We start from the raw sequence: 69,712 nt of genomic DNA on the forward strand, positions 1-69,712 counted from the left end.
GTTGTGTCTCTGGGCAAGACACTTAACGCTACTTGCCTCGGGGAGAATGTCCCTGTACTTCCTGTAAGTCGCTCGGGATAAGAGTGTCTGCTAGATATGTCATGTGGTGTGCTCTGCGCTATAGACGCTGTAAAGGTAACTATGACCTATCTAGGTCCTCAAACCTGTAGGTTTATATCTTGTTGAGAAATGTGGAAATCATGTGGACTGGCAGGGAAGCAATCAGCTCATTTTGTTCTTTTGAACTCAAAAACATTGAAACACTTTGCTATGGCCCCTTGAACATGTTTGTTCTTGTTCTTACACTGTGTGTTCATTTGACCTACCTGAATACCAAATATGTTGTGTTGTGTTATGTTGCATGTCTAAGTCATGTGTGCGCTTGCATGTCTTGACTTCAAGGTAGGAGTTGAATATCTCCACAAACAGGAAATGAAAACACCAGTGGGGGTGCGGGATTCTGAAAACCTGCTGGGATAAAAGGCAAAAGAATGCAAGAGCAAATCTCAACAAGCCAGGAGGAGGGAGGGAGGGAGGGAGGGAGGGAGGGAGGGAGGGAGGGAGGGAGGGAGGGAGGGAGGGAGGGAGGGAGGGAGGGAGGAGAGGGAGGCAGGCAGGCAGGGTGGGAGGGAGAGAGGGAGGGAGGCAGGCAGGCAGGGTGGGAGGGAGGGAGGGAGGGTGGGGGGGGGGGAGGGAGGGAGGGTGGGAGGCAGGGTGGGAGGGAGGGAGGGAGGGAGGGTGGGTGGAAGGGAGGGAGGCAGGGTGGGAGGGAGGGTGCACAGATGGAACCCAGACTGACTGTGTACTGTAACACATTATGTACCAACTGCCAAAACATGACATGTTTTGAAAGAATATGTGTTTGGGATTGAGGGCGTTAAGGGGGATTTTGCAGATACATGTCCAGTTGGACTTAAAGACAGGTAAAATAAAGCTTATCATAGGACATGGATGTTACCGCCGTTGTTTCGTAAGAATCTCTGTCAAGCTCTCTCTCAGTTTAAACACAATGGGAGTCTCAAATACAATGTGAGATTAAGCTTGTCTTCAAAATAATCTAAACATCAGTGAACACAATAGATCAATAGTTTTTACTGGATGCATGTGGGCAATCAAAAGAGACACAGACCCGGAGTTCTTTTCCATATCTTTTATTTACTCAGCGATGTTTAGCACAAAGTGGCTGTCTGACGTCAACCAGACAGGCAGGCAGACAGGCCCTATGGTGAGCAGCACGACAGGCTTGTTACATGTGGACAGTTTCTCTGGCCACACCGAGAAGACAGACAGGTACAGCATACAGTACACACGACCGTGCATGTTAGGCTTCAGTTACATTGTCCTATTAGCATCATGTCACATTATCATACACTTTAATGCGAGTCTTAACAAACACAAAGCAGACACGGCAGGCCAGTATACAGCGACAGGAAGGCACTGAGTGGTTCTGTAGCGATCTTGGAAAACACAGACACAGTTGGAATCATTCAGTGCAGGTGTTGACATTTCGGACTTGTTGTCTTTGGTGTGAGGATGCATTTTGGAGTAGTATTCGGATTTAACTGGAGCCAATTTGGCTCAGGATAAGAGGGTCCTGTTGCAAACCTCTTCGGTGGCCCGTGCCCCCAGATGAAAGCTTTTAAAACCCAACACAGATTAGCCAACGGGGATCATTTGATTATCTAGAGGATTTATCTCAAGGTACACAAGCAAAGCAGGTTAAAACAGTCGCCTCTTGTAGGTGAATGAAAGGTAGAATTGAGCGAGGTCCTTGTGTCGAGGGACGAGGAGGTCGGGGACACAGAAAGATGGATGGATGACAGTCAACACGACAGCTATGGGTCTGTGCACTACACCCCCCCCCCCTCACCCTATAACCCCTAGCCCCCCCCACATCCCAAACGACACAAGCGCCCACATAATGAAAAAACCTCATCAGTAACTCTTAACTCCCCCCCACCATTCCTCTCCTTTCTTGCATTTAGGTGAATAGTGGCTCAGAACTCCCCACAAACCCACATGTGGGTGGGTTTGCGACGGAGCCCGAATGCTCCTAAGCCCCCCCCCCCTCTCTCCCAAAGTCCTGCTTAAGCCGAGACCTCCTTGACCTTATCCATAACAGCCTGGAGCTGCTCACGGATCTTTTCGGTGAAGGGGGCGAGCAGGTCGCTGATCTGGTCCACCTTGCCCTCCAGGGTGGAGCGCAGGTCCTGGGCGGTGGTCTCCAGCTGTCCCTTCAGACCTTCGGCCTGGGTCTCCAGCTGCTCCTGGAGGGTCTTGGCCTGCTTCGAGAGCAGGGTGTGGAAGCTGACCAGGCGCTCGGCGGCGGTGTCGTGGGCCAGGCTGGCGTGTTCTTTCACCTGGTCCATGTTCTGGGTGGCGCGGGACTGGAGCTCACCCAGATAGGTGGTCATGGTGCTGGGTAGGGAGAGGAAGGAAAGGGAGAGGGAGAAGATGGTTAGGATCACGCTATCACATTGACATGCAGGTGAAAACAGAACTGGGGCAGACGTGACGTGCCGCACTTCGGAACACGTCGTTTTGAGTACGTTTCGGTTGTGACGCCTGTGTCCCTCAACTCACTTGCGGATCTCCTCGGTGTCCTTGCTCAGGCGTTTCTTCAGCTTGCGTGTGTAGGTGCTGATGCGGTTGCGGACCTCCTCTGTGTTCTGGTCGACCATGCTCTTCAGCTCGGCCACGTACTGGGTGCTGCGCTCCCTGGCGTCCTGCATGTCTCCCTGCAGCTTGTTGGCCAGCAGCTGCATGTCCTGGGTCAGCTGGGTGGCTGTGTCCTGGGCGTAGGGGCCCAGCTTGGTCTGGATGTCCTCCTGGTAGACAGTCAGCTCGGCCATGGTGTCGGTAATCAGGGAGCTGCGAGGGGGTACAAGGGGGGCGGAGGTCAGTGAAGGGAAGACAGTACGAGGGGGGTGGGGGGGAGTGTGTAGAGTGTGGGGTGGTGGTAAAATGGCGGTCGTGGGGGAGTGAGTAAGCATGGGGGGGAAAGTTATGGGAGAGGTAAGTATTTTATGGGAGGATGGGTTAAGGTAAAGTATGGGGGTCATTTGTAATTAGAATAAAAGGGGGGTTTGGAAAAGAGTAAGGAGGCCATGGGTTAGGGTTAGAGAGGGTTAATCTCTAGAGCAGAGGGTTAAGGTTGGAGAGGGTTTGTCTCTAGGGCTAGAGGTAGAGAGGGCGGGGTTAGTCTTGAGGGCGGGGTTAGTCTCGAGGGCGGGGTTAGTCTTGAGGGGCGGAGGGAAAAAAGTCAGAAGAAGAAACATACTCAAGTTCCCTGCTGATCTGGGACTTCTTCATGCTGTCCACCACTCCGTCGGTCTTGGTGTTTAGCTCAGCCACAAAGTTCCAGAAGCGCTCCACATTCTCCTCCCAGCGGTCCTGGACGGCTTCTGCCTGGCGTACGACGCGCCCCTGGCAGCCTGAGGGCGACACGGGGGGACACGGGGGGGACCCGGTGAAGACAGGCAGGCACACAGAGAAACCACACACATAAGGAGATGTTTGTATGTTGAGATTGTTATTCAATGGATGCATCAAGTGCCAGTGGTCTAAGTGCAATGACTACATTCAAAGGCATAAACATTATAGGAAGGAGTTTGATAAAAGCTATGTGTACGTTGGTGAAAATACTATTCTTTTAAGAGGTTGTAAAGAAGTGGGGGAATGTTGCTTACCAGAGATGACTGCCAGAGCAAGGATCAGTGCAACAGTCTTCATGGTTGATGGTTGATAATTGACAGATACACCTAGAAAATCTGAGATTTAGCACACCTTCTCAATTCATCTTTAGGTGTATCAATGTAATAGACTACAGACATACTGTATCTTTGACAATTTCACAAAAATAATAATAATAAATATATGTTACATGCTAAAATAGCAAAGTATTTTCTTTCATTCCAATCAAACCATCTCTGTCTATAACAAACTACGGAACAGTGGCCAATGCATGCAACTAAAGCTAGCATTAAAGTAAACCATATGGGCTACATTACTACTTATAATGTAAAAACATCCTCGTTTCTCTACCACCTCTCATCGGTACTCACCTGAGAAGTCCGGTTTCCTCCGTGCTTTGACGCTGGTTGCCAAGGCTATTTATACAGTCCCGAACAAAGCGCGCACGGCGCTTGGGGTGTGAGTGTGCGCGTCCACGTGATGCTAACTGTCAGGCGATTTGGAGGACGGCTCATGGTTCCCTTCCACGCTATGTGCCAAGTATGCGTTCGAAGTTCTCACCTTCTTGCGTAGTAATGTACAGGTGTTTATGTAATGTTTATGTCAACGAGAATGCAATGGCCACGGCTTGCTTGAAGTGTTACAAGGCAGATTTATGTTCTTTGTTTTTTATGTTTTTTCGAGAAAGTATTCTTTTTGTGAGTCTTAGAAATGACTTTTCTGAAATGAGATCAGAAAGTTGCTACGACCGATTTAACATACGTTTTCCCCAAAACGATTTTGATGGGTGCTTTAAACAAAATTCCAGTATGTTGTGAACAGTATATCATAGTACACATTGTGTGTTATTGTTGGTATTAATTTTACTGCAGCACAGCACAGCAAACGTTCTACAATGACTAGGCTACCACTTGTATGTGAATGTAAACCTACTATTGAAAGAGGGAGCGAACATAAAGCATTTGAGTGAATGTGGATAGTCTGACGGGATAGACCAATACAGAGGGTATTGTGATTCTAAGGTTGACTCATTCAAATTCAAACTCTTGACTGTTATGCATTTGAAACCCTTTCTCATCTCAGCCCATCCACTTTAATGTCCCTGTCTGCTTGCCCCCTTGTCATACCAGTTTTTAATGACCTGTTATCCAATTAATCGATTTGATCTGAAATTATATTTTCCCATCCCAAAATATGACACATAAAACACATCAACAACAATCCTACAGGAGTCGTTAAAAACCATAACGCCTGTTGCCAGCTTCCTGAAACAGGATTTCTGATATTGCTCAGCACAAACATGATGTGGGAGCATGATAGTTGTGTTTCCAGGGGCATGTTGAGACTTGGGAAGACCTCTCTCTGCACACAGAAAAGGATTAGGACTGGGTGACAACATGGCGTGTGGAGGGGAGGACAAATAAAGTCCACGGACGGTGTTCATAGACAAATAAACAAATCCCTTTGACCTATGTGGAAATGTCTTCTCCTCTGTGAATAGGGGAACTGACACAAACACACAAGAAAAACACATCTTTCCATTTGAATCACCTTTACTGGCCTATTCCATGTACCAGAAATAGAACTTTTAACAAACACTTGAATTGTTTTGTGTGTTTGTGAGACCACTGGGAGATATGGGCTTTTCTCCCTTCTGCTGTATGTATTTGAATCAGCCAACTGGTCCTCACCATTGCTTGAGGCAATATAGTTACCTGAGGCTCATATTAAGAGCCAAAGGTCTCAACCGGTGTTGTTTTGCAGATGATAAGCAGCTCCGCTTAGCTGCGTATCTGTCATATACTGCACATTCCGTTACCTGTGTTTATCTAAGGGACAGGGGCAACCTGAATACAATGGAAGTTTGTCAAAGATGTATCACCATTGACGTTGCTGTTTGTAGTAGTGAGCAGAGTTTGGTTAACCACCTCGATGGGTTTTAATGGGGATTCTCTGCTGAAATCTTACCTGTCAATCTGACCAAAGTTTGCGCAGCGTTTTTAAGATGACGCTAATAACATGCTATTTCAGTGGCGCTGATTCACTTCAAAAGTTCAGTAAGAGCCAACAGAGAAAAGCAACAGGAGTTGAAAGGCAGCAAAAACGTCTGCTGTTTTTCTCCAGCAGAATGAGTCATGACAATGAGATTCTGTATCTGTACCTCTTGTTCGAGTCGTGCTCTTATCAACAACGACAACAACAAGTGAGTAGTTCCAGCAGTACTTGTGACCTTTACCCTTTGGGCAAAGAGCAGCAAGGGTCTCTTTGATATCTAATATTCCTTCCCAACCAGAACTCCTCTGGCCCATCCTCTGAAGTTGGGAGTAATTGTCCAGGGAGACATAGCTGTTGTCTGATTAGGTCAACCAGGTAATCTGTCTCTTCTCTGATTGGTCGGATAGGATATCTGACTAATGGAGGACCCGTCAGTGAACTTCCTGATTGAAAATTGCAGGTGCAGTACATGCTCCTTTCTTCCTTTCTTTCTCTTCTATTTTAATTCAAATGTCATATTTTATTTTGGATGATGTTCCAGACAAGGCACTGCGATTTGTGTGTTTCATCCCCATTGTGTCCATCACTTTAAGATTTAGAATGTCTCGTGTGCGGTAGGTCACCCTGTAGATATAGAATACCTTTAAAAAGGGAATTACACAGTCGAATCGCACAATGGAAATATACAGTGGCACCACGTGACACCATGGGTTCATGTCCCATAGTCCCACAATGACCATGGGTTCATGTCCCACGGTCCCACAATGACCATGGGTTCATGTCCCACAGTCCCATGTAGCTTGAGCCTACATGGCAAGCACAGTCCAGTTCAGTTCTTTGTGCTTCAACTCTGGTAACTTCATCCATCACGCCTTTTGAAATCCAGTCACGCAACCTTTTTGTCTCAAACTGTTCCGTTCACTTTTCAGTTTGGCAAGAAGCTGAGTAGCTTCTTGTCTTTCACTGAGCATTTGGGTTCAACTACAATTCATATTATTATCAGAGGCTTTCCGGAGTTTTCGTCAGGGTTAATTCACTGTACTTCAGTTTCTTATGGGAGATTCAAGGGTCACTGGGATAAGGGGTACACAGTAGGGTGACTATGAAGACTGCTGTGTAGAATACTAGCTTTTTTTGGAGACTTTGTAAGCTTTCGTTGCTTGAATAGCTATATGTAAAGTTTGAGTTACAGTGAAAATAAGAAGTGAAAGATGACTGAACCGTAAACAGAATCATGACACTAGAACAGCAGACAGAGACAGACAGACTCACGTATGCACACACACATGCACACACATGCACACACGTATACACACACACACACACACACACACACACTGATGCACACACATGCACACACACATACACATTTAGGCAGACATTTAGACAGACAGAAACACTTTCCCAAAAACTCAGTTCCTCCTTGTGGCTGATGTGGTAACACCAAGGTAATGTCCACCAATGTTGGTGAGAGGGCACCAGCAGACAGTGAACGTTCATTACCTCTGTTAAGTCACCTCAGTTCAGACTGTGGTTTGTGGTCAAATCTTTGTGCTGGGGGAAATTATTCCTTCTCCTTTCAAATGAAGGGTGATGTCATCCACTGCAGTTGTCTTGTTCAGCTGGGATGAGTGTTGAAATAGTGAGTGTATGTGTTATACTGTATGTGTGTTTACCCTTTTACAGCCTCAGTCATCTGCTTCTGAGTCAGGGATTATATCGCTGATTCGACAAGTCTGGACTTGACCTACCACAACCATGTTCCCCCTCCATCTTCTCATCCAGATAAAAACACTTTGTTGTCTTTTGATGTTATTCCAGTTCTGCTTCCGTACAACTGTTCTAAATGGAACGCTTCCAGGGTACGTGTCTTACATAGGAGATGCTTTTATTCAAACCAACATTCAATCGGTGTTTAGTAAGAGCCTGTCGCAGGTTATGGTCAAGGATCGGTCTCATATGCTGACCTCGTTCTTTAGCGGCAGCTTGACAGACTTCTCACATGCTCTCCTAGCTGGTCCCCAATAAAAACACAACGATTGGGGATCGAGAGGTCAGAAGGTCCTGGTCTATGTGTGGTCCCTTCCCTGGTCGGGTGCAGAGATCGTATTTGAAAACCGTGTCGTGTTTGGAGGGTTGGGGAAGTAGAGAGGGGGTTAAGTGTGTTCCACGCCAGGACCCATGGGGGGGGGGGACAGGAATGTTGTTTGTCTCGAGGCAAGACTACGTGGGTGAGACCTGGCAGCATGTGAAAGGAGGAGGTAGAAAAGAGAGATGGAGGGAGATGTTGTTCAGGCACACGGTCAGACATGCCCTGGCAAATTATAACATGTCCAGTCCCCAGTGCTTGCAGGGGAGGATGTCAGGGAGTGACAGGGTGTGTTACTCTGGGTAAAGACAAAACAGGACTGGTTGGTGTGTTGCATGAAACAAAGATTTGATATATATGCTAAACCAACTTCTCCCGATCTCTTAGATCCTCTCACAAATTTAAGGAGTTTGATAAATAAATAATAATAAGTTTCTTCTCATTCACATTTGAGGGAATTATGAAATGCCACTAGATGGCATACATTTTCCTCTGCTAAATGACAAGGCTTTTTTCTGGTGATGTGTGTGTGTGGTAGACTAATATTTTTTGACAATTTTTTGTCAAAATGTGACTTTAAAGACACATAGCATTTTGAACTGTAGCCTATTAGGATAGATTGGGTTAAGTTCATGCTGTCACACAATTGTCACACAAACGTCTTATTCAAGTTGGCTTGTTTGGACATTAAACACATGTTATCCCCCTAGTATTAAAACTATCTGGAGAATGAGACGATACTAACTCAATGTGTAACTTCTTGCCCTAAAATAAATACTTCCTAAGAATTTATAAAATTATTATAATTGATATACACAATGGTATTTTTTATTGAGTATTATCCCAACATTTAGTAATACATCATGTAAAGAATTGTCATACATTTTCAATTGAAAAAGAAGAAATGTTTAGCTTCTAAGTGGTTCAGTTTGTAAACTCAGCATCTTATTTTCTCACATACAGTGTGAATTGTGCTGGGACAACATCATTTGTCAGTGCCATTAGGATGAAACTGGAGTTTAAGATTATAGGTTTAGTTGGTGTTGGAGAAACTCTGGTAGAGGGAGGTGAGCTGGGCCTGCAGGTCCTGGGCATAGGGGTCCAGCTTCTCCCTCAGATCCTCAGCATAGGGAGCCAGGCTCTGCTGCACCAGCTCTGCTCTGTGGGTCAGCTGGCTCTGGAGGTTCTCAGCCAGGGGGGCCACACTTCTCTGGAATTCCTGCAGACGTTGGTCGACTCTCTGCCTCAGCTCCTCAGTGTAGGGGCCCAGCTGGGACTGCAGCTCCTTCACACTCTGGTCCAGGCTGGTCTTCAGCTCCTCGCTCTTCTGGAGCAGGGTGGCTCTCAGGGCGTCCGAGTCCAGGGACTCGGCGTAAGGGGCCAGCTCCTGTTTCAGCTGCTCTACTGTCTGCTGGACCTGGCTGTTCATCTCCTTGATGAAGGGCTCCAGTGTCTCATGGGCCCTCGTGAGGTCACGGCTCAAACGCTGACTGATCTCCTCCACCTCCTGGGTAATCTGTGTTATCAGGTTCTTGGCCATAGGAGATACCCGTTTATGCAGGGAAACGCCGTATTGGTTGGCCAAGAGAACTGTGTTCGTCATGCGGGAACTTTAGGAAAGAGGGAGGGATAGGAGATAGGAAAGAGGAGAGGGAGAATGGTAAGGAAAGATTAGGACAGGTTGGAGACAGTGAATCATTGTGCTAGAGCTGTGTTAGAACCAACAGGGTTTCATATTGAACTTTCCATACTTTCATGACCTTATTCATCACAAGTCACATGACTTACTTAATATCCTCCCCAAAAGAACTCTTCCTGATTGTCTGGATTACATCATCTGCTGTACTGGTTGCCTTGGTGACATAGTCCCAGAAGGCATCGGTCAGCTGTTCCAGCTGAGGCTTCGGCTCATCAGCGTAGAATAAGTTGGCATGGCAATCTGTAACAACAACATTTTCTTTTTTATGGGTCTTCTAAAACTTTTGAAAATGCTTTTTGATCAATTTTTCTGCTTTCATAAATCTGTTGTCAGTTGAATAATTTGGTTTGACACCTGACCTCTATTTTTTTTTTTTTCGTCGAGCACACTTACTCACCTGTGAAAACAGCCAGTGCAAGTACCACAAGGACCCTCATAATTATCTGTTACACTGCGAAGTAAGCAACAATAAAATTGAAGTATGTTTTCATTTGATATGCAGTATTTGGACAGTGTGTATGGAAATAGACAGACAAACTTACCTGTGTGAGTGTGCTGGGGAGTCTGTCTGTGGGTCAGGCCTCTGTAGTGAGTGTGCCGTTGAAAATGGTGTGGCATTTGAATATTTATACCTGATCATACAGTGATACTAAAGTCCAGGGGCCAATGCCTCGCTGTCAATCTGGCAGTTTGATTAGCCAAACACACACACACACACACCACACACACTTTCATCCACATATACAATAGAGTACAGTATATTCACCCACAGGCTGTGTTGGTATTGGGAATGTGACTCTAGACTTTAGTCTTTACAGTGTGGCCCTTGTGAAATGGGACCCTTCTTGGTGCTACATTACAACATCTTACAAAATCTTTACATCAGGTCACACTGATTCATTGGGTTCATACCAGGACATCATACACGTACTCGATAGTAATTTTTCTGAGTCGTCCCTGAAAAAGGTTTCTGTACAACGCTGAAATAAAAAGAATATAGACTGTGCTTAGGTTGAGGTGAGAAACGTTTTTTTTGCCTGGTGAAAATGGTCCACATTAATTTCCAATCACAACAGATTTTTACAAGAAAAGGACCTTTGTCCACACAGACAGCACCCTCCTCCCTACCTGCCCTTGATATCAGACCATGATTAGATACGACATGTCCAAATGTACTGGTTTGATGTCCTGCCAGTTTCTAGTGCAACTGTGACCAAAACTGTCAATATCAAAGAGTTTCTCATTTCTCTTGGTGTCAGTATTAAACCATCTCTACTGCATGTTGAAATTCCCTGCAACCCCTCAACCAAGGTATAAAAAGAAAACACGTTTTTGAACAATAGTACAGCTTTTCCTTCTCCCATTATCTATGTAAGCAGTGTAGAAGAAACCAAACTTCTTTCTTTGGAGAAGTTGTGGTGCTTAGGGTTTCGTTTAACTCGTGTAAAGTCTGGTAGAATGTGTGAGGGATTTGATAAGTGATATAAGTGTTGGAGACTGGTCACAGGGCTGACTCAGCTGATTCCCCATGATTGATTTTCCTTGAACTTCACTGAACTCACTATGATTAGAAGCAGGTGAATACACGCACAACCCTTACACACACACACACACACACAAAGACCTCTCACACACACACTCCCCACACACACCCCTCACACACACATCTCGCTTTTCCTCAAATACATTATTCTGACCCCTCACCATACACCCTGTTACACGACGTAGCAGGGGCGTCCTGTTCAAGCCTGGCCCGTGAGCGTGTGAACACTGACCCTGCATGTGAGTCTATGAAGAAATGCCAAAACGGCACAAGACATCCCCTTTAAAATAAGTCTTGCGCTTAGACAGACAATGATACAGACATGTCTAAAATATCAATCAAAGTTGCAGATATAAGTTTAATATCCAAATCAAACCCCCATTTGCAACAATGAACAGGTGGAGGTGCTTCAGTCCAGTCAGACGTGGAGTTTTCCCTTGCTTGGATTGACTCTCATTACAAAGTCCTGCTAGGGTGTTAGTGTCTCAGAGGTCACTTTGGGTAATCTGCAGACCATCAGCACTGAAGTACGTGGATCATTGCCCTCTTCTAAATTACCTCTCAAGGGAAGGGCTCTTATTAAATAGAAACAAATTGTTTCTATCAAAGTGAAGCGCACGAGAGCCACAGTTGAGGACTACGTGTTTCAATTACCAATAATTTATAACAGAAATCCGACTACATGACTGGAGTTGGAATTGGAAACAAATTCAACACTTTCAAATAAGTTTAATCAAGGATAGGCACTCTCCAGTGTTTGTGTGTATGTCCTTGCCTGTGTGTGTTCATTGTTAGTCTTATGACAAAAGCCAGGAGGGGCTGAAGAAGCAGGAAATTGTATTGACAACATGGCAGTCACTGCTGGACTTTAGTCACACAGCTACAACTCTTCTCCAGACTGCAGTATAAATACAGCGCTGTCCCAGTTTCACACATTCACTCACAACACTTGAATCAACTTCAATACACAGCAAAGCAGTTACTGGTGAGAACAACAATATGCTTGATTTCAAACTGTTGTGAGGATATCAGGTGATTGATGTTTTAAATACTGAATGAGATCTTAAATAGAATTGTCTGTTTCTTTTGTTTTTCAGATAAAACCCTAATCATGAAAGTGTTTGTGGTGCTTGCGATCGCTGTAGTGTCTGGTAAGTAGCATACAATAGATAATCGATTGAACGATTCTAGGTGTGCGGTATTTTCAGTGTTTCAGTTAAATTCAATACATCTGTTTTAACGTAGACTCTAAAGTGCAAAGTGGCACTTAGAGACAATCAACGCTGACTCTGAAACTCATTCTGACTATGGTCACACCCTACAGGTTGCCATGCCAACATTTTCTACGCTGATGAGCCGAAGCCCCAGTTGGAGCAGATGACCGATGCATTCTGGGACTACGTAGCCAAAGCAACCCAAACCGCCGAAGACACCATCCAGATGATCAGGAAGTCTCAGCTCGGACAGGATGTCAAGTGAGTCACGCTACTTGACACGTGCTTGTCATCACGGCGAGGGAATTCGATAAAGAATCCACAATGAATCATCTAACGAATTCCTCTGATTCTTTTCTAGTGCCCGCATCACAGAGAGCGCGGGGATCGCTAGCCAGTACGCCGTCACTCTTCAGGAGCAGCTCCCACCTCTGGCCCAAGACCTGATGACCAAGATCACCCAGGAGGCAGAGGTGCTGAGAGAACGTCTGAGCCAAGACCTGACCAGCGTCCGTGGGAAACTGGAACCCTTCGCTGATGACCTGAAGATCCAGGTCCAGCAGAGAGTGGAGCTGCTGAAACAGGAGCTGGCCCCTTACGCCGAGTCCCTGGACTCGGACGCCCTGAGAGCCACCCTGCTCCAGAAGAGCGAGGAGCTGAAGACCAGCCTGGACCAGAGTGTGAAGGAGCTGCAGTCCCAGCTGGGCCCCTACACTGAGGAGCTGCAGCAGAAAGTGGACCTGCATCTGCAGGAGTTCCAGAAAAGTGTGGCCCCCCTGGCTGAGAACCTCCAGAGCCAGCTGACCCACAGAGCAGAGCTGGTGCAGCAGAGCCTGGCTCCCTATGCTGAGGATCTGAGGGAGAAGCTGGACCCCTATGCCCAGGACCTGCAGGCCCAGCTCACCTCCCTCTACCAGAGTTTCTCCAAAACCAACTAAACCTGACACGCCATCACCACTCTCCCCATTACTCTCTGAGTTTTGAAGGCCTACTTTGCAGTTCTTCCATCTAACTGTCTATAATAGTGGTCCGCCCTGCAAATTTTCATTTTCTGTACTGTAAAGCAACCTAATAGAAATGGGCATAGGCCTTGAATGTTATATTTATTGAGTTTTACAGAAAACCAAACCTTTAAGCCTATCAAACATGTAAATATGTTTTACTTTATGCTGTGAAGTTTGAAATATCCATGTTTTGTCATTTCATTAATTTATAAGAAGAAATAAAGTGAACATACAAAAGCATTGTACATCATTGCATTCTATGGATCAAGTAGCTATACCATCAAATTTCTTTGGTCAACATCAGAGATGAAGTAGACTCCATATTCGACAGAAAGTCATATGGAGTCAGTCAGTCATGTGGAGTCATTCTCCTTCATTGCCGCTTTTTAAAACCTTAACAAATACTTGATTTAAAATGCAAACATGTCCATCTTGCTGGCTTGAATAATAAAGATTTTGACAACCTAGTCTAGGAAAGGTTTTTAGTGAAATCGTTAGGCAAGAAACAGCTTCTAAAGTATCTCCCATTTCAGCCTGCAATGTTGTTTTTTTTATTTTTATGAATTTCTATAGTTTGAGTAGCTTCGAAGCCTCTCCCAAGTCCTGACATGCCCTCTCTCTTTTTTACTCTCCACCTTTGTTACAGTTCCATCACACACCGCATTATAACAGGTTTAGCTAGGGACACATCATAGCTGTTCCCATGTTGGAGCTTGCAGACTCTCCCTGCCACTCTAACTCTAGATTACCTGTCAGAGAGAGAGCACAAGACCCATCACCTTAGATCTAAGTTACTGTAAACACCCAAAATGCACAATTAAAACAAATTAATTTGTTTTAAAAAAAGTACACAAAAACGTAAAAGGAAAACAGTGAGCTTTTTAAAGTTATTCTTAAAGATCAATTTAGTAATTACATATTTTTGGGGATAAGAATTTGTTATTCTTAGAAAAATGTTGTTCAATGAGAAAAGAACGAACAATTCTTAGTATTACTCAAATAACTCCCCTACTCAAGCTATGAGGAAACAGCCCCACTTTCTTTATGACTCTTTATAAAGTTATTGTTTATTGGTTTCAGTATGAGAAGGCTAGATACACACCTGACATGTCACAACTCCATATTTGCCAGCATCCAGCGTGGAGGGGCATAGTCCACTGACAACACAACACACACACACACACACACACACACACACACACACACAAAGGCCTCCAGGGTGACCCTGACACTCACAGGCAGACTGTAAAAGCAAAAACAAGCAACAAGTTACTTTCAAAGGCAGCAACAAAGCATGTAGTGGTGTTGACACTGTGTGCAGGAGAAACCTGAAAAACAGAAAAATACTAATCCAAAAAATACTCCCCATGTAATGTCAGAAGCACAGGGTTGTTCTTCTGAAACCTGCTGGATTATTGATTGTGGAAAATCTTAGTTTAATTTGGCTTATTTTCCTTCAAGCCAAACTGGGCCTTGATAAGTACAGGAAGTGAGAGATGAAGAGTGTTAGAGAGAGAGGGAGATGGAAAGAAAGAGGGAGAGAGAGAATGAGATATATAAGGATAGAGAGGAGAGAGAGGGAGAGAGAAGGAGAGAGAGGTATGGAAGGAGAGAAGGATAGAAGGAGAGGGAGGGAGAGAGAGAGAGAGAGAGAGAGAGAGAGAGAGAGAGAGAGAGAGAGAGAGAGAGAGAGAGAGAGAAAAAGAGAGAGAGAGAGAGCGAGAGAGAGAGAGAGAGAGAGAGAGAGAGAGAGAGAGAGAGAGAGAGAGAGAGAGAGAGAGAGAGAAAGGGGATAGGAGAGAGGATGCTACAGAGACAGTGTCTGCATGCCTGCTGTGTTGAGGGGTCTATCTGTAGATAAGAGGGAGATAAAGAAGAATTAGCTTTTTATTCAGTTGCCAAAGCTCTTAGACTGTAAAGATTTTCATTTCCATTACTCAGTCTCTAGTTGGACTGTAGCTACTTGTGCCCTCTAGTGACTGTCACTGTGATTGCTGTGGTTACAGGTGGTGTGAGTACAGCACGGTGGCAGAGCATTTGGCTGCAGATAAAGAAATTGAAGTTTCAAATCCCCCATGAACTATACATTGCAATGAATAGTTTATAATGATTTAACTTACCCATAACTTACCCATGTCCAAAAGGATGCAGGAAGAATGGACATTGTGGTCATCAAGGGGCTCCAGCACCTACTAAATCATCTACAATAAGCACTGGTGGTTCACCTGCCCCACATGAAATATGTTCCTATTACACAATGTCCCTTTTTTTCATATGTAACTCTATGGCCCTTGTAGCAAACCAGGGGAGTCAGACCAGCCAATCCGGCCCTGAAGGCGTGTCCATCGACTTCGATTGGGGGAGGTGATAGAGGGAGTCTACCTGCCTGTCGAGGTGCTGCAGCCACTGGGCACATGGCACTGGTCACACCTGGAGCCCATCAGACAATCAGGCGAGGGCTTAAAGGGAGCCAGCCCAAGGCCGCATGGGAGGGAGAGAACCAGAGAGACAACCCTGGAGGAGTGTTGCAACTAACCTTTCCCTCTGCTTTGACCCCCCCAGAACCACACTCCTTGAAGGACCACAGACCCCGGACGGGAAGACCCCTAATTTAAAGTTTGTCCCACTACCCTTACCCTGACCCTCTTTAGTAAAGACCAATTTATGTTAACCCCCCGTGTCTGAGTCTTATTTTATTGTGTATCGGGACCCTCAAGTCCCCTGGGTTGCTACATTTTGGTGGAAAATGCGGGCATTTCTGTTCCATCGCAAACCAGGGGAGTCAGACTAGCCAATCCGGCCCCGAAGGCAGGTCCATCCACTTTGATTGGGGGAGGTGATGGAGGGAGTCTACCTGCCTGTCGAGGTGCTGCAGCCACTGGGCACATGGCACTGGTCACACCTGGAGCCCATCAGACAATCAGGCGAAGGCTTAAAGGGAGCCAGCCCAAGGCCGCAGGGGAGGGAGAGAACCAGAGAGACAACCTTGGAGGAATGTTGCAACTAACCTTTCCCTCTGCTTTGACCCCCCCCCCCCAGAACCACACTCCTTGAAGGACCACAGACCCCGGACGGGAAGACCCATACATATACAGGAAATACCCAAGTATTTAGAGCAGGTCCAACACATATGTTTTGTGGGTAGTCAAGCTTGTGACATTAGAACTTTCCACATGGCTTCCAATGTAAGTGGGAATAATTTTATTACCCAAATGTTTGACTTAGTTATGGCTTATGTGAGAGGGTATGTGTACATGCATAATGTTTACACACAAAGTGCAAACTGCTGTCTTAAATGACACCACTTTAAATGGACACTTCAGGCTATTAAACAGGACAGGCTGGATCTTGGTGTTTAGACTGGCGTACCTCCCATCTCCACATCACAGTTTTCTGTGATGTCTCTATAGATCGTAGTCCGCTGTTAGCGCTGACAAGTGGCAGGATTAAACAGATTGGGAGGAAAATTGAAAATAAACCAGTAACAGGGCCAGAAGGATAACTTCTCATTGCTTATCTTCCAGATGCTCCAGAACTATCCTCTGTCAGAATCAATACAGACAATGTCTGTGTTCCTGTTACTCCTGGTTGCTCTGAAACAGATATGTGCTATGGTAAGACATGGTCTCACTCTATTCATAATTTACTTTAGTAGTTCATTGGTTTCATCAGCATGCAGGTGGATTATCCTTATATTTATGCATTTGTACTGAATTAGTTTTTTCCATTTGAGTTCATCAGTGTTCATGGTGTCGGTGTGTTTTGCATGTTTCACAGCCAACAGCTTTAATAGGAGGTACAGTAGCCAATAAAAATCTATTGAATCAAAAGGTTTTAGACTAACACAGGTTGTAACATAATCAAAACATCATGGTTTGTCTGGCTAACAATGCGTCAGTGGGCTACTTGCGGTTTTTCTGATTCTTCTGATTCTTAACATGATTTTGGAGATCAAATACGATTACTAATGCCCAAGGCCCAGTTAAAACTTGGTTTTAAAATGCGTTTGGGTGATCCGAACACAAGTGGGCAGCCGAGATATTCCCCTTCACACCTGCTGTGTGTAGTTTAGTTTACGAAAGACACAATACTAAGCTAGCTAAGAAAACAAAGGTTTCAAGAATTTGTATGGGCCACTACAATTGTTAAGATTGACAGGGCAAAGTAATTTGCGACATGCAAATGAGCGTTTAAACAATTTTTTTAAGACCACCTCGCAGGTGTTTTTTGGGCCCAAGACGAAGCATTTTAAAACCAAGTAGGCTAAACGGGGTCTTGCATTACTGTACCAACGACACGGTAACTCCGCACTCTCACACTCACCCTATTAGACGATAAAATGAATCCAAGTGGATAATACTCTTTCTCTGTAGAAGTTGACGGTCAGGAGAATGAAAGATACCTGGATATTTATGATATCAACAAAGGTAAGAGAGAGAACTAACTGTGTAGGAAAAAAAACACTGCCTTCCAAACTCCCTGCTTGTGACATACAGTGAATGGCATTTCCAACACTTAGGTCTTGATCTGCATGAGGGTGACATACTGCTGAAGTCTGTAAGTAGGCCTATATGTTTTTATGTCATGTAGCTTTATAAATCCTGGTAAACTATGAGCCTATGATCGTGCTGCCAGACAGAGCAATCGACAAAACACTGATTTAGCACTTCAGTTGTTGTCCCAAAGAGCTCTAAGGAATTAGTTTGTGTTCCATATGACGTGTGTTTCTTCACAGGAACATTTAAGGAACGTCATTCTGGGGGACCAGTACCGATGGGACATCCCAGTCCCCTATGTTTTGGACCCCAGTCTCGGTAAGGCATCTGAAATGGTTCTCTGTGTAGGTTAATCACGGACATTGTTTTCCTAACGTGACCCCCCATGGTTTGTGATTTATCTTTCCCAGCTTAAAGATGTGTTATTGTGTTAATATCTGGATAAGAGCGTCTGCTAAATGACTAAATGTATTGTATGGATAGATGTCAATGCCAAAGGAGTGATCTTACGAGCCATGGAGCAGATTCGCCTGAGAACATGCGTGGACTTCAAGCCTCGCGACACTGAGCCCAACTACATCGCCGTGGTCAAGAACGAGGGGTAGGATGCCGGTACCTGTCAAATATAGTTTGATATATTCTGTTTCCCTCCCTTCCTGATGACTTTGTTTGATTTTCCTAAGATGTTATTCCTACGTTGGTAATCAACGATGGGGCAGCCAAAACTTGTCGATTGGTCAGTGGTGCGACCAGCATGCCATTGTGGAGCATGAGTTCCTCCACGCTCTGGGATTATGGCACGAGCAGTCCAGATACGACAGAGATGACTATGTGTCTATCATCTGGGACCACATTGAAAAAGGTGTCTATTCTTTCCAGTTCTAGAATTCAGTGTTTCACTTCCAGCGCGGAAGAAACGGTTATTTTTCTTACAATAACTAAAAAAACATTTAAACATCTCACTATTCAGAAAAGCAGCACAATTTTGTCGAACAAAATTCAAGTCAAACCACCACCCTGGGAACTCTATATGACTACAACTCAGTGATGCACTATGGAAAAGATGCCTTTACCAACGGCAACGGATCCACCATCATCACTCTTCAGCCCGAGTTCCAGGATGTGATTGGCCAACGCCTGGAAATGAGCCCCAACGACTTCCTGAAGATAAACCTGCTTTATAATTGCAGTAGGCTAAGTTACATATTTAGATTTAATCAGTCAAATTACTGCTGTACACGGTAATGTTAGCGTCAGTAGGTCATAAAAATACGAATACACTACATGAGCATTGCAGAAGTGTATCCAATAGAGTCTTAAACAATGGAGAATTGTGGTGCGCTTGGAGTGCCTTGGCAGTTTACCTTGGTCACCATTCACCATGGATCCCCTGGTGTGTTGGCTGATTGTGAGCAGTGCTCTTTTTTTCATCATGAAGCATCTGCAGTTACCTTCATGGAGTCCTGCAGTTTTGAAAACAGTATGTGTAGCATGACCCTTTGTGCCAGGGGCAATGCCAGCTGGGAGAGGGTTAGCAGTGCCCAGGGTGGGCCTGCTTCAGATCACACCCATCAGGGGGCGCTAGAGGGTAGGTCAGCGAGGAAAAACATTATAAAAATACTTGCACCATTTGTATCGTTCTGTGGTCCCTCATATTAAAGTATTGTCCTTTGCAGGCATGACAGCCATGCCTGGACACAATTCTTCTCTCTACAACGGTAAGTATTATTTTATAATATGTGTATTTTTATTATACTCTCACAAATACTGCTCCAAATGTTATGGATAACAGCATAACCTATTGGATGGGTCAGTTATTTACAAAATAATTTGATGCGACAAAATGATCCGACCATATTGATTTTACTTTGTTTTACAGGGACAAATCCTGTTCTTGAAAACAAGACCTCAACGCATCAAAATGGTGAGTCAATTTGTTTAATAAAGATGTATTACACATTAATACTGAGTTATGAAGCTGACTTATTTTTTGCAGATAGCGTCGGCTATTTCATGCACTACAGCACGGCTTTGGTCAGAGAGGGAGAGGGAGCCAAGATGCAGAGCAGGACTATGATGCCTGTCAGGTCATTCCAGTGTCTACAGTTCTACTACTTTCACAGTGGGGGTACCCAAGACCTGCTCAACATCTGGATCAGGGAATACAGAGATGGTCCAAATGAAGCCATCCAGCTCATGGGCCAGATCACAGGTGAGGAGAATGTTGAATGTCTTTGAAGTCCTGCTAAGTTAAATGGTTTTGCGATTCGGTTTCTTTAGTCATTCCTCTCTGTCTCTCTTGTTCCCAACCGACTTCTCTTTCGATCTTTCCCTCTCTCCAAACCTTGCTACTCTCCCAGGTCCACCATCTAACCACTGGCAGCTGCACCACGTGCCTCTGAACGCCACCAAAAGCTTCCAAGTGGAGTTTGAGGTGCGTAAAGGAGCAGGAAGTTCTACCGGAGGCTTTGCCATCGACGACATCAACCTTTCAGAGACCGAGTGTCCCCATCACGTGTGGCAAATCCCAAACTTCCATCACGTCCTGACAACCAGTGAGGAGGGCACCATTCTGCTTAGTCCAAGGTTCTACTCTGCGGAGGGCTACGGGATCCAGTTGCTCATAAAACTCAACTCCGACTACTTTGGGCTCTACTTCCACCTGGTGTCCGGTCTCTAAGACGACCAGCTCCAGTGGCCTTGTGTTTGGAGGCAGGTGACTGTCCAGGTCCTGGACCAGAACCCTCAGATCCAACAGCGCATGTCCAAGCAGATTAGCATCACCACCGACCCCGAACGCACTTTTACTACCAGTATGTACAAAAGATGTGTCTGACTTCACAGTTGGTTGAACACACACAAGACACTAGAAAATCAATCAAGTATTAATGTTGTTCTGAGTGCTTGAAACAATACCAAAGTTGTACGTTGTTCTTTTGAAATAAGTATTTTTGCCCGTATTGTATATTAACACAAATGTTTGCCTTTCTCTTCTCCAACATAACATCAAGGCAAAGGCGATACATTGTTTTACTGGGACAAACCCCAAAAGTTTGGATTTCAGCTTCTTGACTCCAGCACTGACTCCTTTTACTACGCCGGCCCTACCCTTGGCTATCGTAACGTCCTGTCTTACAATGCACTCTGGTCAGGAAGCTACATGAAGGGAGGCGATGTCTTCTTTCTACTAAGTTTTGATGGTAGGCATCTTCATCTGAGCATGCTTCAAAATTTTGAGCGGGATTTGTCATAAACCATCCTGTCAGTTTATGTCCCCTGTGTGTTTCCATGGTGAAGGAGTGGTGACTAATTCATTGTCTTTTGTGCTGTCTGGACACGTTAAATTGTCACATATTACATGTCACTCTGCTATCCCTATGAATCAATAACCTTTAACGGCAGGTATTCTGTGTAATCCAGCAGGTAAGTTGGTTTATAACACGGTCATGTACACCGTTTCTTTACTGTTTAGATTCAAACCACGGTACTCATCTTGAAAATACACCTTTGGACTGGGACTGAGTTAGCTGCACTGTGAAAACTATAAATAACATGTGACTGGCACATTTTGTATACCAGACATATCAAGTCTTCATATGAACCAGTCAGATCTTCCCAATCCTGTATCATCAACAACAACATCAGCTACTGAGGCAGTAACATCATCTATAACCAGGTATGTTTGCTCTCTTGTTTGACGCTGTTAGACTCTAGAAATGTGTGAGTCGACTACAAAACTATTTCTAAATGACAATAGTCACTCTAAGTAGACTATGTACAGTGAAATCTTTAGGTTTGAAGACAAGACACACATTTGTAGGTTGACACATTGAGATGGCTCACCAACTATTTCACTTGTTTGACAGTGGCATCACTGGGACTCAGGCAGTAACATCATCTGCAGCCAGGTATGTCTCCTGTCTGGTTTTAATGTGCAAGTTGATAACATTATTCTTATAGTAAAACCAGAAACCAATTTTGTCAAACAGATGATCAAAATATGTATTGGACTAGGTCATGTTAAACACCAATAAATAACACAGCATGAATCTGGACAGTGGTTATGTAACGGTATTTTTGCAGTTTTCGTAAGCTAGTTCTCACTCTCTCACCACACACACAAAATCATATGTATAATTAAGCGTTTCACAGTTTTTGGATTTTAATAATTGGTTAATTTGTAACTTACTATAAACTATCCCATAACCTTACCAGTACTTGTTTATAGTTTATTCACAGATGTCGTACTTCTCCTTCTGGTTTTCCTTATGGCCTTGCCACTACCCTGCTGACCCATGTCCTGAGACTACAGAGAAACTCGGAGTCAGGTGGCTGAGCGGTTAGGGAATCGGGTTAGTAATCAGAAGGTTGCCGGATCGGATCTGTGCAAAATGACGTTGTGTCGTTGGGCAAGGCACTTCACCCTACTTGCCTTTAAAATATTTGTGACATGAATTTATGCAATCACAAGACAAGTTGCTAGACAATATATGTTGCATTCTCATGATAATGATCCATTTTTTAAATGCCACCACGGAATGATCATAATGTTTGCGAAGGAATCCTCTCCACACGTGAAAACGATAGATGGTTGATTTATCAATTTTGTGTCAGTCAAGTTAGAACTATTCGAATGTTATTCAAATGTTTCATCTTCTTTTCAACTCTCTCTTATCTGTCAATAACTATATGTATTCAGTATATGATATTCCTGTCTCTGAGATTCATGGACTACTGTCTGATAATAAATGAGGAATAAGTATTGCGTTTGTTCTCATGTTTTGCTCTCCAACAACACAAGGTGTGTCCACTCTGCATGTCACTGTCACAATCATGTTCCTCCAGATCTTGACTAATAAACTGCATCCAAATCCCCCGATAGAAATATCAAAGGTGTGTGTACAAAGATACTTGTAAGTGGCACTCCGTCTTTGTTCATTATGCCATTAATGGAGCAGGTTTCTAGCAATAAGTATGACGCGACTCAAAATTAGATATAAAAAAACTTATCTTCGGTTAACCTTTACTGACAAAATCTATATACAAACAAACATGAATTCCTTTGGTCAAGGAGTAAATCGGTATATTAATAATCTTCGTGGCGTCGTTGTCGGTCAGAAAATGGTGTTGCTCCGTAACCTGACCATCTCAATTGAACAAGTATAAATTGGTCACATGACCACCCTTCTCCACTGCAATACATTCCACTTCAATCAATGCACTCTACAGTCACGAAATTAAACAATATTTCTCCATACATAAACCATGTCTTTACAGATTTAAATAAACAATATTCTAACTATTAATTTATACAACAAACTCTTCAAATTGGCTCTTACATCCTAGTTAACTTTAGGACAAATTGTTTTCTGATTACCCGGGGGTAGCGATTCATGTACAGAATTAGCTTTCTATTCGGTTGCCAAAGCTCTTAGACTGTAAATATTTTCATTTCCATTACTCAGTCTCTAGTTGGGCTGTAGCTACTTGTCCCCTCTAGTGACTGTCACTGTGATTGCTGTGGTTACAGGTGGTGTGAGTACAGCACGGTGGCCGAGCGTTTGGCTGCAGATCAAGAAATTGAGGGTTCAAATGCCCCATGAACGACACATTGCAAGGAATAGTTTATAATGATTTAACTTACCCATAACTTACCCATGTTCAAAAGGATGCAGGAAGAATGGACAGTGTGGTCATCAAGGGGCTCCAGCACCTACTAAATAATCTACAATAAGCACTGGTGGTTCACCTGCCCCATATGAAATATGTTCCTATTACACATTGTCCCTTTTTTTCATATGTAACTCTATGGCCCTCCACTTCAGCCTGTTGCTGTAAAAGACGTCGATCAGTGTAGGTATTTGCGGCACTTCAAAAATGTTGTCTCAGTATGTAAATTAACCGTCTGATACAACAGACAGGATACAGAAAAAATCCCCAATTTAAATATATGTTTCAACACTACAAAGAGAATGAGAAACACTAAAAAGAGAATGTTGTCTGGTGGTTAATTAAGTTGTAAAAACACATTTAACCTATGTAACTTTGCCATTCATCCTTAGTCTGCCTACAGTAGACCTATGTTTATTTGAAAGCTTTTGTAATCTAAAAGATTGTGTATTTAATTATAATAGCCTAAGTCAGCCTAGTGGTCTTCCATAAGACATGACATCGGATCTGACTCAGTGATAATGCTCCAACAATTTGTTTTGGTGATCAGCCATCAGTGATATCAAATTGTGATGTTGCTGCTGTTCATGACGAATAATAATGATGGTAGTGTCAGAATTCAGTGTGTCTTACTAGTACTTAAGGTGAGACATATTATCAGTCTAAATAAACATTAAAGCATTTACACTTTTTATGTCCTGCGGTCTATCATGTGCTTAATCTCATCTTCAATGACCAGTCGGAAGCTAAATTTACCGTGACCTTCAACAAGTTTGTGGGGTCTACTATAAAGATCTGAAAGGTTTTGTGTGGAACTATAGTAGGCATACACAGGTTCACTATTCACCAACTAACACAGGCTTATAGAAAATTTGCCAATTACAAGCTTTTCTTTATATTTTACATAAGAAAGTCTTGGGCGTTTATAGTTGACTAATCTCAGGGCTGTTGAACCGTGGCGTGTACTGGTTTGCGTTGGAACTCTGTGTCCACAAGTGTAGCCTACCTTTCTCAGGTTGATCATCATCTTAAAACTGACCGAATTAGTCTGAACTTTGTCAATCTGTAATGACACAGTTTTGTATTTAGAGCAGGTCCAACACATATGTTTTGTGGGTAGTCAAGCTTCTGACATTAGAACCTGTCCTCTTTCCACATGGCTTCCAATGTAAGTGGGAATAATTTTATTACAATTTCTTTATCCAAATGTTTGACTTAGTTATGGCTTATGCGACAGGGTATGTGTACATGCATAATGTTTACACACAAAGTGCAAACTGCTGTCTTAAATGACACCACTTTAAATGGACACTTCAGGCTATTTAACAGGACAGGCTGGATCTTGGTGTTTAGACCGGCATACCTCCCATCTCCACATCACAGTTTTGTTACGGTTGTCAGTGACACAATCTATGAGTTAACCACAAAATGCACAGTCTCTATGGATCATAGTCCGCTGTTAGCGCTGACAAGTGGCAGGATTAAACAGATTGGGAGGAAAATTGAATATAAACCAGTAACAGAGCCAGAAGGATAACTTCTCATTGCTCATCTTTCAGATGCTCCAGAACTATCCTCTGTCAGAATCAATACAGACAATGTCTGTGTTCCTGTTACTCCTGGTTGCTCTGAAACAGATATGTGCTATGGTAAGACATGGTCTCACTCTATTCATAATTTACTTTAGTAGTTCATTGGTTCCATCAGCGTGCAGGTGGATTATAGTTATGCATTTGTACTGAATGTGATGTCCCTTTTGAGTTCATCAGTGTTCATGGTGTCGGTGTGTTTTGCATGTTTCACAGCCAACAGCTTCAATAGGAGGTACAGTAGCCAATAACAATGTATTGAATCAAAAAGTTTTAGACTAACACAGGTTGTAACATAATCAAAACATCATGGTTTGTCGGGCTAACAATGCGTCAGTGGGCTACTTGCGGTTTTTCTGATTCTTTACATTATTTTAGAGATCAAAGACAATGACTAATGCCCAAGGCCCCGTTAAAACTTGGTTTTAAAATGCGGTTGGGTGATCCGAACACAAGTGGGCAGCCGAGATATTCCCCTTCACACCTGCTGTGTGTAGTTTAGTTTACGAAAGACACATCACTGGCAAGCTAAGAAAACAAAGGTTTCAAGAATTTGTATGGGCTAGGTTACTACAATTGTTGAGATTGACAGGGCAAAGTAATTTGCTACATGCAAATGACCGTTTACACCATTTTTTTTAAGACCTCGCAGGTGTTTTTTACTCTACAGGTTTTTGGGGCCCAAGACGAAGCATTTTAAAACCAAGTAGGCTAAACGGGGTCTTAGCTATATTACTGTACCAACGACACGGTAACTCTGAACTCTCACACTCACCCTATTAGACGAGAAATTAATCCAAGTGGATAATACTTTTTTTTCACACTCTTTCTCTGTAGACGTTGACGGAAAGGAGAATGAAATATACCTGGACATTTATGATATCAACAAAGGTAAATGTCAGAGAACTAACTGTGCGTAGGAAAAAACAATGCCTTCCAAACTCCCGGCTTGTGACACAGTGAATGGCATTTCCAACACTTAGGTCTTGATCTGCATGAGGGTGACATACTGCTGAAGTCTGTAAGTAGGCCTATATGTTTTTGTCATGTAGCTTTATAAATCCTGGTAAACTATGAGCCTATGATCGTGCTGCCAGACAGAGCAATCGACAAAACACTGATTTGGCACTTCAGTTGTTGTCCCAAAGAGCTCTAAGGAATTAGTTTGTGTTCCATATGACGTGTGTTTCTTCGCAGGAACATTTAAGGAACGTCATTCTGGGGGACCAGTACCGATGGGACATCCCAGTCCCCTATGTTTTGGACCCTAGTCTCGGTAAGGCATCTGAAATGGTTCTCTGTGTAGGTTAATCACGGACATTGTTTTCCTAACGTGACGCCCCATGTTTTGTGATTCATCTTTCCCAGCTTAAAGATGTGTTATTGAGTTATTATCTGAATAAGAGCGTCTGTTAAATGACTAAATGTATTGTATGGATAGACGTCAATGCAAAAGGAGTGATCCTACGAGCCATGGAGCAGATTCGCCTGAGAACATGCGTGGACTTCAAACCTCGCGACACTGAGCCCAACTACATCTCCGTGGTCAAGAACGAGGGGTAGGATGCCGGCAGGGCCGTAACTACCATTGAGGACACCGAGGTCGTGTCCTCGGTATTTTTTTTCGTATTTCTGTTTTTTTTTTTTGCTTAAATCGTGGTATATAAACTCAAAATAAAGTACACGTGAAACTGACTGCAGGACGATGATCTTGGTATCCCACAAACCGTAACGTGATTTTATACTTGAAGAGCCGAGTAGCTCAAGAGTTTGGACATATGTGCTGCGCGTCATCAACAAAACGTACTGTCGTTATGGTAACCACCAAACACAAGTCGGACGCTGATGTTACCGCCATAGACATACCGCTACTGTTAGTGAATAGCCTATGTTAGTTACAGTCACTGGAAGAGGAGCGCAGCAAACTAAACATGTAGGTTAAGAGAAGTTTAAGTGGCAGATGGCTGTGAGAAGAAAGATTCATTTTCATGTGGAAATATTGTATTGCAGCAGCGTACTACTCAGATAAGGAAACATCAAATCAAAGTTTGGTTAACTCCGTCAGTACCGGTTGTCAATCAATTTCCACCGGTTGAATCAACATTCATTTTGCGATTGATATGATATGTCATTGATGTGATTGATTGAAAATGAAATTCAGTGGCAATTGGGAAATATCAAACTGACTCGCTATCGCTCGGTCGATACGTTCCAGCCTCAGTTTGATATTTCCCGGCATGACCGAACGGTCGAGGTTAGTAAGTAGTTTATTATATGGCAATTTTAGATTCTTTTCATTTTGTAAACGAAAATAAATGGTACCTTTAGGCTAATTGTAGCTAGCTCTTAAGTCTTCTCACGGTGTGTTTCATGTGTTGCCAAGCAACTCATTACTTTTGATAGAAAGCGGACAACATGGTTCTGCTAAAATGGCTTTAATTTCATCACAAAATAACGACACAAGTGATTCAAAGAGTCTGGTCTTCATCCTCACTTTCGATGACAAAGCTTTTCAGCATCATCTGGATAGTAAAACTCAGCAGCTGACTCGTCGATATCGCTCATTTTGAAGCTGACGTCAGAGGGCAATACGGATCCGTATTGACCGGCGAGGAGGGCAACACGCTGGGGTGACTACCCGTTATCCAATCAAAACGCTCGTACCGTCGTTGCCATATAATAATAATTTAAAAAAAATTGTGGTAACTTGCCCTTACTTCATGAGTCCCATAAAGGTCCTTCAAAAAGCCTCAGAATGCCCCATGTTTACCTCAAAATTTCAAAAGCTCCACACCGCCCCATATTCAAATGTCATAATGATGATGTTTTTGCTCCTTAAGACTCAATAAGAGAAAATGGCCATATTTAAATAATGTAATTTAAAAAAATTCCGGGGGAGCATGCCCCCGAACCCGCCTAGAAGTTCTGACTCATGACCTCAGTATTTTTTGGGGCCTGCGTACGGCCCTGGATGCCGGTACCTGTCAAATAAGTTTGATATATTCTGTTTCCCTCCCTTCCTGATGACTTTGTTTGGTTTTCCTAAGATGTTATTCCTACGTTGGTAATCAACAATGGGGCAGCCAAACCTTGTCGATTGGTCAGTGGTGCGACCAGCATGCCATTGTGGAGCATGAGTTCCTCCACGCTCTGGGATTATGGCACGAGCAGTCCAGATACGACAGAGATGACTATGTGTCTATCATCTGGGACCACATTGAAAAAGGTGTCTATTCTTTCCAGTTCTAGAATTTAGTGTTTCACTTCCAGCGCGGAAGAAATGGTTATATTTCTTACAATAACTAAAAAACATTTAAACATCTCACTATTCAGAAATGCAGCACAATTTTGTCAAACAACTTGCAAGTCAAACCACCACCCTGGGAACTCTATATGACTACAACTCAGTGATGCACTATGGAAAAGATGCCTTTACCAACGGCAACGGATCCACCATCATCACTCTTCAGCCCGAGTTCCAGGATGTGATTGGCCAACGCCTGGAAATGAGCCCCAACGACGTCCTGAAGATAAACCTGCTTTATAATTGCAGTACGCTAAGTTACATATTTAGATTTAATCAGTCAAATTACTGCTGAACATGGTAATGTTAGCGTCATTAGGTCATAAAAATACGAATACACTATATGAGCATTGCAGAAGTGTATCCAATAGAGTTTTAAACAATGGAGAATTGTGGTGCGCTTGGAGTGCCTTGGCAGTTTACCTTGGTCACCATTCACCATGGATCCCCTGGTGTGTTGGCTGATTGTGAGCAGTGCTCTTTTTTTCATCATGAAGCATCTGCAGTTACCTTCATGGAGTCCTGCAGTTTTGAAAACAGTATGTGTAGCATGACCCTTTGTGCCAGGGGCAATGCCAGCTGGGAGAGGGTTAGCAGTGCCCAGGGTGGGCCTGCTTCAGATCACACCCATCAGGGGGCGCTAGAGGGTAGGTCAGCGAGAACAAATAAATGAAAATACTTACACCATTTTTATACTTCTGTGGGGCCTCATATTAAAGTACTGTCCTTTGCAGCCAGAGCAGACATGCCTGGATACAATTCTTCTCTCTACAATAGTAAGAATTATTTTATAATAGATATATATTTTTTTAATTATACTCTATCTCACAAATATTGCTCCAAATGTTATGGATAACAGCATACCCTATTGGATGGGTCAGTTATTTACAAAATAATTTGATCCGACAAAATGATTCGACCCTTTCTCTGCCAAACTATTGATTTTACTTTATATGTTTTACAGAGACAAACCCTGTTCTTGAAAACAAGACCTCAACGCATCAAAATGGTGAGTCAAATTGGTTTATTAAGATGTATTACACATTAATACTGAGTTATGAAGCTGACTTCTTTTTGCAGATAGCGTCGGCTATTTCATGCACTACAGCACGGCTTTGGTCAGAGAGGGAGAGGGAGCCAAGATGCAGAGCAGGACTATGATGCCTGTCAGGTCATTCCAGTGTCTACAGTTCTACTACTTTCACAGCGGGGGTACCCAAGACCTGCTCAACATCTGGATCAGGGAATACAGAGATGGTCCAAATGAAGCCATCCAGCTCATGGGCCAGATCACAGGTGAGGAGAATGTTGAATGTCTTTGAAGTCCTGCTAAGTTAAATGGTTTTGCGATTCGGTTTCTTTAGTCATTCCTCTCTGTCTCTCTTGTTCCCAACCGACTTCTCTTTCGATCTTTCCCTCTCTCCAAACCTTGCTACTCTCCCAGGTCCACCATCAAACCACTGGCAGCTGCACCACGTGCCTCTGAACGCCACCAAAAGCTTCCAAGTGGAGTTGGAAGTGCTTAAAGGAGCAGGAAGTTCTACCGGAGGCTTTGCCATCGACGACATCAACCTTTCAGAGACCGAGTGTCCCCATCACGTGTGGCAAATCCCAAACTTCGATCGCGTCCTGACAACGAGTGAGGAGGGCACCATTCTGCTTAGTCCAAGGTTCTACTCTGCGGAGGGCTACGGGATCCAGTTGCTCATAAAACTCAACTCCGACTACTTTGGGCTCTACTTCCACCTGGTGTCCGGTCTCTATGACGACCAGCTCCAGTGGCCTTGTGTTTGGAGGCAGGTGACTGTCCAGGTCCTGGACCAGAACCCTCAGATCCAACAGCGCATGTCCAAGCAGATTAGCATCGCCACCGACCCCGAACGCACTTTTACTACCAGTATGTACAAAAGATGTGTCTGACTTCACAGTTGGTTGAACACACACAAGACACTAGAAAATCAATCAAGTATTAATGTTGTTCTGAGTGCTTGAAACAATACCAAAGTTGTACGTTGTTCTTTTGAAATAAGTATTTTTGCCCGTATTGTATATTAACACAAATGTTTGCCTTTCTCTTCTCCAACATAACATCAAGGCAAAGGCGATACATTGTTTTACTGGGACAAACCCCAAAAGTTTGGATTTCAGCTTCTTGACTCCAGCACTGACTCCTTTTACTACGCCGGCCCTACCCTTGGCTATCGTAACGTCCTGTCTTACAATGCACTCTGGTCAGGAAGCTACATGAAGGGAGGCGATGTCTTCTTTCTACTAAGTTTTGATGGTAGGCATCTTCATCTGAGCATGCTTCAAAATTTTGAGCGGGATTTGTCATAAACCATCCTGTCAGTTTATGTCCCCTGTGTGTTTCCATGGTGAAGGAGTGGTGACTAATTCATTGTCTTTTGTGCTGTCTGGACACGTTAAATTGTCACATATTACATGTCACTCTGCTATCCCTATGAATCAATAACCTTTAACGGCAGGTATTCTGTGTAATCCAGCAGGTAAGTTGGTTTATAACACGGTCATGTACACCGTTTCTTTACTGTTTAGATTCAAACCACGGTACTCATCTTGAAAATACACCTTTGGACTGGGACTGAGTTAGCTGCACTGTGAAAACTATAAATAACATGTGACTGGCACATTTTGTATACCAGACATATCAAGTCTTCATATGAACCAGTCAGATCTTCCCAATCCTGTATCATCAACAACAACATCAGCTACTGAGGCAGTAACATCATCTATAACCAGGTATGTTTGCTCTCTTGTTTGACGCTGTTAGACTCTAGAAATGTGTGAGTCGACTACAAAACTATTTCTAAATGACAATAGTCACTCTAAGTAGACTATGTACAGTGAAATCTTTAGGTTTGAAGACAAGACACACATTTGTAGGTTGACACATTGAGATGGCTCACCAACTATTTCACTTGTTTGACAGTGGCATCACTGGGACTCAGGCAGTAACATCATCAGCAGCCAGGTATGTCTCCTGTCTGGTTTTAATGTGCAAGTTGATAACATTATTCTTATAGTAAAACCAGAAACCAATTTTGTCAAACAGATGATCAAAATATGTATTGGACTAGGTCATGTTAAACACCAATAAATAACACAGCATGAATCTGGACAGTGGTTATGTAACGGTATTTTTGCAGTTTTCGTAAGCTAGTTCTCACTCTCTCACCACACACACAAAATCATATGTATAATTAAGCGTTTCACAGTTTTTGGATTTTAATAATTGGTTAATTTGTAACTTACTATAAACTATCCCATAACCTTACCAGTACTTGTTTATAGTTTATTCACAGATGTCGTACTTCTCCTTCTGGTTTTCCTTATGGCCTTGCCACTACCCTGCTGACCCATGTCCTGAGACTACAGAGAAACTCGGAGTCAGGTGGCTGAGCGGTTAGGGAATCGGGTTAGTAATCAGAAGGTTGCCGGATCGGATCTGTGCAAAATGACGTTGTGTCGTTGGGCAAGGCACTTCACCCTACTTGCCTTTAAAATATTTGTGACATGAATTTATGCAATCACAAGACAAGTTGCTAGACAATATCTGTTGCATTCTCATGATAATGATCAATTTTTTAAATGCCACCACGGAATGATCATAATGTTTGCGAAGGAATTCTCTCCACACGTGAAAACGATAGATGGTTGACAAACTGCCACCTACTAAAATTTTGTGTCAGTCAAGTTAGAACTATTCGAATGTTATTCAAATGTTTCATCTTTTCAAATCTCTTATTTGTCAATAACTATATGTATTCAGTATATGATATTCCTGTCTCTGAGATTCATGGACTACTGTCTGATAATAAATGAGGAATAAGTATTGCGTTTGTTCTCATGTTTTGCTCTCCAACAACACAAGGTGTGTCCACTCTGCATGTCACTGTCACAATCATGTTCCTCCAGATCTTGACTAATAAACTGCATCCAAATCCCCCGATAGAAATATCAAAGGTGTGTGTACAAAGATACTTGTAAGTGGCACTCCGTCTTTGTTCATTATGCCATTAATGGAGCAGGTTTCTAGCAATAAGTATGACGCGACTCAAAATTCGATATAAAAAAACTTATCTTCGGTTAACCTTTACTGACAAAATCTATATACAAACAAACATGAATTCCTTTGGTCAAGGAGTAAATCGGTATATTAATAATCTTCGTGGTGTCGTTGTCGGTCAGAAAATGGTGTTGCTCCGTAACCTGACCATCTCAATTGAACAAGTATAAATTGGTCACATGACCACCCTTCTCCATTGCAATACATTCCACTTCAATCAATGCACTCTACAGTCACGAAATTAAACAATATTTCTCCATACATAAACCATGTCTTTACAGATTTAAATAAACAATATTCTAACTATTAATTTATACAACAAACTCTTCAAATTGGCTCTTACATCCTAGTTAACTTTAGGACAAATTGTTTTCTGATTACCCGGGGGTAGCGATTCATGTACAGAATTAGCTTTCTATTCGGTTGCCAAAGCTCTTAGACTGTAAATATTTTCATTTCCATTACTCAGTCTCTAGTTGGGCTGTAGCTACTTGTCCCCTCTAGTGACTGTCACTGTGATTGCTGTGGTTACAGGTGGTGTGAGTACAGCACGGTGGCAGAGCGTTTGGCTGCAGATCAAGAAATTGAGGGTTCAAATGCCCCATGAACGACACATTGCAAGGAATAGTTTATAATGATTTAACTTACCCATAACTTACCCATGTTCAAAAGGATGCAGGAAGAATGGACAGTGTGGTCATCAAGGGGCTCCAGCACCTACTAAATAATCTACAATAAGCACTGGTGGTTCACCTGCCCCATATGAAATATGTTCCTATTACACATTGTCCCTTTTTTTCATATGTAACTCTATGGCCCTCCACTTCAGCCTGTTGCTGTAAAAGACGTCGATCAGTGTAGGTATTTGCGGCACTTCAAAAATGTTGTCTCAGTATGTAAATTAACCGTCTGATACAACAGACAGGATACAGAAAAAATCCCCAATTTAAATATATGTTTCAACACTACAAAGAGAATGAGAAACACTAAAAAGAGAATGTTGTCTGGTGGTTAATTAAGTTGTAAAAACACATTTAACCTATGTAACTTTGCCATTCATCCTTAGTCTGCCTACAGTAGACCTATGTTTATTTGAAAGCTTTTGTAATCTAAAAGATTGTGTATTTAATTATAATAGCCTAAGTCAGCCTAGTGGTCTTCCATAAGACATGACATCGGATCTGACTCAGTGATAATGCTCCAACAATTTGTTTTGGTGATCAGCCATCAGTGATATCAAATTGTGATGTTGCTGCTGTTCATGACGAATAATAATGATGGTAGTGTCAGAATTCAGTGTGTCTTACTAGTACTTAAGGTGAGACATATTATCAGTCTAAATAAACATTAAAGCATTTACACTTTTTATGTCCTGCGGTCTATCATGTGCTTAATCTCATCTTCAATGACCAGTCGGAAGCTAAATTTACCGTGACCTGCAACAAGTTTGTGGGGTCTACTATAAAGATCTGAGAGGTTTTGTGTGGAACTATAGTAGGCATACACAGGTTCACTATTCACCAACTAACACAGGCTTATAGAAAATTTGCCAATTACAAGCTTTTCTTTATATTTTACATAAGAAAGTCTTGGGCGTTTATAGTTGACTAATCTCAGGGCTGTTGAACCGTGGCGTGTACTGGTTTGCGTTGGAACTCTGTGTCCACAAGTGTAGCCTACCTTTCTCAGGTTGATCATCATCTTAAAACTGACCGAATTAGTCTGAACTTTGTCAATCTGTAATGACACAGTTTTGTATTTAGAGCAGGTCCAACACATATGTTTTGTGGGTAGTCAAGCTTCTGACATTAGAACCTGTCCTCTTTCCACATGGCTTCCAATGTAAGTGGGAATAATTTTATTACAATTTCTTTATCCAAATGTTTGACTTAGTTATGGCTTATGCGACAGGGTATGTGTACATGCATAATGTTTACACACAAAGTGCAAACTGCTGTCTTAAATGACACCACTTTAAATGGACACTTCAGGCTATTTAACAGGACAGGCTGGATCTTGGTGTTTAGACTGGCATACCTCCCATCTCCACATCACAGTTTTGTTACGGTTGTCAGTGACACAATCTATGAGTTAACCACAAAATGCACAGTCTCTATAGATCATAGTCCGCTGTTAGCGCTGACAAGTGGCAGGATTAAACAGATTGGGAGGAAAATTGAATATAAACCAGTAACAGAGCCAGAAGGATAACTTCTCATTGCTCATCTTCCAGATGCTCCAGAACTATCCTCTGTCAGAATCAATACAGACAATGTCTGTGTTCCTGTTACTCCTGGTTGCTCTGAAACAGATATGTGCTATGGTAAGACATGGTCTCACTCTATTCATAATTTACTTTAGTAGTTCATTGGTTCCATCAGCGTGCAGGTGGATTATACTTATGCATTTGTACTGAATGTGATGTCCCTTTTGAGTTCATCAGTGTTCATGGTGTCGGTGTGTTTTGCATGTTTCACAGCCAACAGCTTCAATAGGAGGTACAGTAGCCAATAACAATGTATTGAATCAAAAAGTTTTAGACTAACACAGGTTGTAACATAATCAAAACATCATGGTTTGTCGGGCTAACAATGCGTCAGTGGGCTACTTGCGGTTTTTCTGATTCTTTACATTATTTTAGAGATCAAAGACGATGACTAATGCCCAAGGCCCCGTTAAAACTTGGTTTTAAAATGCGGTTGGGTGATCCGAACACAAGTGGGCAGCCGAGATATTCCCCTTCACACCTGCTGTGTGTAGTTTAGTTTACGAAAGACACATCACTGGCAAGCTAAGAAAACAAAGGTTTCAAGAATTTGTATGGGCTAGGTTACTACAATTGTTGAGATTGACAGGGCAAAGTAATTTGCCACATGCAAATGACCGTTTACACCATTTTTTTTAAGACCTCGCAGGTGTTTTTTACTCTACAGGTTTTTTGGGGCCCAAGACGAAGCATTTTAAAACCAAGTAGGCTAAACGGGGTCTTAGCTATATTACTGTACCAACGACACGGTAACTCTGAACTCTCACACTCACCCTATTAGACGAGAAATTAATCCAAGTGGATAATACTTTTTTTTCACACTCTTTCTCTGTAGACGTTGACGGAAAGGAGAATGAAATATACCTGGACATTTATGATATCAACAAAGGTAAATGTCAGAGAACTAACTGTGCGTAGGAAAAAACAATGCCTTCCAAACTCCCGGCTTGTGACACAGTGAATGGCATTTCCAACACTTAGGTCTTGATCTGCATGAGGGTGACATACTGCTGAAGTCTGTAAGTAGGCCTATATGTTTTTGTCATGTAGCTTTATAAATCCTGGTAAACTATGAGCCTATGATCGTGCTGCCAGACAGAGCAATCGACAAAACACTGATTTGGCACTTCAGTTGTTGTCCCAAAGAGCTCTAAGGAATTAGTTTGTGTTCCATATGACGTGTGTTTCTTCGCAGGAACATTTAAGGAACGTCATTCTGGGGGACCAGTACCGATGGGACATCCCAGTCCCCTATGTTTTGGACCCTAGTCTCGGTAAGGCATCTGAAATGGTTCTCTGTGTAGGTTAATCACGGACATTGTTTTCCTAACGTGACGCCCCATGTTTTGTGATTCATCTTTCCCAGCTTAAAGATGTGTTATTGAGTTATTATCTGAATAAGAGCGTCTGTTAAATGACTAAATGTATTGTATGGATAGACGTCAATGCAAAAGGAGTGATCCTACGAGCCATGGAGCAGATTCGCCTGAGAACATGCGTGGACTTCAAACCTCGCGACACTGAGCCCAACTACATCTCCGTGGTCAAGAACGAGGGGTAGGATGCCGGTACCTGTCAAATAAGTTTGATATATTCTGTTTCCCTCCCTTCCTGATGACTTTGTTTGGTTTTCCTAAGATGTTATTCCTACGTTGGTAATCAACAATGGGGCAGCCAAACCTTGTCGATTGGTCAGTGGTGCGACCAGCATGCCATTGTGGAGCATGAGTTCCTCCACGCTCTGGGATTATGGCACGAGCAGTCCAGATACGACAGAGATGACTATGTGTCTATCATCTGGGACCACATTGAAAAAGGTGTCTATTCTTTCCAGTTCTAGAATTTAGTGTTTCACTTCCAGCGCGGAAGAAATGGTTATATTTCTTACAATAACTAAAAAACATTTAAACATCTCACTATTCAGAAATGCAGCACAATTTTGTCAAACAACTTGCAAGTCAAACCACCACCCTGGGAACTCTATATGACTACAACTCAGTGATGCACTATGGAAAAGATGCCTTTACCAACGGCAACGGATCCACCATCATCACTCTTCAGCCCGAGTTCCAGGATGTGATTGGCCAACGCCTGGAAATGAGCCCCAACGACGTCCTGAAGATAAACCTGCTTTATAATTGCAGTACGCTAAGTTACATATTTAGATTTAATCAGTCAAATTACTGCTGAACATGGTAATGTTAGCGTCATTAGGTCATAAAAATACGAATACACTATATGAGCATTGCAGAAGTGTATCCAATAGAGTTTTAAACAATGGAGAATTGTGGTGCGCTTGGAGTGCCTTGGCAGTTTACCTTGGTCACCATTCACCATGGATCCCCTGGTGTGTTGGCTGATTGTGAGCAGTGCTCTTTTTTTCATCATGAAGCATCTGCAGTTACCTTCATGGAGTCCTGCAGTTTTGAAAACAGTATGTGTAGCATGACCCTTTGTGCCAGGGGCAATGCCAGCTGGGAGAGGGTTAGCAGTGCCCAGGGTGGGCCTGCTTCAGATCACACCCATCAGGGGGCGCTAGAGGGTAGGTCAGCGAGAACAAATAAATGAAAATACTTACACCATTTTTATACTTCTGTGGGGCCTCATATTAAAGTACTGTCCTTTGCAGCCAGAGCAGACATGCCTGGATACAATTCTTCTCTCTACAATAGTAAGAATTATTTTATAATAGATATATATTTTTTTAATTATACTCTATCTCACAAATATTGCTCCAAATGTTATGGATAACAGCATACCCTATTGGATGGGTCAGTTATTTACAAAATAATTTGATCCGACAAAATGATTCGACCCTTTCTCTGCCAAACTATTGATTTTACTTTATATGTTTTACAGAGACAAACCCTGTTCTTGAAAACAAGACCTCAACGCATCAAAATGGTGAGTCAAATTGGTTTATTAAGATGTATTACACATTAATACTGAGTTATGAAGCTGACTTCTTTTTGCAGATAGCGTCGGCTATTTCATGCACTACAGCACGGCTTTGGTCAGAGAGGGAGAGGGAGCCAAGATGCAGAGCAGGACTATGATGCCTGTCAGGTCATTCCAGTGTCTACAGTTCTACTACTTTCACAGTGGGGGTACCCAAGACCTGCTCAACATCTGGATCAGGGAATACAGAGATGGTCCAAATGAAGCCATCCAGCTCATGGGCCAGATCACAGGTGAGGAGAATGTTGTCCTGCTAAGTTAAATGGTTTTGCGATTCGGTTTCTTTAGTCATTCCTCTCTGTCTCTCTTGTTCCTAACCGACTTCTCTTTCGATCTTTCCCTCTCTCCAAACCTTGCTACTCTCCCAGGTCCACCATCTAACCACTGGCAGCTGCACCACGTGCCTCTGAACGCCACCAAAAGCTTCCAAGTGGAGTTGGAAGTGCTTAAAGGAGCAGGAAGTTCTACCGGAGGCTTTGCCATCGACGACATCAACCTGTCAGAGACCGAGTGTCCCCATCACGTGTGGCAAATCCCAAACTTCGATCGCGTCCTGACAACGAGTGAGGAGGGCACCATTCTGCTTAGTCCAAGGTTCTACTCTGCGGAGGGCTACGGGATCCAGTTGCTCATAAAACTCAACTCCGACTACTTTGGGCTCTACTTCCACCTGGTGTCCGGTCTCTATGACGACCAGCTCCAGTGGCCTTGTGTTTGGAGGCAGGTGACTGTCCAGGTCCTGGACCAGAACCCTCAGATCCAACAGCGCATGTCCAAGCAGATTAGCATCACCACCGACCCCGAACGCACTTTTACTACCAGTATGTACAAAAGATGTGTCTGACTTCACAGTTGGTTGAACACACACAAGACACTAGAAAATCAATCAAGTATTAATGTTATTCTGAGTGCTTGAAACAATAACAAAGTTTTACTTTGTTCTTTTGAAATAAGTATTTTTGCCCGTATTGTATATTAACACAAATGTTTGCCTTTCTCTTCTCCAACATAACATCAAGGCAAAGGCGATACATTGTTTTACTGGGACAAACCCCAAAAGTTTGGATTTCAGCTTTTTGACTCCAGCACTGACTCCTTTTACTACGCCGGCCCTACCCTTGGCTATCGTAACGTCCTGTCTTACAATGCACTCTGGTCAGGAAGCTACATGAAGGGAGGCGATGTCTTCTTTCTACTAAGTTTTGATGGTAGGCATCTTCATCTGAGCATGCTTCAAAATTTTGAGCGGGATTTGTCATAAACCATCCTGTCAGTTTATGTCCCCTGTGTGTTTCCATGGTGAAGGAGTGGTGACTAATTCATTGTCTTTTGTGCTGTCTGGACACGTTAAATTGTCACATATTACATGTCACTCTGCTATCCCTATGAATCAATAACCTTTAACGGCAGGTATTCTGTGTAATCCAGCAGGTAAGTTGGTTTATAACACGGTCATGTACACCGTTTCTTTACTGTTTAGATTCAAACCATGGTACTCATCTTGAAAATACACCTTTGGACTGGGACTGAGTTAGCTGCACTGTGAAAACTATATAGTACTATAAATAACATGTGACTGGCACGTTTTGTATACCAGATATATCAAGTCTTCATATGAACCGGTCAGATCTTCCCAATCCTCGCCTGAAGACCGACTTCCATAATTTCTCACGGAGCGACAGAGCAGATGAAGAGATGTGTTTGAACCAACTGTGAGAAACCTGTACATGTTTACTGTTACAAGACCAGACATTTAGACGCGACAGACCCAAATTGAACATACAGACAGAATATGTGTAGTAGTCACAATAAGCAGACTATTGTAAAAAGCTATCAGGCCAGGCATAAGAGAACCACACATTGGACATACAAATGTACACTGTACACTTTAGGTCTGAAAGACAACACACACGTTTAGAAGTTGACACAGTTAAGATGTTGCTCCAACAATGTCCCCTTTTTGACAGGGGCAGGACTGTATCATCAACAACAACATCAGCTACTGAGGCAGTAACATCATCTATAACCAGGTATGTTTGCTCTTGTTTGACGCTGTTAGACTCTAGAAATGTGTGAGTCGACTACAAAACTATTTCTAAATGACAATAGTCACTCTAAGTAGACTATGTACAGTGAAATCTTTAGGTTTGAAGACAAGACACACATTTGTAGGTTGACACATTGAGATGGCTCACCAACTATTTCACTTGTTTGACAGTGGCATCACTGGGACTCAGGCAGTAACATCATCTGCAGTCAGGTATGTCTCCTGTCTGGTTTTAATGTGCAAGTTGATAACAACATTATTCTTATTGTAAACCTAGAAACCAATTTTGTCAAACAGATTATCAAAATATGTATTGGACTAGGTCATGTTAAACACCAATAAATAACCACTGTCCAGATTCATGCTGTGTTATGTAACGGTATTTTTGCAGTTTTCGTAAGCTAGTTCTCACTCTCTCACCACACACACATCATATGTATACGTTTGCATTTCACAGTTTTGGGATTTTAATAATTGGTTAATTTGTAACTTACTATAAACTATCCCATAACCTTACCAGCACTTGTTTATAGTTTATTCACAGATGTCATACTTCTCCTTCTGGTTTTCCTTATGGCCTTGCCACTACCCTGCTGACCCAAGTCCTGAGACTACAGAGAAACTCAGAACACACCCAGACAGGGATAAAATACTGACTTTTATTTTCTGTGTGTTTGAGCTATATTACTGTGTAAAGTCAAATCTAGTGTTATACTATCTTTGCTTTATAGACATGATGTTAGATCACAAATCTTCCAAAGGGTTGTTGTGAAATCATGGACAATAATGTTAGTCATGGAGTAAAGTGAAGCATCAGTCGACAATTCTTTTTAGTGACTGGATTTGTTCTGAAACCTCTTGATGAGAAGCATCAGAGGGCTCTAAAACTGTGTAGGACTAGCAAACAGACAGCTTTATGATGTGAAAATTGAGGTTTGGTTGGTCAGAAGCCTCAATCAAGTTTGTTTTCACCGTAATACTGAGGTGCGGAGACACATGCTTGTCATGCTCAGACAAGGTAGGGTCTTCTTCATGACAATTGTTCTCACAGAAATATCACTGATGCGATCACTGTAGATGCATTCCGTGTCTACACATAATTGTGCGGATACAGAAAAGCTGGAAAAACCTGCTGAACTCAGGGTCATGACCACCTGAAGAAGTTTTTGTTTCTATCATTTGTTTTAACGATACACTTAGAGCTTACTTAACAATAGCAAATATATTTGGAAAGGACAAAATGTTCCTTGTCGTGAATCATATAAATAACAAGACAATGCTGATGCTATATTAAACGTGATATTATTAAGAATTTGATGGGATTGTGTAGGTGATATGTTAATGGTGTTTTTTATACTTTTAAAACCCTGGATCACTATCATTTAATTTTAAAATTTATTTTTTATATTTTTAAATACCTAAATAACCATCTATAAACAGCATAAAAGTGGTTTAATGGTCATTTAAAACCTTCAATCCATTAGAGTTCAGAGAAAATGTTGTAAGATTTTGTTTAAGAAAATGTAAGGAAATCAAATGGAAATAAAATATTTGTGACATGAATTTATGCAATCACAAGACATGTTGCTAGACAATATTTGTTGCATTCTCATGATAATGATCCATTTTTTAAATGCCAGCACGGAATGATCATAATGATGTTTTGCGAAGGAATCCTCTCCACACGTGAAAACGATAGATGGTTGACAAACTGCCACCTACTAAAATTTTGTGTCAGTCAAGTTAGAACTATTCGAATGTTATTCAAATGTTTCATCTTTTCAAATCTCTTATCTGTCAATAACTATGTATTCAGTATATGATATTCCTGTCTCTGAGATTCATGGACTACTGTCTGATAATAAATGAGGAATAAGTATTGCGTTTGTTCTCATGTTTTGCTCTCCCAACAACACAAGGTGTGTCCACTCTGCATGTCACTGTCACAATCATGTTCATCTAGATCTTGACTAATAAACTGCATCCAAATCCCCCGATATAAATATCAAAGGTGAGTGTACAAAGATACTGTCATTTAAAATTAGCACTTGTACTGTATTTAATTTGTCATTTTAAACCAGTAGTAATATTCCAATGATTTTAGAACATGAGAAGAGTAATTCATCTTTAGGGATCTTTAATCCCTACAAGCATTTAGAAGATGTACTTATAAAATAAAACATTATAATAATAAGATATAAATAAAACATTGAGTATTCACAGGTGAAAATTGTGTTTTTTAACTATGGGCAGTGCATGATATACATGCACGTCTCTATTAGAAGCCATTTGATTAGCAATATGCACATTTTCATGGGTTGTTTCATATGGAGATTTAGCATCACTGACACACATAGGCCGGGTTTCCCAGATTCGTTAAGAAGCTCTTAATGCTAAGATCTTCTTAAGAACGTTCTAAGAGCGTTCTAGAGCGCCCTTAGAATGTTCTTAAGACGCTCTTAGCATTAAGAGCTTCTTAACGAATCTAGGAAACCTGGCCATAGCTTGTACACCACTTATCATAATTATCATGCGCTAAGATGACATGCCTGTCACTTATGTATCTTACAGTATATTCATTCACTCGCAGATATAGACATACGGGTGCCTAAAACCATGTAGCATTATGTTATGTCCATTAATGACAATTACAAAACACTCAAACCTGTTTACCTTTCTGCAGATGTAAAAAAGTATGCTCACAAGATTTCAGCTTGTGAGCATACTGTAGAGGCGCCTATTGTATTGTTTCAAAAGGCATTGAACGGCTCGAGTCAATTGGAACCAAGACACCTGCAGACATGACGTGACAGAATATGATGAGTTGTGTTACTGTAGACAAAGGAAAATGTCAGGGGAAAAGGGCTTCCACATCCATACCTTCAACACCAGTCCTTTGTGACTTGAAAACCTGCTTAGGTATTTCCTTTATGTCTAAAATAGAAATATGAACTTCTACCGCTATATAAGCACTTTCTGATTCAAAACCTAAATTCAGTGGATGAGGAGTCATAACCAGTCAGTAACTGGTCCTTAACGTGAGAGTTTTATTTTTGGAAAAAAAATAAATAATAATTTCTGGACTTCAAATGTAAAATGTTATTTCAATTGAATTAAAACATCATAGCCATTCAAGTGTCTGTTTATCTCTCAGGAGCACCTCAAGATTATGTATTTCACTACATTTCTTATTGTGAGCTTAACTGTCTCACAAACATTGAGTCTGGTAAGAGTTTTTTTGACAATTTTTCTATTAAATCTTTTGGGTATATTAATAACCACGTTCTACGTAACCTGAACACTAATCATGTGTATATTGTCCTTTTCTTAAGATCAAACCCAGAATCAAGGGTAAGTTAGTGGTTAACACTGATGTTTAGGGGAGCATAAAAATACTTTTAGTCTGCAATTATACTGTGTGTATGGATGAAAGCATCAATGTGAGGGATAATCAACAAGAATACGTGCAGCGTCGTCATAAAAAACAACCCAGGAAACGTATCCAATATTTCATGCAAAGATTTCTGATTTTTTACTCACGTTGTTATTGGTTATCGCCTCATAATCAAGTCCTGCAGCAGCACTGTCATAATACCTTCATGCTGATTCAGCATTTTTAATATCTTCCATGTCCTGTAATGTGTAAGTCTTCTTCTATTGTTTCACCTACTTAACTTAATAGGCTCTTTATGTATTTTAAAGACATTGAAGAAGGCAAGAGCATCACTGACATAAATAAAGGTAAAGTTGAATTGCGGTCACATTGGCATAGCAGTATCATTTCTACTAAAGATTTTACAACACATCTTCACATAATGGCCCATTGTCCCAACAAACATTTTTGACTATTTATCCATTCTACTTTTAGATCTGGGACTAACGGGTGGAGATATACTAGAAGTGAGAGTTTGTATTATATACAATGTTATTCTAATCTGAACATTTTGAAGAGGGATCTGAACACCATGCTACCACACTCTTAGTCAAAGTATCTGTTTTCTCCTTATGATGTAGCTGAATCCCAACCAAAGGAACGCCATACTGAATACTGACCAGCTATGGACATCTCCAGTTCCCTACGTTTTCGACAACAGTCTAAGTTAAGGTCACTCTTATAATGTATTGCTGGGTCAGTGTACTCGCTTGATTCCTTTGAAGAACAGAAAATGTTCTTCCTTTGATGACTGCTTGTTTATTTATGATTACTTTGGATTTTCTTGAAGACATGAATGCCAAAGGAGTTATCCTACGAGCGTTTGACCAGTTCAGACTGAAGACGTGCATTGACTTCAAGCCAAGGACATCTGAGCTGTACCACATAACTGTTCAGAAGTTAGGCGGGTATGTGAAGCATTGATTACCTACCTATTAATTACCTAATGGAGGCCAATTTCGCCTGTAAATTATACAATTACAGATTATTTTTTTTTTGCGAATTCCTAACTTCAACTGTTGTAAATAGCATCAGAAAAATACTGGTATATGTGTAATAACATTGGTTGACTGGGGAAGTTAGTCTAGTACTTTGACATTAATAGTAAAGAATGTTTGCATTTTATAACATCTTCATTTAGCAGACACTTATATTCACTTATAGCCTTACAAGAGGGGTGATTGGAACCTGCAACCTCTTCATCCGTAGTTAAATACTCAAACCACTAAGCTACACCTCTCCCCCCTCACATAATTCCACAGTCATGATAAAAAAAAACTGTCCAAGATTTACAAATGTACAAAAGATAAAAGTGCCATTGGAATGCTGTTTTTACATTGATATTAAATGCTCCAGACTCTATTTTAGAATTCTATCTACATATGCATGGCTCTGTATACCGTTATCCTTAGAGTGAACCACTCGGCTGAAGTTGAATGAATAAAATCAATGTGAGTGTGACCTGACTAAACGTTTTTATGTTAGATGTTTCTCGTATATAGGGAAAGTAATTGCCAACGGACAAGTGGTATCTATTGGAAATGGTTGTGACGATATGTCAATAGTGGAGCATGAGTTCATGCACGCGCTTGGCTTCTATCATGAGCAATCCAGATACGACAGAGATGATTACGTGCGGATTGTCTGGGAAAACATATTAAAAGGTATGATGAGTTAATGGTGCAAAATTAGAATTCCAAGTAATGTCTTTGAAACGGTTCATGATGTTGCAACATGTAATGTACATATTTTGTGATTGGGTTTTATGATTTGATGATGACAGGTTATGAAAGTAATTTTGCCAAATCAACGGTCGATGACACCACCAACCTAGGAACTTTATACGACTACAACTCAGTGATGCACTATGGCAAAAATTTCTTTACCAACGGCAACGGATCCACCATCATCACTCTTCAGCCCGAGTTCCAGGATGTGATTGGCCAACGCCTGGAAATGAGCCCCAACGACGTCCTGAAGATAAACAGACTCTACAGCTGCAGTGAGTTGGCCTGTAACAGAAGCTGCTGATTAACATCATTAGTTTTGTAATGTCCTTGCAAAATGAATCTTCCAGATTTTAGGATTGGCCCAAACTTGGCTAATCAGTCACTGTGTTATGTATCGCCTCCTTCTAGATGAAAGCGTTGCGTTTATGGAATACTGCAGTTTCTCAGAGAAGGGTATGTGTGGGGTGAGCCGCTGTTCCAGGATTGTGGAGAACAACTGGAATACAGTGGAGAGTGCTGTTGGGGGTCCCTCTAGTGACCATTCCAACCCGGATACCTGCCAAACTGGTAAAACATGGAAATAATTTGATACTGTGTCAAAAAGTAATCATTTACATTTTCTTAGGCACATATTTAGGCTTTTGCCATAAGCAATTGTATCTTGGCATGCAACAATTGAAAAATAACATTTGTATTCAAGTTGCTGTTTTAATATTTAAAAGCATAAACAAAATAAACGTTTTTCAAGGTTCCCCTACACCTATAGAGTGGGCATGCTAAATCTATGGTTGAATCTACTTCTTTCTATATTTTTCAACTTTTCCTTAAGGGACTGGATTGTTCATGTACTCCAGCACAGCTTCAGGGCAGGAGGGGGACTCAGCCTGGCTGGAGAGCAGGAGGATGACTCCCAGCAGGCCGTGCAATGTCCAGTGTCTGCAGTTTTACTACTACCACAGTGGGAACCAGTCAGACCAGCTCAACATCTGGATCCGAGAATACCAGGATGAGAGTGACTCCAGAGGAACGCTGCGCCTCATGGGACAGATCACAGGTGGGGGTGTTTGGGGGGAGGGGGTGGGACGTGATAAACACCAAGACTAAAGTTCAATCATACACACCTCTCGCAGATAGTAACATGTGTTGTCCTCTCTGTCTCTCTCAGGTCCAGCCTCTAACTACTGGCGGCTGCACCACGTGCCTCTGAACGCCACCAGAAGCTTCCAGATGGAGTTTGAGGTGCGTAAAGGAGCAGGAAGTTCTACCGGAGGCTTCGCCATCGACGACATCAACCTTTCAGAGACCGAGTGTCCCCATCTGACCTGGCAGATAAGGAACTTTGAGAACCTTCTAACAACTAGCAACTTTGGCACTTTTCTGTACAGCCCTCGACTGTACTCTAGTGAAGGATATGCATACCAGATAGTGGTTAGATTATCCAGGATGCATTTTGGACTTTATGTGCGTCTGGTGTCTGGTCAGTATGATGACCAGCTCCAGTGGCCTTGTCCCTGGAGGCAGGTGACCTTCCAGGCTCTGGACCAGAACCCTCAGATCCAGCTGCAGATGTCCAAAAGGTTTAGCCTCTCCACTGACCCTACAGAGACTGAGGGGGTTAATGGTGAGCTTGGATAGTTACTGTACCAGTTTACAATTGTACAAAGATGATACTACCAATATCATCCCTCTACAAACAATAATAATGCTACTTTATACAATTACTAATCTAATCTGATTTATCAAATGGCCATGTAGAGTACAATATATCACAGTGTTAAATTATAATAAAGAAAAGTTCAATTCTCCACTATTTACAGCAACCTTCGTATGGGACAATCCACGTAAGGTTGGAACACTTTACACTGACGAGAACAATGAGCAGTTCTATGGAAACACACTGATTGGAAGATTCTACATTAGCAGCCTGAAAGACAATAAAACCGAAAACTACCTCAAGGGCGGTGATGCCATCATCCTTGCCTCCTTCCAAGGTATTGTATTCAACTTACATGGAAATACATTTCAGTCAAGACAATCTCGTATTAGATTTGAGCATTTATTGTTACATGACATGGACATGTAGATTTACTTTGGCGGAGTGGATGATCTAAGGGAAGCACTCCCTGCCTCCTCGATGCAACACATACATACATGACATATGAGGCAGGGAGCAATAGAGATATAATCCCCCTGTTGGATAGATACAGACAGCATGGGGGAGAAGGGGACGGTGGAGGGTGGCAACAGCACTGATCATACAACGACCGGGGTGAGTGTGTGCATATCCGCGCGTCTTTTAAAGACGCCTTATCGGACGTGGCCCAATGGATATGCGCTGCTACATGGGTGTGGTAGTGGGAGGAGTAAGGAAGGTGGAGTAAGACGCCTTACGTCCCCGATCACTGACTGACGCTCGCTGCCCGATTGCCCTGCCAGAACTAGCTGCGCTTATGCCATGCATATATACTTACATGCATATATAAGTACATACACTACAACATGCATGTCAATCATGTTTGCTGCAGCGTGTAAAATTAAGAAGTTTAGCACACAAATAAAGCAGTTTACTCACTGTTAGCTCACTCCTGTTTCCAAATAATGAGGTTTACATTTACATGTATTCATTTAGATGCTTTTATTCAAAGCGACTTCCAGGAGAGAGCTTTATAAAGTGCATAGGTCATTGATCAACGAGAGCCACTGGAGGGAGATGGGGAGCAGGGTAACATGGGAGCGTCTGGGTAGATTGAAGACCAGGCGGGCTGCTGCGTTCTGAATCCTCTTGAAAGAGCGTTGCGTATGCTGGGAGACCGGCGAGCAGCGAGTTGCAGTAGTCCAACTTTGAGAGGACAAGTGATTGGACTAGCAGCTGGGTGGAATGCTCAGACAGGTATCGCCTGATCTTCCGAAAGTGTAGAGGGTGAATCTACACGACCGGGAGACTGCAGCAATGTGGGCAGTGAGGGAGAGCTTGTCATCCATGGTGACCCCAAGGTTTCTGGCGGAGGATGAAGGGGTCACCGTCGCAGATCCCAGGGTGATTGAGGTTGTTGAAAGACGCATAATAATATTATTGTTGTTTAGCATACTTAAACCAAACCTATGAATCCTACACAGGTATCAAACAGACAAAAACTAATTTAAGAGGGAGATTTGCTTTAATGCCCTTTGTTGAGTTATTGTCTGTGGTGGTTTGACTTGATGATACAGTAGCTACTCATTCAACGTTGTTTGACTTATTTATTTTCTTTGCCACCAGACATTTCCCCTCTCCTCCAGAACAATTCTCTTCCGTGCCCCACACTCCCACCTGTGAAGTGTAGTAGTCAGACACCACAGAACCTGGACGAGGGTACATGTGCCACACGGTATGGAATACACTTGAAGTAAAGCTGTTTTGAAAGTAATACCGTATTTTGAGTGTAGCTACACTTAAATCTGTCATTTCCCTTGTATAAGAGTTCTGAAATATTAATTTGAATCTTTGTTGCAGGTTCCTTACCACGACCACTCTGCCCCCTACAACAACCACTCTGCCCCCTACAACAACCACTCTGCCCCCCACAACAACCACTCTTCCCCCCAAAACAACCACTCTGCCCCCCACAACAACTACTCTGCCCCCCACGACAACTACTCTGCCCCCCACAACAACCACTCTGCCCCCCACAACAACCACTCTGCCCCCCAAAACAACCACTCTGCCCCCCACAACAACTACTCTGCCCCCCACGACAACTACTCTGCCCCCCACGACAACTACTCTGCCCCCCACAACAACTACTCTGCCCCCCACGACAACTACTCTGCCCCCCATGACAACCACTCTGCCCCCTATGACAACCACTCTGCCCCCCACAACAACCACTCTGCCCCCCACAACAACTACTCTGCCCCCCATGACAACCACTCTGCCCCCCATGACAACCACTTTGCCTCCTACAACAACCACTCTGCCCCCTACAACAACCACTCTGCCCCCTACAACAACCACTCTGCCCCCCAAAACAACCACTCTGCCCCCCACAACAACCACTCTGCCCCCCATGAGAACCACTCTGCCTCCTACAACAACCACTCTGCCCCCTACAACAACCACTCTGCCCCCCATGACAACCACTCTGCCTCCTACAACAACCACTCTGCCCCCTACAACAACCACTCTGCCCCCTACAACAACCACTCTGCCCCCTACAACAACTACTCTGCCCCCCATGACAACTACTCTGCCCCCCTTGACAACCACTCTGCCCCCCACAACAACCACTCTGCCCCCTACAACAACTACTCTGCCCCCCACAACAACTACTCTGCCCCCCACAACAACTACTCTGCCCCCCCAACAACTACTCTGCCCCCCATGACAACCACTCTGCCCCCCTTGACAACCAATCTGCCCCCCAAAACAACCACTCTGCCCCCTACAACAACCACTCTGCCCCCTACAAGAACTACTCTGCCCCCCACAACAACCACTCTGCCTCCTACAACAACCACTCTGCCCCCCACAACAACTACTCTGCCCCCCATGACAACCACTCTGCCTCCTACAACAACCACTCTGCCCCCTACAACAACCACTCTGCCCCCTACAACAACTACTCTGCCCCCCACAACAACCACTCTGCCCCCCATAACAACCGCTCTGCCCCCTAAAACAACCACTGAGACCACTCTGCCCCCAACAACCACTGAGACCACTCTGTGGTTCGTTCAAAAAACTAAGTTTTTGAACAAAACCAAATACATAGAAACCCAAAGACTATATGTTTTATTGAAGTCATAATTCTCTCTTTCCTCCACAGTATTTTTGGCTTCTCTCCTGCTGTGGCGTCTTCCCCTGTGCTGCTGCTACTGACTCTCCTGTTTCTGCTGACTCACTGATGCGTGTGCCCACCACCTCACCAGCATGGATCACTGATCCTCCAATAGATAACCTGTTACCTTTGACTGATGGCTAAAAGATTTAGTATATAAAAAGATTGTTCCCTCTACTCTGATATGTTGCCAGACAAGTTTTCTCCGGTCTGTTCTATTGTTTATCTATCCAAAAACACAAGGTGTGTTCACTCAACATGTCACTGTCGACAGCGCCGGTCCTAGGCATAGGTGACATAGGCAGCCAAGACGGGGGCGGCAAATTCCGAAGTTCATCCATTAATTAACCGTCCCGCACCACCAGCAGAGGGCGGGGGGGGGGCTGTTGATACATCTCGCTTAGGGCGCCGAATGTGCTAGGACCGGCACTGACTGTTAACCATGTCATCCAGATCTTCACTAATTAGCCGTTTCCAAATCCCCCAATAGAAATGTCAAAAGCGTGTATACCAAGATGGTCAGAGGTCAGATGGCTGCGCGGTTAGGGAATCGGCCTGTTAATCAGAAGGTTGCCGGTTCGATTCTCGGCCGTGCAAAATGACGTTGTGTCCTTGGGCAAGGCACTTCACCCTACTTGTCTCGGGAGGAATGTTCCTGTACTTACTGTAACGCTCTGGAAAAGATCAACTGCTAAAATGTCAATGTAAGATACTATCATAAAAATGTGCATTGGTAAATATGTTATTTGTCATTATGAACCACTGTGGTAATACCCCTGTGTCCAATGCTCTTAGACCATGAATATGAGAAGAGAAATGATCCATGTCATCCCTATAGGTATTACAGAGATGTCTTTTACGTAAATAAAATATTGAGTATTAAATGGTGAAAACCGTTTATTGCAACTATGCATGATATACAGTACATGCCCATCTCCATTAGAAGCCATCTGATTTATAGCATGCAGATTTTCAGGGGTCAGTTCTCATGGTGATTCAGCATCACTGATATTACGAATAGCTTACTATAAGTAGTAGACAATTAGTGAGTCCATCTCCAGGACTGTACCCTGAGATGTGTGGTCATTTATCTCCCCACAGCCCTCAGCTGGAGCAGAAATGTTCCTTTTTGTGATGAAAAAAAAAAACAAAAAATCAAATGAAGTCCAGGAGTCAAATATAACTGCACATACACATAAAATGAAATCAGAAACACGCGTTTGGTTGTAATGGCATTTTTTGACATAGTTACAATATCTATGTTTCTTTACGGTATTGTATAAAATGCTATTTTGCACAATAATCTACGTAGTCCTCTGCACAGGTTAGACACCATGCAGGCACGTTTTAAGTTAGTGATGCGGTGACACAGGCCTGAAGAGAGGAGTGGTCATCAACAGTAAGTATACAGTAAGTGACATAAGTGACAGGCATGTCATCTTATAGCGCAAGAGAATTATGGTAAATGGTGTGAAAGACATGGGTGAAGTGAGCTCCATTGTTTCCTGAATCTACAAATCTACAACCTGTCTGTAGAGATGTCATCAACTCAACAATGGTGGGACCTGTTTGATGCTGGCAAGACTCGTTGCTTGACATTTGAGAACGTTCTGTTCTCATGATAATTGTCGGTATTATTTTTTTGAAGCTCTGCTATCTTTGTGAGCAGTCTAAGGTTAGATTGCCGTTCTTGACTTCTTAAGGCATCTGTGAAGAGTTTGGGGTAATTTCTTGTAGATGGGGTATACACTTTCATTTGATTTGCACAAGCCTTAAACCTTGTGAGAAAACTTACAGTAAATTAAGATGAATGTAGTTACCACGTTAGCACGACTTCTTCGCCTCTTGTATTGTTTCAAAGGCTTTGAATGGCTTAAGTCAATTTGAACCTACACATAAACACTTGAAAGAAGACATTGAGTTGTGTTATAGTAGACAAAGGTACATGTCAGGGGAATTAGGCTTCAAACATCCATACCTTCAACACCAGTCCTTTGTGACTTGAAAACCTGCTTAGGTATTTCCTTTATGTCTGAAATAGAAACTGAACAGAAAATGAACTTCTACTGCTATATAAGCACTTTCTGATTCAAAACCTAAATTCAGTTGATGAGTAGTCATAACCAGTCAGTAACTGGTCCTTAACGTAAGAGTTTTATTTTTGACAGACTTGTTCTTAAATTATTGCTCTTTACCTTTCAAATCTGTGTGTATCTCTCAGGAGTACCTCAAGATTATGTATTTCACTACATTTCTTATTGTGAGCTTCACTGTATCACAAACATTGAGTCTGGTAAGAGATGTAACAATTTTTGGGGTATATTAATAACCATGTTTTACATAACCTGAACACTAATCATGTATATATTGTCCTTTTCTTAAGATCGAACCCAGGATCAAGGGTAAGTTAGTGGTTAACATTGATGTTTAGGGGAGCATAAAATACGTTTAGCTTGCAATTACAGTGCCCTCCAAAAGTATTGGAACAGTGAGGCGAATTCCTTTATTTTTGCTGTAGACTGAAAACATTTGGGCTTGACATCAAATAATGAACGTGAGACCAGAGATCAACGTTTCAGCTTTTATTTCCAGGTATTTACATCAGGATCTGATGCACAACTAAGAAAATATCACATTTTGTTTGAATCCACCCATTTGTCATGTGATCAAAAGTATTGGAACAGATATATTTAAAACATATTTAAGTGAATAAGACTTAATATTTAGTTGCAAATCCTTTGCTTTCAATAACTGCAGCAAGTCTGTGACCCATTGACGTCACCAAACTTTTGCATTCTTCCTTTTTGATGCTTTCCCAGGCTTTCACTGCAGCCTCTTTCAGTTGTTGTTTGTTTTGTGGGGTTCCTCCCTTCAGTCTCCTCTTAAGCAGGTAAAATGCATGCTCTATAGGGTTTAAGTCTGGAGATTGACTTGGCCAGTCTAATACCTTCCATTTCTTGCCCCTGATGAACTCCTTTGTTGTTTTGGCAGTGTGTTTTGGGTCGTTATCTTGCTGCATGATGAAGGCTCTGCCAATCAGTTTGGTTGCATCTTTCCTTAAATTGGCAGACAAAATGTTTCTGTAGACTTCCGAGTTCATTTTGCTGCTGCCATCATGTGTTACATCCTCAATGAAGATTAATGAGCCCGTCCCAGAAGAAGCCATGCAAGCCCAAGCCATGACATTACCTCCACCGTGTTTCACAGATGAGCTTGTGTGTTTGGGATCATGAGCAGTTCCTTTCTTTCTCCAAACTTTAGCCTTTCCATCACTTTGGTAAAAGTTAATCTTTGTCTCATCAGTCCATAAAACTTTGTCCCAGAATTTTTGAGGTTCATCTCTGTACTTTTTGGCAAATTCCAGCCTGGCCTTCCTATTCTTCTTGCTAATGAGTGGTTTGCATCTTCTGGTGTAGCCCTTGTACTTTTGTTCATGAAGTCTTCTGCGAACAGTAGATAGTGATACCTTCACTCCTGCCATCTGGAGGTTGTTGCTGATCTCACTAACAGTTGTTTTAGGGTCTTTCTTTACAGCTCTTACAATGTTTCTGTCATCAACTGCTGATGTTTTCCTTGGTCTACCTGTTCGACGTCTGTTACTTAGTACACCAGTAGTTTTCTTCTTCTTCAGGACATTCCAAATGGTTGTACTGGCTATGGCCAATGTTTCTGCAATGGCTCTGATTGATTTTCCATCTTCTCTAAGACTCACAATTGCTTGTTTTTCACCCAAAGACAGCGCTCTGGTTTTCATGTTGTTTTCACCTCTGAATACAGTCTGCATAGACAAAACCTATCTTACCCAATCTGAACCTGAGTGTAGACATTCAGTGGTATTTATTGATTGAATAATGTATGTAATAGGACACACCTGGGCAACAAAACACACCTGTCAGTCACATGTTCCAATACTTTTGCTCACGTGACAAATGGGTGGGTTCGAACAAAAAGGTGATATTTTCTAATTTGTGCATCAGATCCTGATGTAAATACCTGGAAATAAAAGCTGAAACGTTGATCTCTGGTTTCACATTCATCGTTTGATGTCAAGCCCAAATGTTTTCAGTCTACAGCAAAAATAAAGGAATTGGCCTCACTGTTCCAATACTTTTGGAGGGCACTGTATGTGAGGGATAATCAAGAAGAATGTGTGCAGTGTTGACATGTAAACCAACCCAGGAAACATATCCAATACTCTGTTCAAATATTTGTGATTACAATTCACGTTGATTTTGCTTATCGCCTAATAACTAAGTCCTGTGGCTGCACTGTCATGATACCTTCATGCTGATTCAGCATTTTTATATCTTACATGTCCTGTAATGTGCAAGCCTTCTTCTATTGTTTCTCAGACTTTACATATTAGTCTCTTTATGTTTTTTAAAGACATTGAAGAAGACAAGAGCATCACTGACATAAATAAAGGTAAAGTTGAATTGCGGTCATTTTACCATAGCAATATAGTTTCTACTAAACATTTTACTACACAACTTCACATAATGCCCTACAGTCGTGGCCATAAGTTTTGGCAATGACAAATGTTGTGTTTTGCAAAGTTAGCTGGTTCAGTATTTGAGGTAAATGTTGTCACATGTTTCTATATAGTACTGGAAAAATAATAAGGCACATTTCATATTTTTTAAGCTTTTTTAGGGTGAACATTTTCAATATATGCATATAGTCCCCTCTTTTACAGCAGTCAATCTGCTCTTAAAATCCAATCAGAATGATAGTGAAAAAAATAGCTAAAACTAGTTCACATTTTCCCCTGTGCTGATGATATGACTCACTGAAATTATGTTAGCAGTCATTTTATGCCAAGCCCCAGCAAGCTTTACAAACACAAAATGTATGTTGCTCCCAGTACTTTTGGCCACAGCTGTATTGTCCCAACATTGTTGACCATTTATCCATTGCTCTTTTAGATCTGGGACTAACAGATGGAGATATACTAGAAGTGAGAGTTTGCATTGTATACAGTTTGAAGAGGGATCTGAACACCATGCTACCATACTCTTAGTCTAAATATCTGTTTTCTCCTCATGATCCAGCTGGATCCCAACCAAAGGAACGCCATACTGAATACTGACAAGCTATGGACATCTCCAGTTCCCTATGTTCTTGACAACGGTCTAGGTAAAGTTCACTCTTAAAAATGTATTGCTAGGCCAGTGTACTTGCTTGTAAGATTTTCATTTGTTTTTCGGTTCTTCCTTTGATGACTGCTTATAATTACTTTGACTTTTCTTGAAGACATGAATGCCAAAGGAGTTATCCTAAGAGATTTTGACCAGTTCAGACTGAAGACGTGCATTGACTTCAAGCCATGGACCTTGGAGCTGTACTACATAAACATTCAGAAGTTAAACGGGTATGTGGAACATTGATTACCTACCTATTAATTAACTAATGGAGGCCAATTAAGCAGATATTACCCTGTAAATTATACAATTACAGAACAAAAAAATATTTTGGAATATTTGGAACCTGCGACCTCTTCATCTCTAGTTGAATACTCAAACCACTAAGCTACACTTATTCCCCCTCACATAATTCCAGCTTTGATCAAAAAACTGCAGTCGTGCCATTGGAACGCTGTTTTTACATTTATATTCAATGCTCCAAACTCTACTTAAGGATTGTATGGCTCTCTATACCCTAATCCTAAGAGTGAACCGCTCACCCAAAATTGAAACAATTTCTGTCACAATGAATGAAATCAATTCAGGAGTGTCCTGACTAAACGTTTTTTTGTTATAGATGTTTCTCGTCAGTAGGGAAAAGAAGAACCGATGGACAAAGGTTATCTATTGGAAATGGTTGTGGTAGTTTGTCAACAGTGGAGCATGAGTTAATACACGCGCTTGGCTTCTATCATGAGCAATCCAGATATGACAGAGATGATTACGTGCGGATTCTCTGGGAAAACATATTAGAAGGTGTGATGAGCTAATTGTGCACAATTTTAATTGTAAGAGACGTCTTTGAAATGGTTCATGATAATGCAAATTCTGAGGTACATATTTTGTGATTGGATTTCATGTTGACAGGTTACGAAAATAATTTTAATAAACAAAGTCCAAGTAAAATCCCCACTCTGGGAACTCTATACGACTACAACTCAGTGATGCACTACGGCGAAAATGCCTTTAACAACGGCAATGGATCCACCATCATCACTCTTCAGCCCGAGTTCCAGGATGTAATTGGCCAACGCCTGGAAATGAGCCCCAACGACGTCCTGAAGATAAACAGACTCTACAGCTGCAGTGAGTTGGCCTACAACAGAGGCTGCTGATTCACATCATTATTTTTGTATGTCCTTGCGAAATACATTTTCCAGATTTTAGGATCGTCCCAAACTTGGCTAATCAGTCACTGTGTTATGTATCGCCTCCTTCTAGATGAAAGCGTTGCGTTTATGGAATACTGCAGTTTCTCAGAGGAGGGTATGTGTGGGGTGAGCCGCTGTTCCAGGATTGTGGAGAACAACTGGAATAGTGTTGCGAGCGCTGTTGGGGGTCCCGCTAGTGACCACACCAACCTGGATACCAGCATAAATGGTAAAACATCAAAATCAATTTAGAAAGCCTTCATTTGCGCACATATTTTAGCACTTTACCGTACAGTAAGCAATTATTGTACGCAGCAATTAATGAATGAATAATATGTATCAGTCAATATAATTGTAATTATCAAAAGCATGAGTATAGAAGATGTTTTCCAAGGAGTCTCCATGCTTTTAAAGCGGGCATGTTAAATCTATGAATAAATATACTTCTTTCCATATTTTTCAACTTCTTCTCGAGGGACTGGATTTTTCATGTACTCCAGCACAGCTTTAGGGCAGGAGGGGGACTCAGCCTGGCTGGAGAGCAGGAGGATGACTCCAAGCAGGCTGTGCAATGTCCAGTGTCTGCAGTTTTACTACTACCACAGTGGGAACCAGTCAGACCAGCTCAACATCTGGATCCGAGAATACCAGGATGAGAGTGACTCCAGAGGAACGCTGCGCCTCATGGGACAGATCACAGGTGGGGGTGTTTGGGGAGAGGGGGTGGGACGTGATAAACACCAAGACTAAAGTTCAATCATACACACCTCTCGCAGATCGTAACATGTGTTGTCCTCTCTGTCTCTCTCAGGTCCAGCCTCTAACTACTGGCAGCTGCACCACGTGCCTCTGAACGCCACCAGAAGCTTCCAGGTGGAGTTTGAGGTGCGTAAAGGAGCAGGAAGTTCTACTGGAGGCTTCGCCATAGACAACATCAACTTGTCAGAGACTGAGTGTCCCCATCTGACCTGGCAGATCAGGAACTTTGAAAACCTTCTCAAATCTAGCAACTCTGGCACTTTTCTGTACAGCCCTCGACTGTACTCTAGTGAAGGATATGCATACCAGATAGTGGTTAGATTATCCAGGATGCATTTTGGACTTTATGTGCGTCTGGTGTCTGGTCAGTATGATGACCAGCTCCAGTGGCCTTGTCCCTGGAGGCAGGTGACCTTCCAGGTTCTGGACCAGAACCCTCAGATCCAGCTGCAGATGTCCAAAAGGTTTAGCCTCTCCACTGACCCTACAGAGACTGAGGGGGTTAATGGTGAGCTTGGATAATTACTGTACTAGTTTACTATTGTACCAAGATGATACTACCGATATCATCCATCTACAAACAATAATAATACTACTTTTCAACAATTACTAATCTAATCAGATTTATCAAATGGCCATGTAGAGTACAATATATCACAGTGTTAAATTATAATATTAAAAAAGTTAAATTCTACACTATTTACAGCAACCTTCGTATGGGACAATCCACGTAAGGTTGGAATGCTTTACACTGATGAAAACAACAAGCAGTTCTACGGAAACACTCTAGTTGGAAAAAGGATATTTCGCTGGCTGAGTGACATGAAAACCAAAAACTACCTAAAGGGCGGTGATGCCATCATCCTTGCCTCCTTCCAAGGTAATGTATTTAACTTAATGGAAATACATGCCATGTATACATACTTATATGCCTACATAAGTACATACATGTGCTACAACACACATGTTAATCATGTTTGCTGTAGCGTGTAAAATTAAGATGTTTAGCACACAAATAAAGCAGTTTACTCACTGTTAAATCACTCCTGTTTCCAAATAATGAGGTTGTTGAAAGATGCATACAAATATTATTGTTGTTTAACATACTCAAATCAAGTCTCTGAATCCTACACAGGTATCAAACGGACAAAATATTGCTGATTTAAGAGGGATATTTGCTTTAATGCCCTTTGTTGTATTATTGTCTGTGGTGGTTTGACTTGATGATACAGTGGCTATTCATTCAACGTTTTTTGACTTATTTTTTTTCTTTGCCACCAGACATTTCCCCTCTCCTCCAGAAAAATTCTCTTCCGTGCCTTAAACGCTCACCTGTGAAGTTCAGTAGCCAGACACCACAGTACCTGGACGAGGGTACATGTGCCACACGGTATGGAATACACTTGAAGTAAAGCTGTTTTAAAAGTAATACCGTATTTTGAGTGTAGCTACACTTAAATCTGTTATTTTCCTTGGATAAGAATTCTGAAAATACTTATTTGTTACTTTTGTTGCAGGTTCATTACCACGACCACTCTGCCCCCTACAACAACCACTCTGCCCCCTATAACAACCATTGAGACCACTCTGCCCGCAACAACCACTGAGACCGCTCTGCCCCCAACAACCATTGAGACCGCTCTGCCCCCTACAACCATTGAGACTGCTCTGCCCCCAACAACCATTGAGACTGCTCTGCCCCCAACAACCATTGAGACCGCTCTGCCCCCTACAACAACTGAGGAAGATAACAGGTAAACCTGGTTCAGGTTAATCATATCTGAAGCATTATGTGAAAATGACACAGTATTGAAGCAACACATTAGAAAGTATGACATTGACATCCGGTCTCCTTGCACCCTATTGCCCCGCAAGGTCTCTAAGATCTCAAAATGCCGGCTATCTGGTAATACCCAAAGTTAAGAAAAAAACTGCTGGAGGTAGGGCGTTCTCATATAGAGCACCTCTTCTTTGGAACAAATTACCCATCTCAATTAAGGAAGCTGATACTGTCTCGACATTTAAAACTAGATTAAAAACGTTCTTGTTTAGTCAATTCTATGATTGTTAAAGGGAAGTATGTGTGTACTTTCTATGTAAACCTGGGATGTGTGCTTGCCTATGTGTGTATCACATGTAACTTTTAAATTTTAATTATAGCTTATGTTCACATTGCCCAGCTAGATGTTACAAATAAAGTAAACCTGTTACTGTATATTGTTAGTATTATTATTATTATTATAGTTCCGTTGCTGTATATTGTTACTGTTATAGTTTTTATTACTAGTTGGAGACAACGGGGGACTGGCTGTTTTCATCCTTATTCGTATAAGTATAACCTACTTTAGAGTTCTTTCCCCTGGAACAGATTTCATGTTCCAACTGAGGGGGGCTGTCGTTGTTTTGGTGTGTGGGGCTGCATCAAATACCCTTTTTGCTCTGTTAAATTGCTGCACTAGTCCACACTTGACCGGTGGGGATCTCATTCTATTTTGACTGTAACTGTTAGCTGCTCCTGGCATGCTCTAATCCCTGCTCTCCTCTCTGTCCCCCCCCCACACATTCCCTGTGGTGTGGGGGGTTTGAGCTGTCAGGACCTGCTTGGTCGTCGGTCTGCCAACGCTGAACCAGGTCCTCACCCGGAATCCAGTCTCCATGACGGCCAACAGCGAGTTTTCCGGTCCCATCCAACGTCTATAAAGCCGAACAATGGATTTTGGTGTTTCAAAACCCATTGACACTGTATGACTATGTTTAGCTTGTGTTCTGCTCCTCTCTCTTACCAACCGTCTCTGGAGGAGGGGATCCCTCTCTGAATTGCTCCTCCCAAGGTTTCTTCCATTTTTTCTCCCGGTGGGAGTTTTTCTGGGAGTTTTTCCTTGTCTTCCTTGAGGGTTTAGGTTGGTTGAGGGGCAGTTCTATGGGCGCATGTGAAGCCCTCTGTGACATGCTTGCGTGTAAAAAGGGCTATACAAATAAATTTGATTTGATTTGATTTGATTAACGGGTAAATGATAAAACTGTCCTAAAGGAATGTGGTACAGTATGGAGTTAGATTAGTTTCATAATTCAAACAAACAAACGCAACACGATTCAAACAAACTTAACACGATCCAAACAAACGTAACACGATTCATACAAACATAACACGAATCAAACAAACAAACGTAACACGATTCAAACAAACGTAACACGATTCACAAATGTATTTCGTGATTCACAAATGTAAAGCGATTCACAAATAAATGACCCTATTACATTCGTTTGCAACCTGACAAACACAAGTTACAAATCCCTGCATTCGTTGGTGTGAATCCTTGCATTCGTTCGTGTGGATTTTTGGAACTTTCCTGATGCGCTTTGATCCACAAATGCATTTTTTCTAAAAGATATCCTCAGCAGCCTATCAGATCGTCTCTTCCAATTTTAGCCAATCACATTAACGTGTCTATGTGGACTTCAACAACCTGCCATAATGACGGACATCATCTCCTTCAGATCACGAGCAATGTCGTCTGGTAGCATGTAGGTGAAATATTGCTTGTTAATCTTATTAAACCGATGATCATACCTGATTAAATATTGTTGAGAATGGCAGGATTCATGTTTAGTCATTTTCCGTGTTTCCTAGGCTAACGCAGAGCCCGTCTACCCATATTAGACATTCTCCGGTGATTGGCTAAAATTGGAGACATCTGATAGGCTGCAGAGGATATCTTTTAGAAAAAATGCATTTGTGGATCAAAGCGCGTCAGGAAAGTTCCAAAAATCCACACGAACGAATGCAAGGATTCACACCAACTAATGCAGGGATTTGTAACTTGTGTTTGTCAGGTTGCAAACGAATGTAATAGGGTCATTTATTTGTGAATCGTGTTACGTTTGTTTGAATCGTGTTATGTTTGTATGAATCGTGTTACGTTTGTTTGGATCGTGTTAAGTTTGTTTGAATCGTGTTGCGTTTGTTGTTTGAATTATGAAACTAATCTAACTCCATAGTACAAGTATGCAAAGTTTAAAATAAGATTTTTGATCAAAACCAAATACATAGAAACCTAAAGGCTATATGTTTTATTGAAGTCATAATCCTCCCTTTCCTCCACAGTATTTTTGGCTTCTCTCCTGGTGTGGCGTCTTCCCCTGTGCTGCTGCTACTGACTCTCCTGTTTCTGCTGACTCACTGATGCGTGTGCCGCGCCACCTCACGGCATGGATCACTGATCCTCCAATAGATAACCTGTTACCTTTGACTGATGCCCTTATGGGACTAGTAGTTAAAAGGCCTAAAAAGATTTAGTTTATAAAAAGATTGTACCCTGGTGGTGAAGGTCTAGTGCTGTAATCAATATTTTAATTACTATTTTAAATGGCTTTTAAGCCTTTTTCCGATTATTTTCTTTTTCTAACTATTCTAAATGTTGGCTTTGGGCCCAGTTTCCCAGCCATGGTTTAATGTCTAAGCCTGAGAAAGTTTTCAGTGGAGATCTACATTACATTTTTCTCTTACTTTGGGACCAGGCTTAATCCATGTCTAGGAAACTGTGCCATTGAGTTTCAATTTCTATTATGTCGTCGTCGTCGTCGTCATCTGCCGCTTGTCCGGGGATAGGGTCGCGGGGGCAGCGACCTAAGCAGGGAGGCCCAGACTTCCCTCCCCCCGGCCACTTCCGCCAGCTCTTCCTGGGGGACCCCAAGGCGTTCCCAGGCCAGCTGAGAGACATAGTCCCTCCAGCGTGTCCTGGGTCTTCCCCGGGGCCTCTTCCCAGTGGGACGTGCCCGGAACACCTCACCAGGGAGGCGTCCAGGAGGCATCCTAATCAGATGCCCGAGCCACCTCAGCTGGCTCCTCTCGACGCGGAGGAGCAGCGGTTCTACTCTGAGCCCCTCCCGGATGACCGAGCTTCTCACCCTATCTCTAAGGGAGAGCCCGGACACCCTACGGAGAAAGCTCATTTCGGCCGCTTGTATTCGCGATCTCGTTCTTTCGGTCACTACCCATAGTTCGTGACCATAGGTGAGGGTAGGAACGTAGATCGACTGGTAAATAGAGAGCTTCGCCTTTCGACTCAGCTCCTTCTTCACCACGACGGACCGATGCAGAGCCCGCATCACTGCGGACGCCGCACCGATCCGCCTGTCGACCTCGCGCTCCATTCTTCCCTCACTCGTGAACAAGACCCCGAGATACTTGAACTCCTCCGCTTGGTTCAGGATCTCCTCCCCGACCCGGAGATGGCACTCCACCCTTTTCCGGTCGATTACCATGGCCTCAGATTTGGAGGTGCTGATTCGCATCCCAGCCGCTTCACATTCGGTTGCGAACCGCTCCAGTGAGAGCTGAAGGTCACGGCCCGATGAAGCCAACAGGACCACATCATCCGCAAAAAAAAAAATATATATATATATATTATGTATTAGGATTAAAATAAAATATTGTTTTGCAATATTATAATATCTGTCTTCATAAACCAATGCACCACATGTAATTGCTTGACGGGGTCTCAACTTGATGGCTCTACATCCCATTGTGTAACTTACTGAAGCGTCACATGTTGATGAGGGTCAAGACGTGGTCTGATTGGTTGTCCTTGTGTATAAAAGCTAATGTGAAGCATTGTTCTGTGGATTGACTTTTGTTGGCATCTTTGAAATGTCCTTTGTGAAATTGCTTGTAGAAAAACGTTGACATTTTGCTGGGAATCACATTAATCTGTATTCGCCACACATTTCCTCTTATGTGTCGTAGAAGAAAGCATCACTTTGTCTATTGTCTTTGACACCTGACGACTCACAAAGATTATGAGTTTGTGCAGTTCTTGGGTGACTGTCGACAAAGGACCTAATTTTAGAATGTGGTTTGAAAACCAGTTTATGCATTTCCCAAAACAAGAAGCACTCTTATAAGCCATTGAACATTCAAAACCTAAGCTCAGTTGATGAGGAATTACACCCTGTCAACAACTGTTTTTTCATGTAAGATTAAGCAATTTCTTCTTATAGTTTACTTGTCTTCTCTCTTACTATATAGATTAAGGAATATATTTAATTACATTTTAATTCTAGCTTTTTATTTAATGATCGAATTGCAACCTTATGGTTTAGAAAATCTCTGTTTATTGTAATTAGCACGACTGAGTGTCTCAAGAACACCTCAAGATGATGTATTTCACAACTTCTCTTGTGGTGAGCTTAGCTGTCTCACAAATACTGAGTCTGGTAAGAGTTTTACCTGAAATCTTCCTTGTTACTGTTGTTTATTGCAACTGTTGTTTATTTATTTGAAAATGTGACTTCATCTATCATTCTTTTTCTCTACTTCAACATTAAAATGATACACTTTCTCCTAAGCCTGAACCCAGGATCAAGGGTAAGGTCTTAATTGTTATTCTATATTTAGTATGCTGTTATACTGTCAGTCTGGATGAAAACACTAATGGACAACTAGCGGATGAGCAATAATATTCACATTCATACTTCTCTCTTTTTTTTTTAAGAAATTGAGGAAAATAAGGACATCTCTGAAATAAATAAAGGTAAAGTTGTGTTGGGGTGCAGTGTTGTTTATTACTATCACCATTTTACAACAGTACTTTACAAAATGCCTTGTTTTGAATGTCGGGTGTGCCAACATTGTTGACCATTTCTCAATTGTTCTTTTAGATCTGGGACTAATGGGTGGAGATTTACTACAAGTGAAAGTTTGTATTTAATACAATGCTATTTAAATCTTAACATTTTGAAGAGGGATCTGACCACCAAGTTACCACACCCTTAGTCAAAGTATTTGTTTTCTCCTTATGATCCAGCTGAATCCCAACCAAAGGAACGCCATACTGAATACTGACCAGCTATGGACATCTCCAGTTCCCTACTTTCTTGACAACAGTCTAGGTAAAGGTCAATCTTAGTAGACTAATGTATTGCTGGATCAGTGTACTCAATGTGCTCATTATTACTTTTGACTTTTCTTGAAGACATGAATGCCAAAGGAGTTATCCTACGAGCTTTAGACCAGTTCAGACTGAAGACGTGCATTGACTTCAAGCCAAGGACCTCTGAGCTGTACTACGTAACCGTTCAAAAGTTAGGCGGGTATGTCAGTCTTTAATTATGCGGATAACACATTTTGATAATCTGATCAGAAAATAAGACAATTGTAGGATAGATATGTGTACAATTCTTGCACATAATTCCACAGATGTACAAAATACTATCCAAGATGGTATCCAATATATTAGCAAGAGTTTTCCATTGGATTGCTGTTTTTTAATCTAAGAAGGAAGCTTTTACATGTCCCCATTGTCATAAGACAGATCTAATAGCCCTATTGTTGCTGTTCCATGTGTTTGTAAGTCATAACATAAAAAAACGTATTTTATTATGTTAGGGCTTAAAATATATTACGCTGTAGACTACATACAACAACGTGTTTGTCTATGATTATTCTTTTGTAGATGTTTCTCGTATATAGGAAAAGTAATCCCCAACGGACAAGACTTATCTATTGGAAATGGTTGTGACGATATATCTGTAGTGGAGCATGAGTTCATGCATGCGCTTGGCTTCTATCATGAGCAATCCAGATATGACAGAGATGAGTATGTGCGGATTGTTTGGGAAAACATATTAAATGGTATGATTAACTAATTGTGATCAATTTGATTTCCAAGTGTATGGAAGCATATCAATTAGATATTTGTTTACATTTTAAAAGACATTGAATATTAATATAAAAATTTGAACACCACCAAATTAGTTGGTTTTCAATTCAACTCTTGAAAATTGAAATATGAATTTATGTCAATGTAAAAATATATATATAAAAAAATCTAAGGTTCAGAAATTCAGGTTGCTAAAATTTGAATGGTGAAATCCAGATCCCAAAAATTCAAAAGCCAGAAATTTGAGCCGATGAAAATTCAAGGCCAAATAATTAGAGTCTAACAAAATTTGATTGCAACATCCGGGATACCATAGCCTGACGTTGTCATACTCATAATTCTAGTCAGAATATGAGTCTAAAAACTCTCCGTTGGGCTGTGACCATGGGGCGTGTGTCAACCGAGCTCGTAAAACAAATGCCTCCTCGGTCAATTGGATATACCTACAACCAATCAGAGCAACGTAATATGTTGTTTGTTGAAAACAAATTCAACCCAAGCGCTCTTTGGTGACGTTGTTGATTACGTTACTGTTGATCATCTGTCCATCATCATATAAAGCCCGCCCTGACAATTTAATTGGTCCGAACAGCTCCTGTTTGGATATAGTTTTTCCGCAATCGAGCCCCTCCAGACCCAACTTCCCGACCAAATGTTTTTGTGGCGGGGATAAGTTGGGCTGGCAGCCAGGCTAGGGATACCAAGGATAGGTAAGAAAATCGAGCCTGAATGCAATTGAACCATCTCACTTTTCCGAGAAGGGTCCAACTGCAGACCTCTCTCCTCAAGCCCCTCTTGTCCAGGTGTAACTGCAGGCAGTCATACATGCCTACATGCAGATCCGTCAAACAATCATATCCTGGGGTATGAGGTCAGGTCTGAAGCAAGCATTACCTTGGTATCCCAGATTTTGCAATAAAAAAAAATTCTGCTCGAATTCTTTCGGCTCAAATTGTTTTGGCTCAATTTTTTGGGGCTCAAATTAGTTTAGCTCAATTTTTTTTTATCTGAATTTTTTCGATCTGATTTTTTTTATCTGAATTTTACAGTTCGAATTTGAGCAACCTGGATTTATGAACCCTGAGTTTTTGGATCAGATTTGATCTAAATTAATATTTCAATTTTAAAGAGGTGAATTCAAAGCCAACAAATTCAGTGCTGTTTAAATTTCAGTATTGAGTATAGCTATTCTGAAGCTTGAATTATTTTGGATGTAATTTTTATTAATACAATTTTACTGTTCAAATATGAACGACCTGAATATCAGAACCCTGAATTTTTGGATCTAATCGATTTTTTTTAACATTGAGAAACATTTATATATCAATTTTAAAGAGGTTAATTCAAAGCCATCAAATTTGGTGCTGTTAAAAAACCTATATTAAGAAATCAATGCTTTTTAAAATTCAAAACATGGTGTCACTGATTTGCTTCCACACAAGTTATTGAAATGGTTCATAATGTTGTAATGCGTGAGGTAGCCTAAATATTTTGTGATTGCATTTTATGACAGGTAAAGAAAATAATTTTGCCAAAACAAAGGACAGTGACACCACCAACCTAGGCACCCTATATGACTACAACTCAGTGATGCACTATGGCAAAGATTTCTTTACCAACGGTAACGGATCCACCATCATCACTCTTCAGCCCGAGTTCCAGGATGTGATTGGCCAACAGCTGGAAATGAGCCCCAACGACATCCTGAAGATAAACAGACTCTACAGCTGCAGTGAGTTGGCATACAACAGACACTTCTGATAAACATAATTATTTTTGAATGTCCTTGCGAAATACATTTTCCAGATTATAGGATAATCCCAAACTTGGCTCATCAGTCACTGCGTTATGTATCGCCTCCTTCTAGATGAAAGTGTAGCGTTTATGGAATACTGCAGTTTCTCGGAGGACGGTATGTGTGGGGTGAGCCGCTGTTCCAGGATTGTGGAGAACAACTGGAATAGTGTGGAGAGTGCTGTTGGAGGTCCCTCTAGTGACCACACCAACCTGGATACCAGCATAAATGGTAAAACATCGAAATCATTTGACACTGTATGTCAAAAAGCCATAATTTGCGCACATAATCACATATTAAAGCACTTTACCACAAAGTAAGCAAATCTAGCATGCAACAATTAATAAATTAATCTTATGGTATCATAGTCAATATAATTGTACCTAAAAGCATGAGTATGGACAATGTTTTGCAAGAAGTCTCCATAACTTTAAATTGGGCATGCTAAATCTATGAATAAATATACTTTTTTTCAACTTTTCCTTAAGGGACTGGATTGTTCATGTACTCCAGCACAGCTTTAGGGCAGGAGGGGGACTCGGCCTGGCTGGAGAGCAGGAGGATGACTCCCAGCAGGCTGTGCAATGTCCAGTGTCTGCAGTTTTACTACTACCACAGTGGGAACCAGTCAGACCAGCTCAACATCTGGATCAGAGAATACCAGGATGAGAGTGACTCCAGAGGAACGCTGCGCCTCATGGGACAGATCACAGGTGGGGGTGTTTGGGGAGAGGGGGTGGGTTGGGGGCGGGTTGGACGTGATAAACACAGAGATTAAGTTCAATCTTACACACTTCTCGCATATCGTAATATGTGTTGTCCTCTCTGTTTCTCTCAGGTCCAGCCTCTAACCACTGGCAGCTGCACCACGTGCCTCTGAACGCCACCAAAAGCTTCCAGGTGGAGTTTGAGGTGCGTAAAGGAGCAAGAAGTTCTACCGGAGGCTTCGCCATCGACGACATCAACCTTTCAGAGACCGAGTGTCCCCATCTGACCTGGCAGATTAGGAACTTTGAGAACCTTCTAACAACTAGCAACTTTAACAGTTTTCTGTACAGCCCTCGACTGTACTCTAGTGAAGGATATGCATACCAGATAGGGGTTAGATTATCCAGGAGTTATTTTGGCGCGTATGTGCGTCTGGTGTCTGGTCAGTATGATGACCAGCTCCAGTGGCCTTGTCCCTGGAGGCAGGTGACCTTCCAGGTTCTGGACCAGAACCCTCAGATCCAGCTGCAGATGTCCAAAAGGTTTAGCCTCTCCACTGACCCTACAGAGACTGAGGGGGTTAATGGTGAGCTTGGATAATTACTGTCACAACACTATCACAATCCATAAACAAAACATAAAAATGACAATTTTCAACAATTCCAACTAATTTCAATGATCAAATGGCTATGTGTGATTTACATGTAGAGTCTCAAATTATAGTTACTATAACAAGTTCAATTTCCACCTTTCACAGCAACCTTCGTATGGGACAATCCACGTAAGGTTGGAACGCTTTACACTGACAAAAACAACGAGCAGTTCTATGGAAACACTCTGATTGGAAGAGCGTTCTTCAGCAGGCTGAGTGACATGAAAACCAAAAACTACCTAAAGGGCGGTGATTCCATCATCCTTGCCTCCTTCCAAGGTAATAATGGAGAAGCTCTTCCAAAAGTTCCTTTATAGACACACAAGTAAAGCTGTTTGCATTTTGACATAAGTGTGTCATAAGTAAAAATACATCAAAAGTGAGAATTGTGAGGGAAGATTTTAACAATTTTATCAATACAGTAATAATGGAATAATATTGAGATAATGATATAGTTATATGAAGATAACAATAGGTATTATTATTTAATTATACTTATTATTATTAATAATATTTATAATAATAATAAGGTCATATAAAATCATAGTAATAAATGCGAATTGTAAATCTTTAAACTCCTCCCAAAGACAAAATATCATTGATTCAACAGGGAGATTTGGTGGTTTGACTTGATGATACAGTAGCTACTCATTCATTATTTATTTTCTTTGCCACCAGACATCTCCCCTCTCCTCCAGAACAATTCTCTTCCGTGCCCTACACTCCCACCTGTGAAGTTTAGTAGCCAGACACCACAGTACCTGGACGATGGTACATGTGCCACACGGTATGGAATATAACATTAAACTGTACTTTGTCCCTGTACTTACTGTAAGTTGCTGTGGATAAGAGTGTCTGCTAAATGACTAAATGTACTTTAAATGTAGTTACCCTTATATCTTGTTTAATGATAAAATGTATTGTGAGTCTCTTCAACTTTGTTGCAGGTTTATTACTCCCATACTGCCCCCTACAACAACAACTAAGCCAACTCTGCCCCCTACAACAACCACTCTGCCCCCCACAACAACCACTCTGCCCCCCACAACAACCACTCTGCCCCCCACAACAACCACTCTGCCCCCCACGACAACCACTCTGCCCCCTACAACAACCACTCTGCCCCCCACGACAACCACTCTGCCCCCTACAACAACCACTCTGCCCCCCATGACAACCACTCTGCCCCCTACAACAACCACTCTGCCCCCCATGACAACCACTCTGCCCCCTACAACAACCACTCTGCCCCCCATGACAACCACTCTGCCTCCTACAACAACCACTCTGCCCCCCATGACAACTGCTCTGCCCCCTACAACAACCATTGAGACCGCTCTGCCCCCAACAACCACTGAGGAAGATAACAGGTAAACCTGGTTCAGGTTAATTGTATCTGAAGCAATATGTGAAAATAATACAAAATTGAAGCAACACATTAGAAAGTATGACATTAAGTTGTCAATTATGAAACTGTCCAAAAGGAATGTGGTACATTCATACAAAAAAAAAAGGTTTTTGAACAAAACCAAATACATACAAACCCAAAGACTACATGTTTTATTGAAGTCATAATTCTCTCTTTCCTCCACAGTATTTTTGGCTTCTCTCCTGGTGTGGCGTCTTCCCCTGTGCTGCTGCTACTGACTCTCCTGTTTCTGCTGACTCACTGATGCGTGTGCCCACCACCTCACCTCATGAATCACCGACCAGCAATGAATAGCCAATTAGCCTTTGACTAATGCCCTTATGGGAGTAATTAAAAGGCCTGAAAAGATTTAGTCAATAAAAAGATTGTACCCCGATGGTGAAGGTCTAGTGCTTTAATAAATAGTTTTAATTACTTTTCTACTTTTACTATTAATAAAGTTTTAATTAAACTTTTTCTGATTATTCTCTTTTTCTAACTATTCTAAATGTTGGCATTTTGGACCACTTTCCCAGACATGGTTTAATGTCTTAGCCTGAGAATGTTTTCAATGGAGATCTTCATAAATGTTTCTCTTACTTTAGGACCAGGCTTAATCCATGTCTAGTAAACTGGGCCATAGAGTTTCAATTTCTATGACATATTAGGATTTAAATTAAATATTGTTTTACATGATCCTAATGCCTGTCTTTATAAATAAATACATTCAATATGATCAGTACCTTGAAAAAAGTATCCAC

General features: G+C 42.0%; 6 protein-coding genes and 1 pseudogene across 12 annotated transcripts; 5 read left to right on the forward strand and 2 right to left on the reverse strand.

Annotated features, from left to right (window-relative positions):
- Positions 1-1,135: 1,135 nt before the first annotated feature.
- On the reverse strand, positions 1,136-4,105 carry apoeb (apolipoprotein Eb). 2 transcript variants are annotated; one of them, XM_047036518.1, is made up of 5 exons: positions 4,065-4,105; positions 3,690-3,761; positions 3,281-3,434; positions 2,584-2,871; positions 1,136-2,418 (listed from the first exon to the last, which is right to left on the reverse strand). In XM_047036518.1, exons 2-5 carry the CDS (start codon positions 3,730-3,732, stop codon positions 2,088-2,090), a joined length of 816 nt encoding a protein of 271 aa, XP_046892474.1. In that variant the 5' UTR covers positions 3,733-3,761; positions 4,065-4,105; the 3' UTR covers positions 1,136-2,087. The 2 variants fall into 2 exon arrangements, with proteins under 2 accessions (XP_046892474.1, XP_046892482.1); XM_047036526.1 differs by having other exon boundaries at positions 3,690-3,770; positions 4,065-4,086.
- Positions 4,106-8,613: 4,508 nt separating this feature from the next.
- Positions 8,614-14,534, reverse strand: LOC124481126 (apolipoprotein A-IV-like). Of its 3 annotated transcripts, XM_047040926.1 has the most exons (4): positions 10,019-10,107; positions 9,874-9,927; positions 9,566-9,716; positions 8,616-9,387 (listed from the first exon to the last, which is right to left on the reverse strand). In XM_047040926.1, exons 2-4 carry the CDS (start codon positions 9,911-9,913, stop codon positions 8,811-8,813), a joined length of 768 nt encoding a protein of 255 aa, XP_046896882.1. In that variant the 5' UTR covers positions 9,914-9,927; positions 10,019-10,107; the 3' UTR covers positions 8,616-8,810. The 3 variants fall into 3 exon arrangements, with proteins under 3 accessions (XP_046896873.1, XP_046896891.1, XP_046896882.1); XM_047040917.1 differs by lacking the exons at positions 9,874-9,927; positions 10,019-10,107 and adding an exon at positions 14,340-14,534 and having other exon boundaries at positions 8,614-9,387; XM_047040935.1 differs by lacking the exon at positions 10,019-10,107 and having other exon boundaries at positions 8,615-9,387; positions 9,874-10,002.
- LOC124481139 (apolipoprotein A-IV-like) lies at positions 12,117-13,474 on the forward strand. Its single transcript, XM_047040951.1, has 3 exons — positions 12,117-12,170; positions 12,344-12,494; positions 12,595-13,474. The coding sequence occupies exons 1-3, from the start codon at positions 12,131-12,133 to the stop codon at positions 13,169-13,171; spliced, it is 768 nt and encodes a 255-aa protein (XP_046896907.1). The 5' UTR covers positions 12,117-12,130; the 3' UTR covers positions 13,172-13,474.
- A 2,080-nt stretch (positions 14,535-16,614) lies between the features above and the next one.
- Positions 16,615-22,497, forward strand: LOC124483196 (annotated as a pseudogene).
- A 1,932-nt stretch (positions 22,498-24,429) lies between these two features.
- On the forward strand, positions 24,430-32,152 carry LOC124477646 (meprin A subunit beta-like). Of its 3 annotated transcripts, none has more exons than XM_047035592.1 (18): positions 24,430-24,571; positions 24,963-25,052; positions 25,209-25,227; positions 25,830-25,883; positions 25,976-26,013; positions 26,190-26,268; positions 26,434-26,551; positions 28,040-28,218; positions 28,326-28,544; positions 28,794-28,943; positions 29,031-29,072; positions 29,261-29,305; positions 29,377-29,592; positions 29,741-30,193; positions 30,392-30,580; positions 30,960-31,056; positions 31,247-31,288; positions 31,609-32,145. In XM_047035592.1, exons 1-18 carry the CDS (start codon positions 24,560-24,562, stop codon positions 31,670-31,672), a joined length of 2,106 nt encoding a protein of 701 aa, XP_046891548.1. In that variant the 5' UTR covers positions 24,430-24,559; the 3' UTR covers positions 31,673-32,145. The 3 variants fall into 3 exon arrangements, with proteins under 3 accessions (XP_046891548.1, XP_046891540.1, XP_046891556.1); XM_047035584.1 differs by having other exon boundaries at positions 24,526-24,571; positions 25,173-25,227; positions 31,609-32,152; XM_047035600.1 differs by lacking the exons at positions 24,430-24,571; positions 25,209-25,227 and having other exon boundaries at positions 24,972-25,052.
- Positions 32,153-34,102: 1,950 nt separating this feature from the next.
- LOC124483505 (meprin A subunit beta-like) lies at positions 34,103-41,497 on the forward strand. Of its 2 annotated transcripts, XM_047043997.1 has the most exons (19): positions 34,103-34,225; positions 34,617-34,706; positions 34,863-34,881; positions 35,485-35,538; positions 35,631-35,668; positions 35,845-35,923; positions 36,089-36,206; positions 36,288-36,466; positions 36,574-36,792; positions 37,042-37,191; positions 37,279-37,320; positions 37,509-37,553; positions 37,625-37,840; positions 37,976-38,428; positions 38,627-38,815; positions 39,205-39,319; positions 39,575-39,637; positions 39,826-39,867; positions 40,188-41,497. In XM_047043997.1, exons 1-19 carry the CDS (start codon positions 34,214-34,216, stop codon positions 40,249-40,251), a joined length of 2,187 nt encoding a protein of 728 aa, XP_046899953.1. In that variant the 5' UTR covers positions 34,103-34,213; the 3' UTR covers positions 40,252-41,497. The 2 variants fall into 2 exon arrangements, with proteins under 2 accessions (XP_046899953.1, XP_046899960.1); XM_047044004.1 differs by lacking the exons at positions 34,103-34,225; positions 34,863-34,881 and having other exon boundaries at positions 34,626-34,706.
- A 1,145-nt stretch (positions 41,498-42,642) lies between these two features.
- On the forward strand, positions 42,643-50,228 carry LOC124483232 (meprin A subunit beta-like). Its single transcript, XM_047043577.1, has 15 exons — positions 42,643-42,692; positions 42,809-42,880; positions 42,987-43,005; positions 43,357-43,395; positions 43,523-43,554; positions 43,669-43,753; positions 43,878-43,995; positions 44,573-44,751; positions 44,871-45,089; positions 45,226-45,384; positions 45,647-45,871; positions 45,983-46,438; positions 46,635-46,808; positions 48,077-48,185; positions 49,623-50,228. Exons 2-15 carry the CDS (start codon positions 42,824-42,826, stop codon positions 49,699-49,701), a joined length of 1,950 nt encoding a protein of 649 aa, XP_046899533.1. The 5' UTR covers positions 42,643-42,692; positions 42,809-42,823; the 3' UTR covers positions 49,702-50,228.
- The last annotated feature ends 19,484 nt before the right edge of the window (positions 50,229-69,712 follow it).

Source organism: Hypomesus transpacificus, chromosome 2 (genome assembly GCF_021917145.1).
Source record: "Hypomesus transpacificus isolate Combined female chromosome 2, fHypTra1, whole genome shotgun sequence".
Classification (NCBI taxonomy): domain Eukaryota; kingdom Metazoa; phylum Chordata; class Actinopteri; order Osmeriformes; family Osmeridae; genus Hypomesus; species Hypomesus transpacificus.

Bases quoted from the DNA above. Each gene is read 5' to 3' on its own strand.
- apoeb (XM_047036518.1), bottom strand. From the start codon at position 3,732: ATGAAGACTGTTGCACTGATCCTTGCTCTGGCAGTCATCTCTG. The intron at 2,872-3,280 runs GTATGTTTCTTC...ACCCCCTCGCAG, and splicing joins CAGATCAGCAGGGAACTTGA to CTCCCTGATTACCGACACCA. The intron at 2,419-2,583 runs GTGAGTTGAGGG...CTCCCTACCCAG, and splicing joins GACACCGAGGAGATCCGCAA to CACCATGACCACCTATCTGG.
- LOC124481139 (XM_047040951.1), top strand. From the start codon at position 12,131: ATGAAAGTGTTTGTGGTGCTTGCGATCGCTGTAGTGTCTG. The intron at 12,171-12,343 runs GTAAGTAGCATA...CACACCCTACAG, and splicing joins TGCGATCGCTGTAGTGTCTG to GTTGCCATGCCAACATTTTC. The intron at 12,495-12,594 runs GTGAGTCACGCT...ATTCTTTTCTAG, and splicing joins CAGCTCGGACAGGATGTCAA to TGCCCGCATCACAGAGAGCG.
- LOC124481126 (XM_047040917.1), bottom strand. From the start codon at position 14,388: ATGCCCCTCCACGCTGGATGCTGGCAAATATGGAGTTGTGACATGTCA. The intron at 9,717-14,339 runs GTGTGTATCTAG...TTGTTGTTACAG, and splicing joins ATGGAGTTGTGACATGTCAG to ATTGCCATGCCAACTTATTC. The intron at 9,388-9,565 runs GTAAGTCATGTG...TCTTTCCTAAAG, and splicing joins TCTTTTGGGGAGGATATTAA to TTCCCGCATGACGAACACAG.
- LOC124477646 (XM_047035584.1), top strand. The intron at 26,014-26,189 runs GTAAGTAGGCCT...GTTTCTTCGCAG, and splicing joins GTGACATACTGCTGAAGTCT to GAACATTTAAGGAACGTCAT. The intron at 28,219-28,325 runs GTGTCTATTCTT...CTCACTATTCAG, and splicing joins CTGGGACCACATTGAAAAAG to AAATGCAGCACAATTTTGTC.
- LOC124483505 (XM_047043997.1), top strand. The intron at 35,669-35,844 runs GTAAGTAGGCCT...GTTTCTTCGCAG, and splicing joins GTGACATACTGCTGAAGTCT to GAACATTTAAGGAACGTCAT. The intron at 39,868-40,187 runs GTATGTCTCCTG...ACTTGTTTATAG, and splicing joins GTAACATCATCTGCAGTCAG to TTTATTCACAGATGTCATAC.
- LOC124483232 (XM_047043577.1), top strand. From the start codon at position 42,824: ATGTATTTCACTACATTTCTTATTGTGAGCTTAACTGTCTCACAAACA. The intron at 43,754-43,877 runs GTTAAGGTCACT...ATTTTCTTGAAG, and splicing joins CGTTTTCGACAACAGTCTAA to ACATGAATGCCAAAGGAGTT. The intron at 46,439-46,634 runs GTGAGCTTGGAT...CACTATTTACAG, and splicing joins AGAGACTGAGGGGGTTAATG to CAACCTTCGTATGGGACAAT.